This window comes from Hirundo rustica, chromosome 22 (assembly GCF_015227805.2).
Source record: "Hirundo rustica isolate bHirRus1 chromosome 22, bHirRus1.pri.v3, whole genome shotgun sequence".
Lineage (NCBI taxonomy): Eukaryota > Metazoa > Chordata > Aves > Passeriformes > Hirundinidae > Hirundo > Hirundo rustica.
Window position 1 is genome coordinate 5,243,145 of NC_053471.1, and position 54,853 is coordinate 5,297,997.

A 54,853-nucleotide genomic window follows, 5' to 3' on the forward strand; every position below is an offset into this window, starting at 1 on the left:
CTTTTATCTGATACAGGAGCTATCACTACAGAAGCAAAGATATTTCAGAAGGTCTAAAACTATCAGCAAGCATCAGTCATCATAAAAAAAAAAAAGTTTTAATAAAAACTGCATGTGCTTCAGCCTCAAAGTGGCACATTAAAAAAAAATAATAGCTTCTGCATGCAATGACATCAGGCTCTGAGAGAAACCCAGCAGAAACTGTGGCATCTCTTCTTCATTGATTACTCCATAACAACAGCTGAAAATTACAATTTTTCCAGGCTATAAAATGCCTAGCACTCCAAATTCTACACCGGCAGCAAAAATCTCCTCCCTGTCTGTGAGCTGTTGTATCTGTAATAGAGACCCTGCATTACCAGGCTTTCTAATTCTTCCCAAATGCAGAAGCTCTCATTCAATGCTGCAGCTGTTGGGGAGGAAATCAGAAATAGCAGAAGGCGGATTAGTTGATAATGTACCAGTTCTTCCCCAGCAAATGCTGGCACCTGCGTTTTACACTCTCCTCTTTCCCTCAGCCCAGGAAAAGATCACTTGGTTTGTTTGGCAGGAAATTTATAGGCTTTAGTGATTGTGGAACTGCAAAAGGATTAGAATTTGTCATAATAGCCCCTTCTTCCTGAGAGCAAAAGTTAAAACTGAGGCCCACTTTACAGCAAGAATCAGGGACCATGTAAGTAAAGATTAAGCGTGTGCAGCTTGATGAGACTCAACAGGGAAGAGATAACTACACATGCTGGCACTCCATTTACAAGGAAATCCCTGCAGATAATCTGTAGGAGCATTCTGGCTTCCACAAGCTCAAATCCCTTGACCACTGGCTCAAATCCAGTCAAGGCTGATTAGGATAAAGACTACTCCCTGCATTTCTAGGAGAACTATTTTTCTAAGACCACTAAACATTATAATTATTAAATTAGCAAGGCCCAAAATCAAGCAAGAAGTAATAGGATTTCCATTCAGTGAAGGAAACAGAAGATATGATCTTGTGCAAAGGGGCAAGCCCAAGAACAGGTCCTATTCTACGCTTTGCCTTCCTATTCTTAGTATATTATTAATTCTGGAAAGACACAGATGAAAAATACTAAATGCCCTTAATGGACAAAGATTTCTAGTTTGAAATGTGCTGGTAGTTACAGAAGCAGATAGAGCAGGGATGAAAGCATTCATGACACGATTAGAGTGGGTATCATTAAACATATAACAATCAAAAAAACCTCAGAATTTTCAGTTAAATCTATAAAATCCAAACCCACCTACAATCTACAGTTGCTACAAAAGCAAGGTTTTCTCCTTTTGCTTTTTACAAGTAGAAGCTGCAATAATAATTTTCCCTGTTCTTTTTATTATATCCTTTCATTTGTGGCCCTTACTGCACAATAACCAATTTTTATGTTCCCCCATAATAAAGCTTTTGCAAATGCTCTAAGTGCTCACAGCACCACACAGCAACACCTCCAGCATGAAGAACAGGCTGCACTCCTCATGGCTCTTCTGGGAGAAGTCGTATCTAACAACATAAATCCATGGGTACAACACACGATGTAGCAGCAGAGGATTGTCCAAGGAGTATCCAAGAGGTCATAAAACATAAAACACTAACGCAAACATCACAGGAGTAAAAGGAACCCTGTGCCATCGCTGATCATTAGCACAGATACAGGCAGGAGTATGATCGGATGCTTTCACAGCCCCCCGGATTTTGTTAAAGCCTTGTTTTTGCATAGTTTGCTGCCTCCATGTGGCGACAGTCAGCGCTGGGCCACAATTCCCAGTGATCCTGACTAAAACCCCCCCAAGGAACACTTCTTCAGCTGGCTGTGAAATCAGGTTTCTACCCCTCCTCTCTCGTCTCATTTCCCACCATTTCCACGGCCAAACCCCTCTTCAATTCACACATTTGTTTTATTTATTCCCCTTTTCTCGTGCTGTTCTTTGCTCTGTCTCTGCTGCCACCACCACCTCCCTCTCCACAGCAGCCTAAAACCTTCAGATCCAGATTCACCCCTTGCCTCTATTCCACTTACCTTGTTCCACCTGCAGCTTCTGGGGGAACGCCAAAGAAGGAAAAGAGGGCCGATGTCCTAGGATCTCCTTTCACCACGCTCGGAAGCAGCTTCTAAATGGCAACAAAAATGACAGGCAGAACCCTGTGACTGTCCCTTGGGTGTTCCCTGGGCACTGCAGTAGCTGTAACAGATATTAGTGTGGGAAAAAGTGTGACAGGGGTTGGCTTTTCCACCGTCGTTTCTTTCTTCCTGGATTTCATTCTTGTTTTGCTCTGCTCATCACACAGCTGAAATGATGGCCCTCTGCTGTGACAATTTTTTATTTTTATTTTTCAGCTGGGCTATCTATTGTGTAAACTGACACATATCCCAGGAGCAACCAAACACTTTGCACTTCCAAGATTTTTATCCGCAAAAGGAAACTTATTAATTCTGCTTTAAAATTAAGAGATTAGTTATTACATAGAGTTAAAGGCATTATGGACTCACAGAAACACGAAGTACCTGAGTTAACACAGGAAAGGTGAAGGCTGGGCAGAGCCTCCCAGATCTCTGCAGGGACAGGATCATCCTCAGCTGAAACACCTCTGGATGGGCTGCCTGGACTTGCTCAGGTTTAAATGTATGTGAAATGTGAATCTCTGAAGTCTGATACCCATTTTCAAGGTTCAGATCCACTCAAAGATACACGTATTAAGTCATGTCAACTGTAATTTAAGACATTTTTGCTGGGCTGTGTGACCAACACAATAATTCAAAGGTGTAATTTCTAATACAGTCAATACTGATGCCTCCTTTCTGCTCTGAAAAATCCAAGGATGGCGCAGTCCACAGATATCCAGCAATGCATAAATGCAGTTACAGAAGAAGAATGTGTACTTGAACTCATGTTTTACCAATAATAAATTGGTTTATGCAGAGTCCTCTGTGCTGGTGCTCCCTCATAAACATCTGTTACCAAACTGGATTTATTTCCTTGTACAGTTATTTTTTGCATCAATTGTGAAGAGTTTTAACAGCAGAGTTACTTTCTGATCCTCTCATGTAGTGTTGGAGGATGAAGTGTCTGTCACGATTCCTCTGGTGTCTGTTTTTGGGACGGCTGCAGCCCGGGGAGTGTTTAAACCCTCTTCTTTATTTCAAGCCACAAGGCGACATTCCCGCCAAAAACGTCAAACTGCATCATTTCAGATTCTTCTCTAGAAGCGAAATTAGGTCAGAGGTGCGCTCCCAATCCATTTTATTTTTTGGAAGAACAGCCTTTGGGTTTGGCCCCGCGCAGCAGCTCCAGGCCCAGGGCGGGACCGCCCAGGCCCGACCCGCCGCCATCTTGTCCCCCTCAGCCAGGGGACCACCCGGCGCAGCCCCTGACCCTGCCTTTCCAACACACCAAAACCCTACAAAAACATGAAGTTTGAGGGGGAAAATCAACACAAAAAAGGGCTGGTTTCGAGGCATACCAGCCCCCGGCGACTGAGGGGTGCAGCGGCTCGGGAAGAGGGGACTCCCCTCAGGGCGCCATCATAGCGCCTCACCGCTCCCGCCACCCCGCGCCGTGAGGGCGGCTCTGAGGGCGGAGAGTCACAGCCCCGCCGGCGCGCCCCGGCCAGGAGGAGGAGGAGGAAGAGGAGGAGGCCCCGGCTACCTTCTCTCCCGCCCTCCCGCGGCCGCCAGCGCCGTTCCCCGGCGAGGCGCGGGGAGCCTCGCCATGTGTGAGGAAGGAGCCGCCAAGCTGCGCCTGAAGCCCCGGACGGCGCCGTCCGCCCGCGGCCGGGAGCGCAGCCCCGGCCCCGAGCCCCCGCCGCGGCCCCAGTGAGTCGGGACCGGGGGGATCGGATCGGCTCCGAGGGCCAGGGTGCACCGCCCCGGCGACTCGCGGCGTTTCGCGGTCAGATCTGTGTCTGCTAAAGGTTATTTCATAAAACACCGCCCGTAGCGCCTTTTAAAAATAGAGATAAAACTGCAGGATAAAGCACAGCGGGCCCCACGCTTTCTGCACGTTCCTCGGCGTAGAACAGCTCTGGCAAGGACAGGGCCTGGGAAATGTTCATGTGTGAAAACTCAGTTTTCTTCCTTCCAGAATACGGCTCACAGAAGTATTTCCTGGTTTCTTTGCGGCCCTGGAGTTCGGTAGGACTGAAGGCAGTGAGTGGCTCGGTTTGTGTTCGAGCCCGGGGGGCTCAGCCCTGTCCCTTCCACCATGGGCTGTGAGAGGTTGATCACTCTGCTCTTCGAGGGTTTGTTGTTTCTAATTTCTTTGCCGTGCAGCTCCATTCCTGGACAGCAACCCAAGAAAAGGCATCAGGAAGAATGCTGGAAAAACCATTGTGGCTTTAACAATCAATCCTTCCCTTGGAATTGTCTTTATACAGCATTACCTTTTAGTGCTTATGGTTCCTAGGACTGATTAAATAAAATTGTTTGGGGAAGATAGTAATTTCAAATGGCATTGTGAAAATGTCCAGACATACATGGGAACCGATGCAATTGGCACCCTCACTGCAAACACTTCCATGATTTCTGTGCTCAGCGGGTGCTTAGCTTGGTATTTAAGATAAAACGGGGGCTGCACTTCACTTTCACTTGGAAGTGAAGATAGTGATAGATACCTACTGCTCATTTGTTACAAGCAGAAAGGAAAGCATTTAGACATTCATTTTTTGCTAGCTGTACAAATCACATCAGCCATATAAAGCTGCAAAAAATAGTTTGCAGGCTCAATAATGTCTTTGTGTTCCAGAAAAAAGAGGCGAACTATCATCAGTATTTTCTTTCTTCTCTCCTACCCTCAAACTGTTGGACTGTGTCTTTACAGGGCATCGACTGACAGATGTTCCTGGTTTGAAAAGGAAGAATTAAATGAGTGTGAAAAAACCTGGCTTTTGCTACTGAAAGACATCAGTCAAGATTCACACTGCACAATCTGGGACACAGTGCCCAGCTTTCCAGAGTTCTTGGAAAAGGTAACGAGCTGTATCCTTGTTTTTGCACTTTGTGTCCTGCTTCCAATGGCGACAGCCTGGTTAATGGGAAACAACCTGAAATGGCTTTTAGAGGTGTGGGGTTTCAGCTCTTTAATCTCTGTGTGCACTGGTGTGGCTGGGCATGGTGTGGCAGGGGATGTAAGGACAGCTACAAGAAGCGTGTTTTGCAGTACAGGAAATTCTTTCCAACGTTTTGCTGGGAAGAGGGAGCCTGTGTAAGGATGCTGGCTGCCACCAGCATCTCCCTAAGGAATGAAACTGGAAAAGGCAAACTGTAGTGGAGGGGTTAATTACACAGAAGCCACCCTGACATTAGGAAGATCAAAACATAAAAATCAGTCCTTATAAAGTACTTTTTCCCCACCCTAAACAGCAGCAGGTTTTTGTTCTCATCCTTAATTTCTTCTGGAACATGAGTACCCATGGTATCCATTTAGAAATGTTAGGGGGAGACCCATATTTCATCAGCTCCAGGAAGCTCCTGGAGGAGGGACGTAAATAAAATGTTATGTTCTTCCCTGTAGTTCAGCTTTCTTAGTATTTGCAATGTGTTCCCAAAGCCTGGGTTTAGGTATTGATTGAGCTATGTTTGCTTAAGACATTCTCTGTGTGTGTGTGTTGTAGAAACAACAGGAAAAGAGTCCAGAACGCCAGGAAGTCTTTACAGTCGGAATAAAAGACTTTCAGTGGGTATCATTCCCATCTTTTTACAAAGAAAAATGTCTGAACCTCAAGGATCTGAGCTCCCAGCAGCCAGCACAGAGCCAGAGCAATGAATTACATAAAGGACAGGCAGATAAACTGAAAAGCTTATCATCCACAGCCGAGAAAACCTGCAGGGGAACCAGTACAGATCGAGCCAAAACCGTGTCTGGGGCAGACACAAAAGGTGTTGCAGAGCTGGCTGTGAGTCCTAAGTCACATAAACTCCCTGGGCACAGCGGCTCAGCACAGCCCTCGGCCTTAGCAAGCCCTGCAGGAGCTCAGAGCCCTCAGCAGCACTGCACAGGGACTGCACAGAACAGCAGGGCACACGGGACAGAAACGGGTGAGGAAAAGCCTCAAACCCAAACACACCACGGGGATCTTCCAGTGCGGGAGCCTGAGGAGAAGCCTCAGCTTGGGAGCGCTGCTGGGGCCCAGAGCCATGAGGAGAACGGGGAAAAGCAGAGTGAGGCAGCTTCAGCTCTCGACAGTTGTCCAATGTGCCTGATGCAGTTTAGTGGAAGGTAAGTTTGTGCTTTGGTTTGGTTTTTTTCATAATTTTCCCATGAAAGAGCCCCAGCAGGTTCTGGATGCATCCTCTATATACAGAATGACAAAAGCAGACAAAACTTCTACTGTAAGTTCCTTTTTAGCTGTCAGAATTACCTACTTTAATCCCATTTACAAGTTGAATATCTGCTCTACAGTAAGAGCTCTTAACACAATTTTGCAGTACTTAGGCTGTCAGAGTTGCTGAAAATGTGCTTTTCCACAGGTCCTCTAACCCTGCAAGCTCTGTTGGGTGCCCCTTTCCCTGTTGTTGGGAGGCTGAACAGGGAGACAAAGGAGTGGCTACATTAATATTCAGACAATTTTGGTCATTCTGTCAAGAGATTTAGACAGAAAGGCTTCAAATGCATCAGGTCTCCATATTGAGGTCTGTGCTACTCAGCTCCAGTGTGAGCAGCAGTAACAGCAAGGGTGGGAGGTTTTGGGTTCAGGAGTTACTGCCCCACCAATGTACCAGAACACTTCTGGGAGGGAGTGAAGAACAGGCAGTAGAAGGATGTGACTGTTTCTGTGCTTGCAGACTCTCCCAGCTGGACATCGACGGCCACCTCGCCAGGTGCTTGTCTGAAAGTGCAGATGATGTCATGTGGTAAATCCAGAAGAGTGGAGAGCAAAGGAACAAGGCTGAGGATGAAGCTTTCTCAAAGGAAAAGGACAAATGTGCCAAGGAAGCACGTCCTTGTCTCTGACTTTAACCAGTAACTCAGTAGAAGGACAAGTGCCACCTGCCTGTTTGTACTTTGTATTTTAAAGCCTCTCAAACGCATGTAAAGTAGTTCTAGTTCTGAAAACAGTGCTCTGGGATGTCCCAGAAACTCCCCAGGGAAATCAGATTTGGTACTCCTGGAGAAAATCCACTTCTGGAAATCCCTCTACCTTTGTCTGATGCAAAAGACAACAGTTACTTACTCTAATCCAAAAGTTTACTGGTTTGGTTTTTTCCTAAACAGATAATCTATGAAAATAAACTCAGTTAAAAAGTAATTTGAATTTGGGTGTTTTTTTGTCATTTTAGTACCCAAGTAACAAAGTATAATTGTACAATTGATCCTGGGAGTGTAGCTCTTTAAGAGAAAACACAGCCCGGACCAAATAAAGGGTCTGTAAGAGCCCAGCTAAATTCAAAACCTTACAGTGCAGGTTTCTAAGTCAGTGTTAAACAGGTGATTAATGTGACTGGGCTAATTAGCTGCAGAAGGAACACTCCTGCCAGTGTCCCAGTGCTGTGGTGCAAAGTGAGATTTAACATGGAGCCAAAAGCCGATTTTTGTTCCGCACAGCTCCCCCCAGGCGGCATCAAGGGCTGGGAGCAGGGAAGAGCCCAGAGCCTGGGGGGCTGGGAGGGGCTCAGGAGGCTCAGCCGATCCTTTGCTCACTTCCAGAGCAGCAGGGAACAGTTGCTAAGCCTGGGAATGACAACAAATGGCATTCAGTGAGAGTTCGGTAACCACAAACCAAGGGATGGGATCACCAACGTGCCCTGGACCTCAAAACCTGCAGCTGAGCTGGGATTCGGATAGAGAATACACACAGAGCACGGCATAAAAATACAGGGAGGCTCCTAGAGATTTAATTTACAGCAGGGTCTGTTTAAGAGGTTGGACACAGCCCAGTTCACTGATAAATAATAACAGTCTATTAACTTTTTCATTAAAGTCTTTAATAGATGTGCAAGAATATAAATGATCTCAGCTGTTATGGATTAGTATACCATCTTCTGCACAAGTAAAACTGGTCAGCAAAGATCCCAACTAATTAATTATACAAAACTACAAGAACATATTTACTGTTTTACAATCATTAAATTAGCTAGAATTTTCATTTACTATTTCAAATAAGACAACTATATATCATTACCAGATCCATTTGTAATATATTAGGATTTTTTTTTCCAAACCACACATTTAATTACATCCTTCATTTTCTTTTATTTATAAAACAAGTACTTTATATAAAAAATTTCCCCTTCATCATGAACAGAACATTATTCAAACACTTGCACGTGAGCAACCAAACTTGTACCCATCAAACTATTTGGCAACACAGCAACATTGTAAATGCCTGTAAATTCTTAAATAAAAATCAAATAGTCTTTACAATGTTTGATTAGCAAAATGTGTCTTCCTATTCTTCCTTCCCTCCCTCCCAAAATGTTCTGAAACCTAGAAAAAAGGTTAAAAAAAACCCCCAACCCACATTTCTAATATTTCCAGTTTAAAGTTCCATGCCCTGGCATGTCAAAGGACAGCTTAACCTGTCACAGTTCCATTCATGAGCTGCCTGCAGTCACTCTGATCTCTACTGATTAACTTTAGTACCAGGGGAGTTGAAAACACTGAACGGGAAGTTATCCAGGGGAAATAAAATAAGAGGGGAAAAGGGGGAAAAGGAGCAATTAAAACAAAAGTCAGATTACATTTAAAAGGTAATGTTGCCTTTAGTAGATAATAAAGTATCTAAAGTCCAGGCATTTGAGGCAAGTACTTTTGACTGGTTAAATTATTTAGTGCTGATTAAAAGACATTTTGCTGAATATGAAAAGCTACAGTCCAACAGAGAAACCCACAACTGAAACCTGAATGGGATTCATAGAACTAAACAACCACAGGTCTGCAGAATTGTGGCTAAGGAGGGGATACAAAACCTAGATTGTTAATCAATGATTAATTGAACATTTCAAACGATGTTTTGGCAGTCTGGTCCTAGCACCTCATGACTTGGATGTGAATCCCAAAGATGTCATGTTCAGCACCTAATGCAATGCTGTACCCTGAGAAAACCATAGGTTAATGTAAAGAAAGTCAAAGTGTCACAATTTATCCCGTGTTTTACACCCCATCAGGTGAGAAGCCGCAGCGCAGGGTTTCTGCTTTCCCTTGCAGCCCCGGAGCCCAGCGCAGCCCGGGGCAGCGGAGCCGGCTCTGACTCCTCCCCCGGCACCCCCACTTCCCACCAGAAAGGATTCCATCGCTGTCTTTTGCTTTTTCCAATTTCTTAGGTATTGGTTTTTCTTCCATTAAAAGAATTGTACTACTTTGATGCAAATCATTTTGCTGAAAGATCCCATTCTCTGCTGCAGGATGATTAGTTATTAATGTACACCGAGCAACTGTAAGCAGACAGTTTATCGTAAGTAGGAGGTGTGCTTTATCAGGAAAATGGATTTTATCTTACGGTTATTCTAGATTTACTACTTAAACTTTAAGGCTATGCTTTTGCTCTACATCTGAATATTTGTATTGTTGATAAAAATACTTTTCAAAAATCTAATATACAACACAATATCATTGTAGGTGTAGGCACTGCTTAAGTATGTTTAGAAATACTTTGTGTGCAAATTTAGTTTTCTTCGATCTCTACATTTTGGTAAATTTGGAGTTTAAGACAACAGATTCTGAAATTGATACCGTAAATTCTAATTTGGAATTAATCTCACTGAGTCGCTCTGCATTCCAAATTCTGTAAAAACGCAACTAAACATCAGGCTGCAGCTGTGAACTGTATGTTTCAGATGGAAATGTTACTTAATATTAACGAGCAGAACTTACCAGGTGTAAGAACGTCCCAAATACGCAATAATCCTTCAATGCAGTTTATCCATTTAGGCACTTAAATCTTGTACCCAAATTTATGTTCTGATTGCTAATAAAACACAACTCCTTTTAAATATATCTGAGATGTTTAGACAGGTACCACTTGTGAAAAAAGGCATCAAAAATAAGCTTCAACACCACCGTAATATATTTTATTCTTCAGGATGTTACACTGTAATACTCTTCAACTGGGAGCTCATTGCATCTGTAGAAAGTGTGTGGATCTCAGAGTTTCTCATGATCTCCTTTTGCAGGGATGCAATGAACCTTTCAATCCTTCATGAAACAGGCACAAAATGCAAATTCCTTCATTAATGAAGCCAGCTGTGTCAGTGCCCAGAACTTAAGAATCACTAAGTGGCAGAGGACACCCACCAAAATCATAATTCTCTTCTTTGATTTTTCAGCAGCAAATTTGTTTTTAGATCATTGGTCTCCATCCAAAGTGACCAGTCCCCAGCCTCGCATGCATATACTGTAGTTAAGGATAAATGAATGTCATTCACACTGTCCCCAACGAGGTCATTCCTTCATACTGTTTCTTCTGTTGACAGCAACAATGGATTAATATATTCAAATCCTTCAAATTCTGACTGATCTATTCGCTTTATTATATCTCTGAAAAACAAATGAGAGCAGCGTTTAGTTTATCAGAACACTGGGCACTCTATCACATAATAAGTTATGCTAGGTACAAAAAAATCTCAAATTTACTGTAACGTGACTAGGTTCTAACGGCAAGCACACGGTCTCTTCGTGATTTTCAGAGAATTTATGAATTAATTTCTAGCTATGCAGCTGGGCTGGGGCAAAGCAGCACGTACTCATCATCTGGGGTGAGCTGCACGGGCTCGCTGGTGAACTGCGTGTCGAAGTTATCCAACCCATAATCGTCCGTGATCTGCGGCTGGAACGGGGGCGTCGTCTGCTTCTTCTCCAGCTACCCAAAATATGGGGGGAAAGGAAAAAATTACAGTGTGGAGGGGTTACAACATCCTCAGGAAACTCAAATCCAACTGCTGCAAATGATATTGGAAAGGAACATCAAAATATCAAGTAGTACACCCCACAAGCCAGGCAACAGACACCAATACAGTTACTGCTCTCTACTTTAAAATAAAAACCCACAAATAATTCAGCCTTTTGAGCTTTTTTCTAAATTGGTAGCTTAGACTCAGGATTGATAAATTCCCACAGTGCTGCAATACAGCAGTTAGCACAATATATTTACTTTTGTTCCTGAGAAATCAACCTACTTCCTGCATTTGTGTGCAATCTGTCACACAGTCCAATTTATAGTAGCACAGACACCAACATTCTAATTCTAGCATTTATATTCAGTTAAAAAAACTCTCTAGGCTACAAATCTCCACAATCTAACTCAGGGCAGGTAAGCGTGATGAGAGTGAGTAGTAGTTGCCACTGACAAAAATGGTCACTTGTATTACCAACATCAGATAAAAACCTGATTTTAAGGTCAGGATCTCTCTTGATGCTTGGGACAGAGCAAACAAAACAGGGAGTAAAGCACAGAAAAATCTTGGATTTCAGACAAGAGCACAGGAAGGACAGATGGAGACAGGAGGAAATTGTGGAGCTGTCACAGAATGGTGCATTGACACATCAACATCCCATGGATGATCAGGTCTGGGAAAGCACCATGAAATCAAAGTTGTGAGGAAGAAATAATCAGCTCCTCCCAAACAAGAACGGCAACATGAAGGAATCAGTGAAATGAATATTGAAAAACTGAAGTAGGGTGGCAGGACTGTCCCTGAGAGTTGTTGCCACACACACACACACATCCAACAGCCAGGCATTATTCCACAAGGGGTTAAACATCAGACTTCCTTTGTTATAGTCACTAAAGCATAAAAGCCCTCTTCAATCAGCCACAGAGAGAACTTGCAGCCTTTAACTGGAGAAAATGAGTGAAAAAACAGGAGGTGCAGCTCTAGAAAACACCTCACTGCCAACAGGAGCCGTGGCTTTGTAGCTCTTACTCCAGCATAGAATGGTTAAACACCATCAAACAGGCACTGAGATAAGAACAGACTGAAAATCCCCAAACAATCCAAAAAAGAACTGCCCTGGCTGCTGCTGAGCCATCCTACAGCAGAGCGAGCAATCTCAACTCTTCTGGGCTGTGCCACACACTTTGGATGACTAACACCAGGAAAAACCTTCCTGGGCTCTGTGCTCACTTTCCCCTGTATTTATTTTTCCAAGCTTCACACAGAACAAGTTTTATGTCAGTGTCAGAGTCGTTTCCTTAGGTTCCAACTTGAAAAGATTTGGGAGAGCTTTTAAGTCCAAATGTTTTCTTTGAAATGCAGGTGGTGAGTAGATTCTAATAACTAAAAAAAGCTTTCCAAGTATTTTCTCATTTTTCCTGAGTACATTTGCCAAAAGTTATTAGAAATTTAACTTCAAATTTATCTTGCATTGATCTTCCAGAGCAGTACTGTGCTAATGATATCACAAAACAGATCACCTAAATCTTCCCTTTTTTTAAAAAATAGGGATTTTATATTAAGGCTTTCAGCCATAAAAAATATGTCAGAAAATATAAAAATTTAATCAGTAAATGTTGACCAAAAAGTACCAATTTTGATGAAGGGTTTTTTCCTACAAATAAACAAAATACAAATCCAACAGTTGTCTTTTTCCCTCTCTCTCCCAAAAGCTGCAAAGCAGAACAAAGTGCAGGACTTGATGTTCTGCTCCACACCCCCAGGTGAGCTGCACTGGGGCAACACAAGCCGGCAAAAAAATCCAAAAAACCAAAACAACAAACAAAAAAACCACTCAGGTTGAAGGGAGAACTCCAAGCAAGGGCTGTCTGACCAAATTAAAGACAGGCCTCATTACAGGGATAATTTTGTAAACACCAGGTCTTTTAAAGCACAGCTTTTTCTGCACTGAATTCTCTGAGAAATGTTACAACGAAATTCAGAGCAGCAGCTTCAAAGGGAAAATGAAACTGTGCAGCTTTCTCTCATCTGAACTCTTTCATGTTAGTGCTGCCTCTTCCTACTCCTTCCCAGACTGTGGAAATACTACAGACACATTTTCAATTGTTAACTACATATTAAAAATGTAATGCTGATAGGGAAGTGCTCCAGACTTTACAGCTTTATTGCTCAAGTGTCAATAAATGTTACTAGGGCATTCCTGGGATGGTTTCCACGCTGAAGACAGAAGGTAACGCAATTACCAAGTAGCAGAAGATTTAAAAATCCAATTTTGATACAATTTTATGCTTGCAAACCCATTGAAATGCAAATTATCTTCTGCACCGTGAACCAAAAACCTCCCTCATCCCAGCAGTGCTAACAAAAACCTGAAAATTGTAATCAGAGCCCCTTTAAAAATAACCCCTCTGCTCACCTGCCACCTCCTTTACACAAGGGACTGATCCTGCTCACTCCTCAGGTCACTAAACCTGACAGCCACCCGAATAATCCTGCTGATTTTAAGAGCCATAGAACTGGTAAATACATCAAAACCCAGCTGGATTATGACCACTGCTTTTACATTTCTAGAATTCATTTCCCCTGTTTGCAACAGGGTTGTCCACACACACACAACAAATAAATAAATGAATTCTTCTTTTTGAACACCCAGAAACACAAGGACTGATTTTTACCAGGTCCCAGTCTATGCTGCGGAAAAACGTGTGAGACTTGATATCAGCAAATCCCGTCTGGGGCTGACAGCCAAGCCTTTCTTTGGGATCCTGTGGAAAACACAGACACTGGAATTACACACTCCCAGCCTCTTACAGCCCACAGAGATGACTCCAGCGTTCCCATGACTGTGCAAACTCTGCTGGGATAAACACACCATGGCTAGCAAGGGATGCTTAATACTTTTTTTTTTTAATAAAATTTGTTTGAAACCTAGTTTTTAAATGATCTTTTACTACTTATTGAAATAAGGGATTTATTTAGGAATGTATAATTCACATCCTTGTTTTTTCCATTCATGATAATGGTTCTTCAGAATTCAATCAGCTTAATTAAATGAGTAATAAGTATTACAGAAAAGAGTTTATAAACAAAGCTACAGTTATTTTTTAAAGACCTGCACCTAGTTGAAAATCAAGTCTATGCTGTGGAAGTCCCTCAATAAATTCCCAGCTAAGTGGGGTTTTTAACATTGAGGATACCAAGGTTTTATACATTTTCTTAATAGCAAGCAGATTAACTTCTTAACTGTATCACTTTCAGCAGGAAGCTCTGACTTCCAGCTTTCAGATGCTAAAAATAAGAGAGTGTTATTTACCTTGTTTAAAAATCCTTTTAACACGTGGGAAGCCTTGACAGAAAGAAACCTTGGAATCCGGATTGGCTTCTCCAGAATAACTGCGACAGGTTTAAAAACAGCAGGATTGGGTTTTTGTTTGTGACATTGACCATGATTCCAAGACAAACACTCGTTATTCCAGTATGGTACCAGTTTGAAAATGGAAGATAAAGTAATTATTTAAAATCACGCAAACAAAGGAGCTACAGGAATTCAAGGCATTGTTCTACTGACATTGGAAGATTTTCTAGGGGACATTTGACCTTCATTACCTTTTGCTATTATTTGTTATGTAAACAGGAAATACAACTTTCAGTCCTAAGAATATGGCAAAGTGTGATTTTGAACAGAAATTGATTTTCTATCAGGCCCCGATATAAAATTCATGTATCAGATTCTGTTACAGAACTGCTTTAAGGAAATTCTGCCTTTACCCAGTCGGCAGCTTCACAACTGCCCAGCTCCAGCAGCTGTGGGGTAACACTGGAGAGGAAAAACCCCAACTCTGCTGCGCCCATTTTGGTTGCATCCCCCCCAAAAGAAGCACCCCAAGCTGAAGGCTGTACCTTGGAAGAGGTAATCTTCAGTGTTCATGTCTGGATTGTCAGTGATGATGTCGAACGGGGACCTCCCCGCCATCATCTCGAACATCAGCACCCCCAGCGCCCACCAGTCCACGCTGAACCCTGCGAAGAGCACAGGCAGCTCTCAGGCAGCGCCCCAGGGCCTCGGCTTCGCCCACAAACTGAGCCTGGCGCCTGCTGGCAGGACTGAAATCACTGACGTGATTCACGCTGGGTCCTCTCAACTGGGATGACAAATGGAAGGGAACTCAGGGCTTCTGCAAAGCTGCAGTTAAAATGTTTTCCTCTAAAATCATTGAATAAATATTTTTCAGGCCAAGTGGGATTTAAAAGAAGCCGAAATGAGTGACTGGAAGAGAAAACAACCCTTTATTTCAGGGGAAAAAATCAAATCGCACAACGAGCACTCAAGTTTTATCAGATATTAACACAACTGTGTAAGTCAAGAAATCAATTGCATTTGAACCAAGGTACAGCTTTTATTTATTGTAACTATGGGTTGTTTAGTCGTGACTTACCATATTCTTCTCCTCTGAGGATCTCTGGTGCAATGTAATTTGGTGTCCCACAGAAAGTGCTTGTAGTGTCACCTGGGCCCAAACCTTCCTACATGCAGAAATCATTTCATAAATTAAAAGCTAACCTCTTTCTGGGTATTTCCTTTAATTAGATTTAAAACCCCAAGTTACTCAGGGAGTTTAAAGAGCTTCCTTTCACAAAATAAATACTCAGAGTGCTCAAAATGGCCCAGGACTCCACAGCTCCTCTTCAGCAAAGGGGATTAAAACTGAGCTACAACATGTATGTAACAATATTTTGCTTATTAACTACAGATACATTTTAAAAATCAGTTAAACAATTTGGAAGTCCTTTTCAAATAGATGTTTGGGAAAAAACCACTTCTATTACAATTCAGTTCCAAATGTGTTTCTATTCAACAAGGGGGTTTTTTCAGAATAAACTTCCAATTCCACAGCCAAATTCTGGGCTCAGTAACATTCATGTCAATATAAAGAAGAATTTTCTTAGTGTTCTCTAAGAGTGACAGAAGAAAGGTCAGGAAAATCCTACCTTGCACATGCCATAATCTGTTAATTTGATGTGACCCTCCGCATCTAAGAGAACATTGTCCAGTTTTAAATCTCGGTAGATGATGCCTCTTTCATGTAGGAAGTTTAGAGCAATACAAATTTCAGCAGCATAAAATCTGAAATTAAGAAGCAGAAAGTTCATATATAGCATTAAGATGGTACAAAAGCTGGTGCAATTTAAATATCTGTTCTTAAAACATCATTTTACAGCCAACTTTTATGTATCAATAGCATAAAAAACCCAAGCTGTATTTATTGATATACTGACCTCTTGTAAACCATCCCCTAAATAAAAATGAGATAATTTTTTTTCCTTCTACTAATTAAGAAAATATTTATTCCACAGATGTTTTTTCTGAAAATTCCACACAGTAAGATGGAAGATCTTTATTTTCCTCTTATTCAGAGTGACACAGTGAGCCTTTGTGTAGTGCAGGGCTATGCAAACTGGATTTTTAATCTTCTCCCACCAACACTATTATTTCAACATCAGAGCAAATTAGGTAGAATATTACATGTTCTAGCAACAGATCAAAGAGGCATCACCTAAATATGGAGCAATAAAGAGGAGTAAATTGGAATAACTGCTCCTACTGATGAACTGCTTGCTGTTTAAAAATATTCATAGCCTTCAAAAAAATAGAATTTACGTTTTTCCCAAGCAGGACATTGTCAATTTAAGAATCCAAGTCCATTAAAGCACCAGCACAGAAGCAAACACGTGCCCTGGGGCAGGAAATACCTTGCATGTTCCTCAGGAAGTTTCCTCTGCCGTTGCATATGGAACATGAGGTCTCCCCCATTCACATACTCTATGACAAGGAACAATCTGAAATTACAGAACACAGTTCATGCACTCCAAGGAAACTCTCCAGAAAAGCTGGTTTTATTCTTCCCATCTGAGCCATTTTCACTTCCACTCTTGATTCAGACTTCTAGATTTCTTATAGTTACAGAAGCTACTTAAGAGGGGAAAAAAGGGAACACTTATTTGTGTAGGAACACTCCCTTTATTTAAATGCTACCACCATTATCTGCATAAATTAATTAAATTAATTAATTGTAAGCTGTAATTGCATGAATTAGACGAGTGTGACACTGTACACAACACAGGCACCAGATGGAAGCTCTGGACTCATTTGTTCCTCTGGAGAATTGAGTGTTTGACACAGGCTGCTCCAAACTAGCGAAAAATCAGTCGGGGACAGAGATCCAGGTGGAATTGGGATTTCTATGAGTCTGCAGGAAAGCTTTCATCCTAGGGAAAATATGATCCAGGCAGAGCTGCCAAGGTCAGGGAGAGCCCAGGATAGGAACATGCTGAGGAGAGCTTCTGGGGAGGGTTGGGCTGGCCCAGGGAGCAGCATTTCCTTGGACACCTCATTTTCCATGAGCTGAAAACTCCTTTCCACACATCCACACACTGGAAAACATTCCCTTTAGAGAACACATGCTCCAGTCTCTCAGATCACTCTAGCTGGTGATTTTTTTTGTTCCTTGGAAAAGGATTCTTCATTTGAAACGCTTATAAAGCATTAAAACTTAAACCAGGAAAATCTGTTGGTCAAAATCCAGCTGGCAGGACTCTGAGCTGCCTCCCCACAAGAAGAGAAATGCTAAACTGAAATTAAATAAGCAACAAACAAAATGCATAACAATGCCATGAGTATTTTATTACAGCACTCCTGATGCTCTTTTGCTTCCAGCTTTCCTCTCCTGTTTGGAAGTCCCCAGTGTTTTATCACCATTCAGAATTTGCAGTTCCAAGTTCCCTGTCAAGTCCTGCTCAAGTGTGTCAGTAGGGGCAGGCCTTGCTGGGTTCAGAAGGATTTACTGAAACACCAGGCAGTTTGGCAGGATGGAGGTTTCAGGTTCTTGCCATCCTTGTAAGACACTTATCTGGCAGTCCTGGACAAGTCCAAGGCATGTATTTTATTAAAATAATGAAACAAGCATCATCAGTATCTGAAACAATGAACAGCTACATACAGCATCAATTAGCCTCACATTTAGGAGCACATTTGTGTTAAAAACTTTTTTAAAACTATATTCGAGAGAAGGAACATTTTTTTGAAACTTTCCCCCCATTAGTACCCTTGTCACAACCTGTTCTATTACAACTCATTTTCTTTGGGCCACTTAACACAATCTGATCTTGATGAATTTATTCACTCGGAATCAGTTCCGTGCTTTTCCTGCTTGATGTAAATGAGGTCATAATTACGATTTTATAACATTACAGCTATAATCAAATTGTGAATTCATGACATTATGGTCATAGCCATGGCAAATGGCTGAAGTTACCAACAAAAAACTAGAGTTTCACTGCAAGAAGCAGCTGGGCTGGAAAAGCAGGACTCATAAAGACACATCAGGAATACAGAAAGCTTTGATTATGTTCAGGATGGTTTTTTTTCCTATTTCTGCTCCTCAGCTCTGTCAGTGTAGCTGCCAAAGAGGAATGCGCAGGATCCTGCTGCTGACTCAGCCTTTTTCTGGGTTTCATCAGTAACAAGAAATCTCCTTCTCAATCCCTTGCCTTGCCTGACCACTCCAATTTTTGTATAAGGTGTACAATTCTACTTTGTGTTTGGTGAGAAAGCGCTTGGGAATGCTGGTTTAACTTAGAGCCTTTCCCAACAGTTTGTCAGTTGTCTAAAGGTTTATTTATTTTTTCTGACAAGTTTGTTTTGGTCAAATCCTCACCCAGTGATCTTTGGAGATCGTTTTTTATTTCTTTCTCCCTGCTTTCAAACACTCCTTGGTCCAGGTACCTTCAGAGCACTGAAACATCTCCTTTACCTCCTTTATCTCTGCTTTCCCTGCTAGGAGGATTTCCTCTGGCTCGAACCATTAGGGAGGTGAAAGTTTGGGGACTGAAGAAAAGGTACAATGCATGGCTTTGTATTTTAAAACTTGACAGTACACATTGCAATTATTGATTATTCTTAAGGATAAATGACTGGATAATCTGTGAAAACTTTTTAAAACTTTTCACTCTGCACTGTAAGCAAATTGGGTAGAACGACAATTTTCTGATTATGACACATATGGATGATTATAATCAAGTGCCTGTGAAAACAAAAAAGATCCCAAACCACATCCCAATTCCTCAGTAACATACTCAGGCATGGACATGAACATTCTCATTTTCTTCATATTCCAACTGCAAAATAAGCAGCAAATAATCCAGTTTGGATTATGCACACAGGGACAAAGAATTAGTATTTCTAAGTAGTTAAGAGTTAAATAAGCACTTTCTCAAAATCCCACACTGCTTTGATATGTGCTAAAGGCTTTCAAGCCTCACAGGTGACAATACCACTATGCAGGTAGGGATTTGTCTTATCATTAAAAGGTTCTTACCAGGCAGCCCAGCTCTCAGGCTCCTTAGGAACAGTGAAGTGCTGAGAGCTGCTCTGGCCTCCTCAGTGGAAGGTGCTGTAAACCCTTCCCCATTTCACAGGGCTGTGCTCAGGACAGCTCCTCCCCTTGCTCATTCCCCTCTCCCTTCAGGAGCCAGAACACCACACTTCCCTCCACACCCTGCCTCAGCTGCCCCCCTAGAGCTGACTTTGCTGCAGCAGTGAATCCCTGACAATGATAATGCTTCCTTCCAAAAACTCCTGGCTGTGTGATGGCAGGGTTACGTTTGCTTTAGGAGAAGCAGTTCAGCACAATGATCAAGATTCTCAAGGAAAAAAAAAAATAAAAAAAAGAATTTCAGATCTTTCTTACCGACTTGTTGTTTGAAAGCATGAATGTAAACCAACTAGGAATGGGTTACTGGATGCCTGTTCAAACACATGTTTCTCTGTCTGTACCCAATCAATATCCTGAAATAGAGTAATTGAACAATCAGAACTCCTGCTGCATAACCACCGTGGGTATTCCCAGAAAAACACCTGTGAACATCACAGTGCTGCCAGACACACAATGTCATTGTTACATTGTTCTTCAGAAAGGCAAAGACCCCTCCAAATCTGGAGGAGATTATAAAACATTGTAATTCAGTTATATATTCAGAAGTTATTTAACCACTTAAGGAAGGCCTGCACAAAACCTAAGCTGTTGTTAATAACACACATCTGCAATATTTGATAAACTGCTCACACTGCTGCATGGAAATAAATTCAGTTCTTAGATAAATGGTCCCAAAGCTGCTGAAGCAGCTCGTGCCAGTAACACAAGCAACGTGAATCCCCAGCTTTTAAAAGCTTCAAGTGAACTGAACTTCATCTCCTCATCTGAAATTCAAATTTAATTCAATGAAACTACCAAAACCTGCTTAGTTGGTCCAGCCAAAATCATTAAAAGCATCACAGATATCTTTAATCCTTCAGCAGGGAGAGGTCCTGAATACCCAGTGCAAAACCACATCATAAAAACCTACCACAGTTTGCATGATACTGGCACAGTGCTGCGATAACAAAGCATTTCAGCTTTACTTCACATGACCATGCACAATTTAAACATCACAGACAGCTGGGTTTAGCAGCAGATTTTCACCTTTCATGCACTGATCATGTGTCACCCTGCAAACACAGGGCCCTGCCAATATACCAGAACTGTAATTGTTCTAAAAATTCTCCATTTTCCACAGATACTCCCAGCTTCCAATCTGGAGACAATAAATACAAAAAATGAGAAATCAGACCCTCCTGTCAGGGCTGGATGCTGACACTGAAGTCTCAGAGGAAACCAAAAACTGTCTCCATCAAATTAAATGAACCTGGTAGGTTTTTTGTGGGGACCCTCATGAAGATACATCACCTTGGAAGGTAAACCTGAGTCCGGACCAAAACCCAGAGCCAAAAATTCAATTCTGAATAAAGCACTAAATATGTCCCCTTCTTCTTGGTTTAACTAAATGAGCTTCTCTTTAAGAGTCTTTAAATTAACTCTTCATTAGCGCACTTGGCATTAGGATTATACCAGTGCTCCACTTAACAAAACTAAGCTTAGCAAAACTGAACAGAAGCCCAGGTATTTGATTTCCCTCCATCCCACTTTTCACTACCAGCCATACCCTGGAAAGTACCAGCTAATTTAAACATGCTGATACTTGCTAGGTAATTGATTTTCTTTCTTTGTGGAACACTTCTAAGTGAAATTTCCATTACTTGCAATATCTCATGCACTCAGAGAATTCAGTGTATTTCCTATCAATTCCCAGAATTTCATTATACGGCCTGTCTTAGAGAAAAGAAAAACCAATTAGCTCTATCTTCTGTGTAATTATGAGAGCCACAATTCCAGAAAGCTTTTCCTCATCTACCTCTGGTTCTCAAACAGCTGCACAACTCATTAAACAGGACTTGGCTTTGGTTCCCACCTTCTTGGAAAAACACATGTTAAAAAAGAAACAGTAAATAAACCACACAACAGCCTCATCTTGGTTCATAAAAGCAAACATCAAATAAATGAGAAAGACAAAGGATTTTAGGAGAACTAAGCCCAGCCTCTGGAATAATGACAAAGATGACAGCCAGAGCAACTGATTAAAACTACCAACACAAAGAACACTTAAAATAGTTTTTGCCCAAACACCCTACTTTCAAAAAAAGTGTATTTATAGGAAAAAGATGAAAAAAAAAAAACCCAAAACCCTTCCCATTTTAATTTCCCTGCCACACCCGTGCATTTGAGATCTCGCATTAAAAACAATCTAAAGGATTTTGAAAATAACTGAGAAATGCAGCAGATTTCTATGGCAGAGTGAAACACAGGGATCTCAAATGGCAGAAGCATAAATTTTTAACTCATGGAAGAAATATTTCAGGGTACTGAGTCACTTGCACATAGGCTCTGCCAACATGAGTGTAAGAACAAAGTTTCAGCTCATTCTCTGACACACACACAATGCTTTTGCCTTGGAAAACACATTTGCTCCCTTTCAAAATTAAGTGCACAAATTCCACCCCATTTATCTCATCACTTACAGATTAGCACATCCAGGTTGGAATGTTTAATACATGAGTTTTACCAAGAGTATTAGTAATTGTTAATTGTTATTAAAATAAGGGACATTTCTCTCAGATTTCATCCTGGTGCTTCGGGCAGAGTTGATGACAAGTGAGTTCAAAAGTCAGAAAAACTTCTCTGCCAGAGAAGTTGTCTGAAACATGAACTTCTTGCATAGTTGAATGGTTTTTGTTAAAGCATAGTAAGTTTTTATAATATGTAACAGAATGCAATTAACACAGACTTTTACCTCATCATCATGGACCAGTTCTTTTTTCACTACTTTCATAGCATAGATCTGATCGTTCTTTTTTAACCGAACTAGAAGAACTTTGGCATAACTTCCACGGCCGATAACTCGGATTAAATCAAAGTCCTGGAGTCCAAGCCCCTGAGAAATCTTAATTCCATCCATTCCATCAATGACTGGTTTGAGATCCTGCATAAAAAGAAACAGATGCTAGAAATGGAAGACATTTCCATAGCAAGTAACTATTAAAGCAGAGAGATCTTTTAGCACTGGACAGAATTTGCTGACTTTGCTTGGCACTGGCACCCAGGGCTGGATGCTGATTGTTTAGAAATGTTTGGTTTCCATTGGGTTTGCTCTTACTAAAAGTTACTGGTTTTTTCAAGGCAGTAGGTCGTTCAACTAATCATTTTCATATTCCCTGCTGGAAAGCAGAGCCCTGAGAAATGAGCTTTATCCAAATTCCTGAAGCTCAAGCCATCGACATTGCATCCTTCGTACAGAGTGAGGAGCACTGGTCATATTCTGACAGACACAGCACAAATGAATAAAGGCTATCTAAAAATAAGATGAATAAGGAAACCCTAGTTTGCTGATGAATATACCTGTCTTGGTTTCAGTTTGGGCAACAACTGCCTGTGCTCAGCTCGCTATAATTTTAATGAAAATTAGGATTTCTAACAGGTTCCTGGGAACACACAGAAGCAGATCTCAATTTCTTAAGTCAGAGAATTTGCAGGAAATATTCCACTGTGAAGAGTGTTATTTTTAAATTCATTAATTTAGAAAGAGAAATTTTATCATCTCGGCTGTTTGCTGGAATTGGGTGTGAAACATGGGACTGAAGATGGAGCAGCTGAACTAGACAAATGCAGCAGGTACTTGGACTTTCAGGTTTTACCAATATACCCAAGGCTTTGACACACTTCTGTGGCCTATTTTTATCTGACCTCACACTACTGTACTTGCAGACAGATCAGCATTCTGCAGAACTGTGGAAAGCGTTTATATAAAGAATCTTGATCTAGGATTGACTGCTATTAGAAGAGATTGCTTTAAGCTTAAAGATTCTACACAAAGCTCCCAGAACACCAACTCCTTTCTGCAGGATACCTGAAATTATTTCAGTATTGCTCAAGGCAGGGTGGGACAATCAGAGCAGCATAATTCAGGACAGTTGAGTAAACAGCACCTACCAAATTTCAACACAGACCTGAGCACTGATCACAGCAGAAGTGAGCAGTTAAAATTCTCTGATGTGCTTTTAATCTCTACCCTTCCATTTCTGAATTTGAGATAAAAATCTGCAGATACATGACTGAAAATAAGGCAGGAGCAGGAGCTACTCAAGTGTGAAAGGAATGGTAGTGACAAGCATTGTAGTGGAGGCAAAGGAACAAGGTGCAGCCTTGCTCAGAGGGGAACATCAGAGCAAGTGCCAGTGCTCTGCAGAGTGCATCCTATTTATTTTAAACATGCCAGAAGCATTCTTAAAAGAAATGTCTTTAAGCCCTTCAGAACTGAAGCATATTCAGATTTTTCAGACCGCTCTAAAAGAATAACATTGTTGATGTGCAGAGATTGAGTCAGATCTTCTACAAAAGACCTGAAAAAAGAGTTTAAGTGTATGTTATTCTATTTGTGTTTCCACAGGAGCTGTCTGGAAATGCTTAGGTATTATTTAGATGAACTCTCTCAGAGAGCTGAGTAGTTAATGGATTCCCAGAGTGAACCAAGTTCCACAGCAAGAGCCTGAGGGTGACAAAGGGTGAGCATCCATTAGGGACAGCAGAGAAGGCAATGGCAAAGCCACCATTTGTTGTAAGGACCATAAAAGTCAAACCCTCTGCTAAATCACTGTCATTCCAACAAATGGAAGGGAGAGGAAAAAAATGTTAAAAGGCATCTTGGAGCATGAGTGGAATGACAACAGCTGAACACAGAAGAAATCTGAAAAAAATCCAATAAAAATGCTTAAAAAGAAATTATCAACTTTCAGGGAAAAAAAAAAAAAAAAACAACAAACAAACAAAAATACCCAAACACCAGACTTCTGAAAGGGGCAGGAGAAAACCCAGAACAAATAATCAGCTATTTTATAAAAAGTTGAATGTTGGACTTGATGATCTCAAAGGTCTTTTCCAACCCAGTTAATTCTGCAGAGTACATAAATACGAATTGCAAAAATATTTTAAGAACGTACCTCAGAGTCATCTTTAATGGTGTCATGTTTCCGGTTTGAAGGAATGTAGGGAACTGGAAAGGAAATCAAAGTAGTGTGGTTATAAAGGCCTTCATTGAAATAGCTTTAAAAATCAATAAACAGAAAGGTATTTAGTTGCTTATGGCCAGTTTGCTTTAAATATTACTGGACAGTTGACAATATTTCTCCACTTTTGTAAACAGGAAGAGGAAAAAATGAAGGCGAGAGGGATTCTGAAGTAACAAAGTACTCACTTCCATCAGTGTCTTCTGAAGGGAGATCAGCCTCATCGTTTTTGTCATCTAAGCGAGGTTCCTGGGAAGGCATGACCGAATCCTGCCAGACACAAACAATCCACCCTGGGCATGCAGCCTGTGGGTGCCCTGCCTTAGACTACAGCTCCACCAGAACCTCCCATCTCCACCACGAAAACTGCATTTTGGAGACTGCGTGTCCAAATATTAACATTTTGTAATGAATGGTAAAAGCAGCCTACCAAAACCTAAATTAGCCATTCTCTGCAGCTACAACAGATGCTTGGCTGCATTCTAAAAGTAAAGGTGGTATATTTTACAGCAAAGTTCAGCCTTTTATTCTACCCAAGGACCTCTGAGTGTTTCACATGGAAGTACAACCAAGTAAACACTTCAGCATGATGTTACACACTCCATTTAGAGCACTGGCACGTTCCTTTCCTGCTTAATAAAAACATGAATTGTTGCTCATTATGCATAAATTAGTAAAGATCCCAATAACAGATATTTTCTATTGCATTTGGACCCTGGGCTCATCTCCAAGACAAGCAGGACTATTCCAGGAAGTACAGCAGCATGCAGAAAGAATTGGTAATGTCAAGGCAAGTCACATAAAATACCAGCAAAAGAAAAATACTGGTTTAACTTTTGAGTCACAAAAAACATGGTACAACCACAGTGAAATACTGGGGATGAATACAGGAAAGGGCTAAAATTCAGATACACAGATGCTTAAATGTTTTGATGTTTAAGCCCAGGAAAGACACAAGCACTGGCACCGCAATGAGGGTCATGGAGAGGAAGAGAACAGTACTGGAGAAACTGAGATGGCAGGAACAGGAAAGCAATAAGCCATACTGAAAAGAGCAGTGCAGAAATTCTATCAGTGCCTTAGTTCTCAAAACATTCCCACAGGCTAAAAGGAGTAAATTCTGAGGCTGTCAGTGTCTAACGGAGGAGTCCAAGTCAAGCCTGAGCACACTGAAGTCACATCACAAGCTTTCCTTCTCACTTTCTCTCTGCTCACAATCCAAAGGCTTGTCCTCCGCAGAAACTGAGCCCCAACCACTCCCAAGTGTTACAAATCCGCATTTCATTCCTCAGGACACATCTACCAACACATCTGAACGTGCCAGAGGGGCCCCCTCAGCCCTGGCCAGAACACACACTCACCATATGCCTTTTGCAGGTCAGTGGGACAAGGATGTGACAACGTTTATGGACCAACAGCTTGCAGTTGATACACTTGTAGCCTTGCTTTGCGAGCCCCCATATCCTTTCACTGCACTGGCCACAGTACGCTCTCTGCAAGCCACAATGCACATCATCAGTTCCAGCATCAGTCCCTGCTGCAAGTGAGCAGCTCTCTAGCAGCAAGAGCCCATCCCAGGCACCTAACAGATGTTCAGTAATAATTTTAGAATATCCAGAATTACAATAAGAGCTGGCAGTTACACTTCACACCCAGAATTCAGCTAAATGCAGTTCTTTTTTAAATGAATGTTAGGAAAACAAACACCTCAAGCATATGGAAGACATTACAGTGTGACATTAGCAAATCATTTTTAGAGAATAAGTCTATTTAGAATCGCAGATTTTGACAGAGGTCACCCAAACAAAACTGTGTAGTACAAAGTTCTGACAATTATGTGTAAAAACACAGTCCAAACTGACTGTGTTGGAAAACACTGGCACAAAATGTTAAGCAGACAATGCATAAAAAGTGTTCTACACCTACACCTATACATTTTAACAGTGGTAGAAACTTTGCATAATTAAAACCCATTAATCAGGTCTGATAATAAGGCTCTGCGTTGCACTGTGCATGAAAAATCTATGGTGTTTTTATATATGTAACAAAAAAGCATGTTAAATGAGTTAAATCCAAATGAGGGTAAATGAAGAAGCCAGACATCCTGCTGCTGACTTCAACAGGAGAGGTTTTTAAATCATTGTTCCAGTGTATGTTGCTACGGTCACTTTACCCACTCCACCCAAAGTGCCCAACAACAATCTGAGCTCCTTGCACACCAAAAAGTCCCCGGGGCCCAGTGAGTCCTCCTCACACAAAGGGAATGCCTCCCTCCTCCAACACAAAGCTCACTCCTCGTCCCCTGGCTGCAACGCTCTGCAGTAATTCCTGCAGCAGGCTGAGGCATTGCCCATCACCCTGCAGCTGCACAGGAGCCCTGCTGCTCCCACCCCAGCTCAGGCAGAACTCCCAAAGTTCCCAAAGAATTCCCAAACTCAGTCCCAAAGCCACAGTGGCAGTGTGTTTCCCCAGGCACTGCCCGGTCACTCAGATGCTCACACCCCTGAGTCACACACGCTCCTGCCCAAAACTCTTCAGCTCCTGAAAACCCCTGCTAGCAGTGCAGGAATAGTTAAAAACGAATGGAGCATTTCTTCAAACAAGCAATTTTTATATTGCTCTTGTTGTATTTTGGTAGTTGTAGAAAACAAGACTTAATTCCATCCCCCTTATCTGTGCAGCCAGTCCTCCTCAATCAGGAGAAACCCAAACTGCCCAGAGGAAAGAAAAACAACCCAAAAACTGCCTAATGAGAGGAAGCCTGGGACATCTATTGCCACCTCTTCCAAAATTCCTGGCCCACCAGACTTCCTTCAGTATACTTTTATAGGTTTTGCAGCAGCAGTATAAAGACTAAATAAAATCTGTCAGGCCCTGGAAGTAGGGGCAGATCCCAAATTCCATCAGAAATTCAGGTAACCCTTTCATACCTCTCTATAACACATGCAGTCAAAGCCATATCAGAGAGTTGACCTTTATGTTATGTTCAACAAAATTAAAGGTTAAATTTTTGCATGTGTTCATTTATCTGAATGATCTGAAAAAGCTGAAAAGGTTACTTTGAAACAGGAATTAATTCTTAAGGCAATACTCCAGTCTTAAAAATGCCATCAACACTAAAATTTGGTATTGAATTCAGTAATACAGACATGACCATAATTCCTCATTAATTTATCCATTTTAATGTCCCATGTTACAGTTTATGTCAACGCTTACTAACTTCAGTTGGATGTGATTTGTGCTCTGGCTCTGTATGATGTCATTTGTGGCATAAAAGCAGTCTTGTTTAGGATTGTGACACCCTAGTGAGGTATCAAAATCTCTGCGTATATTCACTATTTACCTCACTGCAATTTAAGCATCATTATCTATAGTATTATGGATTATTAATGTGGCAGTATTCATTCATAGTGTTTCAAAGGAAATATGTTGTTATTATGTAGCAAATAAACATAAAACATACTTTTACACAATAAATTTAAAAGTTGAATTCCTGCAGCACATTATACAAATTCATGACAATTCATATGGATGATATTTTTAATATATTTATTGATAAAATGCTGAGTTTTAAGGGGCTTTTGCTTGTTTCAATGCATTTTTGGGGTGGGAAATTTTAGAAAAAACCTCTTATTTCAATTTTTAGAAAAAATGTCCCTGCTGAGTGAAAGAGTTAACTCTTCTGAGTGCACTCAGTTCTGTATGGAATCCCCCCAAGTACATTTATATATATGCTGCAATGCTTAGGCATAATGAGATAAGTGAAGGAGGCGTCTCAGCCTTAAAGCCACATTCACTTGCTTATGTGGATTAAATCATGCTCTCAAAACGCAGCTGTATTCTAGCTCAATAAAGAAATCTTTTTCAAATTCTTCAATTGTGTAGATTCTAAACAGTTAAAGCTCACATCAGCAGCTGGAACTTTTACAGATGGCAAAGTGTTCTGAAGGTAAAAGATTTTGCTAACAAGCAACCAAAAATCACAGAATGAGTGGAGAGAGAAGTTGCTCCTAGGATGTATCAGCTTAAACAGTTACAAACCCAGTGTTTTAGAGACTTTAAAAAGAAATCATTTCCACCAATCCTGTATTAACTCACATTCAAACACGGCCAAGTTTTTCCCTGCTCGTTATGACTCGAATAACACCGCCGAGACCGAAATGTCACATCAACAAGCATCCTGCTTTTCCTTTCTTTCCAACACTCCAACACAGAAAAAGCACAGACTGAGGCAAACAATGAGCACAGAACATGAGCAAACCCCAACGTTTCATGCAACAGTACTCACTCTGTTAAAACGTTTGGCTTGAAACAAATGCCCATTCACTCGGTACAGCTTCCTCCATCTTCGGGCTCCCCGGCGGTAGATGGATTCTAGGGAAGAAACCAGAAAGGTGTAAGGCAGCAGCATGGCAGCACCACACACAGCAGGGTAAGCAAGTTGTGACTCAGGACAAGCTTGCTTTCCTAAATATCAACGCACAGCCACAATCCCTGGGGATTTGGATTTTTTTTTTTGAGGCGGCCGTGAGTGACGGCTGGGGCAGGATGTGCTCTCAGCGCTGCCTCTCCCTTCCCTCCAGCCCTGTCTGTTTTCCCTCACATGATCATAATCCCGTTAGAGTTACTGCTCGGGCTCAGGTGAGAGGGACAGAGCTGTTAAAGGAGCAGCTCCTCGGGGAAATGGCGCTGCTGCTCTCGCCCTCTCACCTTCCACGGACACGCCATGGATGGCTGCTACTGATAGCTGAGACATGTTTGGTACTGATAACACCTCACAGATGCAGCATTAAACATGTTGGAAGTCTGCAGAGTTATGTTATTTGACTTCATTTTTACCTTGACATTAAACATTACCTGAAATATTTCTTTTGTTTGGGCAGGTCAAGCGCAGGTCCGTGATTATTTTTAATGTATTCTAAACATAAGAAGAAATCATTTAATCTGTTTAAGCCAAACCCAGCATCTACTCTGAGTTGCTTTCATTGTCACCGTTTACATGCAGGTGAGCAGTTTCTGGGTGAATGGCTAATTGGAGAGGTTGATATTTAATATTAAGTGTTGTGCCACAGGGGTAAGGGTGACACAGCCAAGCCCTGCACACCACCAGGGTCAGCAGCTTCCCACAGCTGGTACAGGGAGGTATAAAGACTCTGACAGACTTGATTTATAATTGATACTTTGTCAGAATGAGGCAGAATGCACATCTATAATCCTCTGGAATTAATGTAAAAGCATCTTACATTTTCATCTTTAATGTTGCTTTCAAGTTTCAAAGATGAAGACTTTTTTAATAGAAAACACAGAGACATTTTCTGTGTCAAATGATAATGCAAGTAGTAAAAAGTTTCTTTGTCAAGAAATTATTTTAACATTATATTGAGCAAGCCAAAACTCACAGGCTACTGACACGCAATGTGTGAACACTGGCTGCAATACTGGGTCTGATTTTAGATCCTCTATTTTTGTCCTTCCAAAGGAAGCATTGAAGTTTCTGTGATTCCACATATCTACGGTGCCAAATCCCCAAACATTCATACCTACTCTATTTGCATGTGCAAATGTTTACTGTGCAAGCATTTGAAACAGATACTGCACTATTAAACTAATTGTTAACAATTTGGATAAAGAAAGCCAAGCAGCTTGTCAAAGCAGCTACAAGACTGCACACCAGAAGCAGCAAAGATACAGCTACTGGAACAGAGATGTAGAGTGGATATGGCCATTTACTCAAACCAACTCTTCAAAAACTACCACATATCAACTTTAAAGCAGATTTATCTCAAGTGCAGAGAAAATTCAAATGAGAACGTAGCAAAATGACTGCAAAGTTTTTAACTAAAATATGCTCAAACACAAACACCAATGGAAAACCCCTCCACCATTTCTAGGGTGACTTTTCACCAAGAGGAAAAAATCTCCACAAGGATTCTTTTTTTCCAAAATAGTTAATTAATTCATTAGACAAAGCACCATATGGAGGCAACGTAATACATCTGTGATCTGAACATTAGCTTATCACTGACATGAAGAATTTTAAGTGAATGATAAGTTAGCGAACAGCTTGCGCTGATGAAGTCTGCAAATAGAGGAGCAAGTCACCTCCCTAATTAATGATAAATATTAAATCAAAGGCAGGGTTTTATATCATGCACTTGTGAGGCAACAGTCTAACAAAAACTGAGCTTAATATAGACTAGCTTTAAAAAGTAGGAACCCCTGCAATTTATCCCCAGGACTGCCGTGGTTCAGTGCAGGGGCTGAGGTAAATCAATCCCTATTCCCTGGCTCCAAAAGGGGCCAAGGTAAAAAATGAGAAAACAGCAATCCCTGCAAGACACACCTTTATAGCACACGTTCTATTATTACTACACATTAGGATTAAATTCCTATGATAGAATAAAACACTCTTGTTCACTGAGGATCCAAAACTGGGACAAGTGGCTGATGCACCACACGGTTGTGCTGCCAGAGACCTCAACCCCTGGAAAACCGAGCAGGCAGGAACCTTATGAAAGGGGACATCCTTCCCAGAAATTCCCCCAAGGATAATGCCAGGCTATATAAAGCAGTTTAGGTTTTCAAGATCATTGTTATTTTGAAGCATTATCAGCTACAAGTTCCAACTAGAGCTCTACCAGATCAAAGAAGCCACCTTGAACAATAATCAGATTCATAAAATGGCAGTTAAGTGCATACCTTGAGTTAAGAAACAATTTCTAGTCAGTGTTGTGTGAACAAAGCTCTCCTCTGACTTTGCGTCTCATCCCTTCACATGGCAAAATGAACCCAAACATTTTCAGGGACGTGTTTCTAGAACACTCAGAATAAAACAAGGAATGGATTCTGTGATTTCTGATAACCAACAACTAAACCAAGCTTTTAAAGGATTGATCCCAGCTATCTAGAAAGAGGAATGCCACCACAGAAGTCTGACTATTTAATTACTGAGCTTAATGGAAAGGGCTATTTTTTAATTTATTTCACAGTACACATCAGTTAATTCATTAAGGAGTTCAAGTTGGCTGCTTGCAGGCTGAAGGAGATGATATATCCCTAATTAAACAAAGTAATCTTTTCTTGATGATTAATATTAAACACAAGACACTGCCTAACAAAAAATAAATTCTTTCAAACCTTCATTTTGTATTTGAAAATGTTTAGAGAAAAAGAATCAAATCTATTTTAAGCTCTTAGCAGGGATAATAATTTTTAATTAGGGAACACAAATACACATTTTAAATATAATGAAGGTACAGAACTTCATCTACTTCCAAGATTGGAAAACTGAAAGAAAAAACCACAGGCTTTTTCAAAGTAAGAGTACAAGGGAAATAAAAGTACTCAAAATAAAATTAACCAGCTGCCTCTACCTAAAACTCAGTGGGGAACAACTGGCTGTTGCTGCTCTGCAATTCTTCCCTCTGTTGTCAAACTGTGCAACTGCATCACTAACAGTGATGCACAGGAAACCCTGCAAAACTGATTTCATACTGGCTTTCTAATGACATTTCCTAGGACTGGGTTTGGGCTTCTATCCTCATTTTTTAAAAAATATTGTAGAAAAATGTTCTAAGGAAAAACACGAACACACAAATAAAATTTAACTGTGGATATAAATGGACAAGCAATGTCTACTGTTCAATGTTAATTCCAAATGAACTTATCTACAGAAGATACTCCCCAATTCCATAATGAAGCCTGCAGAACTTCAGAAAGGATGAGAACTTTAACTTGGAAAAGCAGGGAAGAATTGAAGGAGGCACAATTACTTTTCAAATGACAACACAGTTGGCTTGCACCAATGAAGGGCAGTAAGATGGCCACAAAAATTATTCCCTCTTCATTTGGATTTCCAAATGCAATTCCAAAGTCGGCTTTTATGCGATCCAGCTCTAATGAAATCTGCTCCTATCCTGAGCACAGAGGTAATTTGCTATTGCTGCAAATCACTTCTCAGAGATTAATACAACTTGTTTACAGGCCAATTACCCGGCCTGCCAGCTGGACACTACCAGAATGCCCAGTTTTTGTTTTGTTCCTTTAATGTTGTGCTGAGCACACAAGTGAGCATTCTTTCAAAACCAACTCATGAATTACAAGGGGGAAATTGATACTGGCATTTCAGATAGGCTGGACTTGATAAAGAAATTACATATAAAAGTAGAACACATTTTTTTGGGACACTAAATTCCAAAGTACACTTTGATAGTACATTGCCTGACATCTGTTATTTAATTTCCTACAAATAGTTACATTGAAACAATTTACATGCTTCAGAAAGCAATTTTAGAACATACATTGGATGTTAACAGGCCCTTCTTTTTATTATGAATAAGCTGCTATGTACAATTGAAGTTGGAAAATGAAAAGAGTATCCTTAACAATATGGAGGTATTAAGTGTTTTGACCTCTTGCAGTTATTGCAAAATATTAAATGGCCAGAAGATAGCTTTTTTAAAATTTAATTTAAGGCTGATTAGCACTTGGGAAACCATCTCCCCATCCTTTTCCAACTGACACTAAAATTAACTACAAAGTCAGATCAACCTCTGTGAAGAAAAAGCACAGTTAAGACAGCAACAATGACCAAAGAAGTGTAGGATCAGTGGAGAACCAACAAGGAAACAAATGTCCCAGAGAGCAGCAGCATTTACTGCAGCACAGCTGGGTGTGGAAATCCTTCCCCACTGCCTTAGAAGGGGCAGCTGAGTCCCACCTGCACTGCACACATCCCCAGTTCTCCCCCGTGCCTGAGCTCTTGGGTGCTCACCTTCAGATCCTGCTGCTAAAATGGCTCCGTGGCACTGCAAGGTGACAAAGTCACAGCTCCAAAGACAATGCCACAAATACAACAGTGCTAACAGCTCATTTGGAGCGAGTCTCTGACTCACAAGTCTGTGATTTTATGTGCAACTTATCAGAGGTACTTGAAAATAACAAAATATTCCAAGTGTTACTCAAGAAATCCTCACTAAGTCCAGGGAGCAGCTGCGGCCCCAGCAGTGACCATGTCCTGGTTCTGAGCATCTCTGCGCACATCAGTGACCACGGCCTGCTGATGTCCTTCGCTCCTCAGCCTCTTGTGCTGACACTTCTGCTGTTTGAGAGGCTGTCCCAGACACAGGATAAAATGCTGCTCTAATTTGAAAGAATGTTATGAAAAGGGCCAGAAGACAACTGGTGGTGGATCCATGCTTTTGAAGGTGATTAACATTTTTGTTTAGGAAAGAAAAATAGTTCATATTTTCCCTTCTCTAACGAGGCCCTCGAGGCAATTTTCAATTCACACCCTTTCATGATGTGCAGTTGGCTCCTCTGGTTCCAAAGTCAGTGGTCACACGAACCCCAAAACCAAACTTGCATTGCATGGTTAATAGTAAGTCCAAAGGCTTCTTTTGATGATTGCATCATTAATTCTCCCAAAATAAAAATCACTTTCATTAAAAGATTTACTACAATGAAAAGCGAAATTAATGTTCTATTAGCATCATTTAGGAGCTGCATTAAAATGTTTGATCAAGCTGAAAGAGTAGTGAGCCAGTACTTATTTAAATTATTTAATTCTTTAATTAAACTAACTTAGGACTGAAGTACAGCAAAATGAAGTTCTGAACATTCAATCAAATCTGTAGCATCTGCACTCACTTTAAGGCCACTGCTTTGTTCTTAAACAAACCTCTACATCTTAGTACATCCATGAAGCAATACTTTGTTATAAATAAAAGCCTGATAACAGAAAGTCTCTGTCTTTTATACACCATGGAATCGCTGAAGAAAGCAAAAAAGTGAGGAGCAACCAAATGAAGTTTGCTGCAGGAATTTGGTTCTGCTGTATGTCATCAGCAGCCTGCATGATTTAAGACTTGCTGGGAGCCTTACCCTAGACATGACAGCACATATTTTCATCCTTTGAGCACATGAATTACAGAAAGGGGGGAGAAGTCCAGTTCTTGTGACTGAGACAGCAATCAGAAGGAACTGAATCCACATGGTTCAAGTGCCATCAGTTAAAACTTGGTCAGATCTAGTTTTCACCTTATTTACTTTAAAAAGCAAATTATGACATAGCTATTGAAAAGGTCAAAGCAACAACAAAAAGCTAACTAGTGACAAATCCCTGAGAAAACATTTTAGGAGATTTCATTTGAAGAATCCCCTTTCCCTGGCTTCTTGTCCTTCAGAAAATAGTTAACTAATTTATCTTATCCTATGCCAAACATGACTTTTAAATTAATTTTAGTATATTTGATCAATTGTCTTTTTCTAAGTTGAAGTCCTAGCCTGGTCTCCTTGCACTGAAATATTCCACTGGTTGTGGCCTATCCCATACACCCATCTCCTCATTTCAGAGTTACCTGGACAATTCCACTTGTATTGCAAAGTGCTACTGCACATGAAGCTGATCATCACAGAACTACCAAAAGTTTCCAGAACATGTGTTTGGAATGAAATTGAAATTAAAGTTAGGTAACTTTTTAGCAGAGTTGACAAAGTAAAGAACAGGGAGTCTTGTGCCAGTCACAGGGCACCTGCACTGCTTTACTGAAGAGCACTAGATGAGAACCTAAATTATTGGAATAGCATTATTATTAGTAGTAATTTATTGTAAAAATAAAGGCCATACTAAAATCCTGGAGTACTGCCTTCAAATAGTTTCTGGTTTCCTTTTAAACATATCCCTGGCTAACAATTCAAGGACAAGCCCTAACAGAGGCAGAAGAAACAGCAATGGAACTCGAGTTACAAATGAGGCACTCTCTGGTCAATATTGAGAAGAACAGTTTTTCCTTTTTCCACTTCCCCGTGTGGTTTCAGGATGAGCTGCACAGTCTGCTCACCCTTCTCTCCCCGACACTGATCAGGGCACTCCTGTGCCTCTCCTGGGAGCCAGCCTGTCAGCAAGCTTCAAGTTTGCTGCTCTTTGCTTTATTTACCACCAAGACTTGCATTACTGCAAGCCCTCAGAGGTTACAACTGCTATCAGAGCCTCCCAAGGTTTGCTCCTGGTGCTCTCCACTCCAAATGAGCAGCACTTGGAACCTCACATCTCACAGGAACTCCAAAATCCAGATCAATGTTGAAGAGCCCACACACCTGCCCTGCAGGCCTCTGCTGTGAACTCTGTGGCTCAGATCAACATAAAAAACTGTAACTTGCATAGAGCAACTAATTTCCAAAAGTATTACACAGTACCCAAGTATAATAATATATAATTAACCTTGGCATTATAAATGAGGAGGTTACATATTAAACAGCTCTTCTGAGCTACTGAAACACACAGGCCCAACTCAGGTTTAACAGGCCACAAATGTTCACTAATTCCAGCAAAACCAAAAAGCTTCATCACCTCCTTGCCCATTTAGTTACCCAAGTGCCTGAATATCAAGAGTGGATTTATCAACTTCTAAGACATGAGATACAACACAGGGAGAAGAACAAGATATTACATCAAAGAGAAGCTTTCTGAAACCAGGTGACATCCTTTCTGCATTTAATATACTACATTCTGAATAACACTAGGAGAGGGGAAGCGGAATAAAGAAAAAAAGAACACAGATTATTTGCTATGACACCTTAAAACCCAGCCCATGCATTCCTTAGTCCATCACAGTTTTAGTCTATAGTTTATAAATTGGAACACAAACATCTGCTAAGACACTTGGTACCTTTAATTAAGGGCAGATCTCAAATTCCACAATCAGACTTGTGCTTTATAATTTTATGCCTGACATCCAGCCCTTTACTCTTCATTGGATGTTTCATAGCTAAGAAAAGTGTTGAGATTATTTAGAATTAAAAATCATGAAATAACTGTTCTCAGTAACTTATGCTGCCTAACAATCTGTCTCTTTTTCAAATATGTCACATATAATACAAACATGGTGCAGTTAAGACAGAGGAAGAGATTTCAGGTATTTTTGAGAAACTATGACACAGCTATTTTCAAATCCTAAGCAAAAATATCTTACATTAAAATAGTACAGTCCCTCCCTCTCCCCCAGTTCAATTACTAAAATCCAGGAGAGGGTTACTAGCAGTTTCAAAATTGCCTAATTATCCAGTGCAATCCAATCTACGTCTTCAGAACAGTCTCTATGGTGGCAATAGCTCTTTTCTTCATTGGGGGATTAAATTGGTTCACGTGCTCTGAATAACCTAATCACTGCTACCAATACAGTAACAAATGAAGGGAAAAACCTGAAAACCTGCCTTATGAGCTAGAAAAATATTTACAGGCCACACTGCTCCAGCAAGAAGCCTTTTTAAAGCTATTTCACAGTATCAGGCAGGACATAAAGCAAAATCAAATATCTGTGCCTAAAACAAAAAGCCCACAACAACAATTAGGTTACTAAGATACCTTTACTCGAGCCTATCATGAAATTTTCAAGAAAGATGGCTTGGGGGGAAAATGAAGTCCAAACACCTAATGATAAAATACCGAGCAGATAAACAAAGAGCACAGGAGACATGCATAACACAGTGTAATCATCACCAAAAAAATAAGGCAGCAAAATTGGCCAGAAATATTAGATAATAAAAACTATCACAATAATATCATAAGTAGTAAAACATTAAAAACACATTCATTCTCTTCCATTAATTAATTTAAAGGTTTCCTAGTCTGCATACTTCTATTTAATGAAGCCAACAGCAAAACAACCCTAAAATTTGCTGGCACTAGCTATCCAAACCCAAGATGAATTTTAATATTAAATACACAGATCTATTTGTTAAGCAGAAGTGAACTAGCACAGCTCGTTCTGACAATATTAGAAACTAAGTAACCCTTAATTCAAAACAAGTATTTCACAATTAAAAACAGCCATCTATGACAATCCAGTAAGCAGAATTCAACAAAAAGGCCTCAGAAAATGATGCTCCTAAATGGTTAGCGTTTACATCAGCAAACCTACAATAAACAGGCCCTGAGCACATACCGTCAGGGTTTTTGGGATACATTTCTTTCATTAATCTCCAGTATTAGCAGCAGCATCACTCACTCTTCCGTTCCTTTCCTCCTAAAATACATTCCCCAGGAGTCCTTTCAATGCAATTTTATCAGCAGTTCCAGGAGGTCTCTCAGCCACATCCCTACGCACAGAGGCAGCAGGAATCTCTGCATTTGTAACAATCCATGGCTGCAAAGGAGGGTGGCAGGCACAGCGACTGTACCATAACCAAAATGCTGAGTTCTCTCCTGCAGCACACGTACACACAGCCCGCGTCAGTGCCCGCCGCTCACAACAGCAACCACAATGATGACACAAAATCTACAGAAAAAGCATGCATTACTCACTGGGTTTTATTCTTTAGCCTCTTCAGCATGTAATTCTTTACAATGTAGTAGGTATGAAATGAAACATTTTCCCTTTATTCCACGGACGCCGCTGTGTGAATACCATTAGACACCAAGGACAATAGGCAGGATCAGCTCGAACATTAAGAGCAAATATTTAATGGAAGACTGGTTACCCCCGTCTCTCCCTTTCACATCTCTGCCTCATGTATCCAGGCACGGGTGGTACTGGCTCCCTTGAGAGGCTGTAGCTAGCAGCTGAGGCACAACTAAAACATGGCATGGATGTCAAGGAGCTGATGTCACCAAAACAAGTATTTCTCTGATAAACCCGGCAATTCCGTTAGGGAAGTCCTACAAATCGATGGGAATTGTTCAGCTGGACGTGCTGTGTTACACAATGCACTGCAGCACCAAGAGTGATAAATCAGATCAAGATCTGTCAGGGTAAATAAGCTGAGACTCCAATAACTAAGTTATAAAGCTGCCAATCAGCTGCTGGGATCCACACACGCTGTCAGGAGCGCTGGCACCTCGGGGCACAGGAGAGAACACACCAAACGCCTCTGAAACAACCTTGTTTATTCGATTCTGAAAGAACACCTCACCTACTGAAAAAGTAAAAGTGAAATGCAAGACTGCCATCTTTATCAGTAAACTGATCAAGCACCCAAGGCTCCAGTCCAGCAGATGCTGGGAACGCCCGGGAGAGGTGACATTCAGTGTCTGGGAAGGGATGGGAGATGTTTCAGGCACGCTGTCACCTGACAGCAGCGCTGCCAGCTCAGTGAGCTCAGGGAGAGGGGCTGCTTGGAACCACAGCTGTGCACTTACACTGCGAGCTGGGGCTGGCTCCAACAAGAAGCACAGAAATTCAGGAGCAAAGGAATACAGAGACAAAACAAGTGCAGATGCTGGAGACTGCAAATTCTGTCTCACAGACAGCACCACATCAATATAAGAATAAAGGTTCTTCAAGCACAGAAATAACTTTCCTTAAGTCATGCAAATGGAATTGAAATATCAGTCATGTGGTTCATTTCATTAATGGATTACAGGCTTTTATTTAAAGCTTTTCTGGCAGGTACAATCTCAAAACCATAACAATTTAACAAAGGTGAGGATAGGTAGCAACTCTATCATTAAATTTCAACATAAATGCAAAACCTCCAGTCTGTATCCCTGCACTCTTCTTCCAAAGGATTATTGTTCTGAAGGAGCTGGAAAGAAAAACCCTACAATCCTACAGAAATACAGATTTGCACTTCAGAAGATCACAAACTATTGGAAAGAACCACTCCATGACCTAACATGGCCACATCTGAGCAACAGATTGGAAATGCAATTATTTCACAATTGAATGCTTTTATTTAAAAACTCCATTTCAAACTGTCTGTAGTTCTGTAGCAAACCAGCAATCCACACTTGGAACTTCTAATTTAAGTAGAAGCTCATTTTGGATAGACCAACCACTTCACTGTTTATTTGTCTCTAGAAAAAACCTGAGGCAAACTCATAAGCTCCTTTATAGTGCAAACGTGATGTTCCAGAAAACATATACATATATTACATAATATTCTCACTTTTTAAAGGATTTCCTACGAACATAACTACAGCAATAAAGACACAAAATAAGAACTGAAAACATGATGAGTATCTTCAGAGGCAAGGACTATTTCAGTCCTGACAAAATAAACAGTATCACCAATACCAGTAACATTTCCATACAGTCCAAGTGCAATGCAGATGTTTGTTGTGGGCCTCTGGCTAACAAGCAGCAATACTGACTGCATTAGTCTATGCTAAATTACAATTTAAATACAATAGCTGTGTTGCAAAAAATAGTTGTACCTAGGCCACAAGGCTCAATTTCCATGCAGGCCCCACAGATGCAAAGATGTAACATGCATCAAATTAATTCATGAAACCATGAGAAACCTGACCAGAGATCCCTTATCAAGCACATCCAACTAAAGAGGCTTTTTAAACAATCTGAGTGTGATTCAACGTGACCTGTAAAAGCATAGAGGGAGAAATACCCTACAGACACAATAACCAGGTCAGCTGAGCCACGCTCAGCTGCGCTTTCTGTAGTTCATCTCGTGGTTTGAGAGAACTAAAACTTTGAACAAATTAACACAAGAAAAACTTTCCTACTAGAATATCTACACCTTTAATGAGTTCATTAAATTAGGTGTCTCAGGGATAATTTCTTTAACTCTTCTAATCATAGTAGAAGAGTCTTTATCTGTTGTTCTTGTACGGCAAATTAGAGAAATTAATGTTGTACATTTACTTTCTTTTCTTCCTTTCTAAAAGACAATTTTAATAACTTTGACATGAAAACTTACCTGGTTTTTACAGCCAACCTTTCACCTACTGTAGTTTAAATGTAAAAATCATATTTGAACTATAACTTTTTGGTATTTATTTCACCTCTCTTCATCTTCAAAGTTCTCAACAGAGCAATTATTAGCATATTAGCATTATTTCTGATTAAAAATAGTATTCACAACTATTTCCACTGTACTACTCATCTTCAGCCAGTCTGTCAGTGTAAATCCTGATCAACCAAGTACTTTTCTCCTAGTATGCATTACTTGCTTTTATCAGCAATTAATTTTATCTCCTCTTATATTTCTCAAAGAGAAGAGCAAAGGTCCTTCAAATTCTTCAGTCAGCTTTTCTTTATACTCCTGTGAGCAGCCAAGCATCATCTGGTACCTTTGGCACCCAATTATTCCCATTCTTTTCCTTAACATTTACCAAGATATGAATAAAGTCCTGATGCCATCCCTCTGTAAGGAGAACTGACTATACAGCTATTTAATCCTTTTATCCCTGTGCAGGTCAGGCTATTGAAATACAGGTAAACCATATCAATTATGTGTCCTTCCTCTGGAGGTTTATCTACCTCTCACAGGATTATTTTTATAGAGATTAATAACCTTTTTATTAAAATGGCTGTATCTCCCTCTTCAGTACATCATTTCTTTTCCCTGAAAGTTAAAAACCAAAAAAAAAAAAAAAACCAGAGCAAAGGCCTACATTCAAATAGGAATCTAAAATCCTGTTGTCTCTTCCTCCAAATGTATCAACTACAAAACCCAGCATTAATACTCAGAAACATTAAAACACTGCTACAACACTGAGTTATGCAATTTGTCTGTTGACAAAGTGTAAAACACTTTACATTCTTTTAAGAAACCAAACCAGATACACATGTATGTAGGAATAGATTCTGAAAATCTTTTAATGCATTTCTTTTCTGTGTGACCAAAAAATAATTTAGCTAGAATTTGATAACATTTTAGTACTCACGATCTTCTCCTGGACAAGGCATGCCTGGTTTCTCTGGCGTACTTGGGAAAACTAAAACAAAAACATTGGATTTTTAAGGTAAAAGATTCACAGTAGTACTATTTCCTTGATTCTTGACTATATTTACACACAGACAGTTTTTGCAAGCCTTTAAATAATTCTACATGAGAAATGATGCAATCAAAACTTGGTTCCAGACTGGCAGGAGCTTATACTGGAGTAAAGCATGAACAAATCTGTGCAGTGCTGAACTCAAAGCCTCCTGCACAGTTTCAGCTCTCAGCTCCAGTTCCTTCCTCAGCATCAAACTCCAGCTACACAAAGAAGGATACTTGACAGGCAAGGGAGTCACTCCAACCTCCCACTTAAGCAGCTGTTGGGATTATCAGACACACAGGGGTTCCTGAAGTCTGCAATACTTGCCATGAATAATCAGCCCTTCGTCTCTGTTCTGACAATACAAACGGAAGGCTTCCTCCAGCTCCATCTGAGATGAGATGGTACAGGGGTCACCTAACAAAAAAGCAACACACAGGCAAATTTACCACTGAAGAATTCAGTGGAGAATTACAGTTAGTAAAAAATATGCCAGCTTCCAGTATTGCCTTTCTTTCGATCACTTGATATTAAGCTGGCATTTTGATCAAAGCCAAAATGGAACAACACAATTATTCCTTCTAATTTTATCAAAAGTGAGTAGACAGAACTATCCTATAGGATAACAAAAAAATACAAGCGAACAGATATGCCTCAAGATCCCCCCATTTTCTGGTCTGCTTGCAGTCACATTATCAGCATTACCTTGGGAGGGTTATTTTTGTTAAAACTGGATAATTAATCCATAAATCCACTTAACCAGACACACGTAAAGTACAGTACGTCACAATGCACTGAGAGCAAGCAAAGAAGCAAGAGTGTCCCTCTGAACCCCTGTCCCTTGTGGAACCTTCCTGCAGCACACCTTGGGTGACAGGTGACCTTATGATATCCAGGCCAAGTGATGACACCAGCATCAAGCCACATATTAAACTGTAATTTCTTAGCTTTAAAAAAGGTTCTTATTTTGTAAAATGATGAATCCAGGGCCCAGCTACCACTCTTTGAAGGTGACTGCTGTTGATGATCTATAAATGCAGCAATAATACAACATGAAAGACAAAAGAATTATTTGTACTGCAAATCAACAATCCATATTCCTTATATGTTTACGGGATTTTATCATGAGTGAGCTATTCATAGTTCAAACCTTTTGAATCTTGTGAAAAACAAAGAAACGCTACAAAAACCCAACAGAAAATCTATTTTCTTCATCTCTTGTTAGGTTTTGTTTATTCATTAAGCCATCGGCAATTGTTTGCTTTTAGTCAGTTCAAAGAGAACATCTGTTTGTGCAATCAGTCAAATGAACTTAAATTCCATGTGGCAATAAGTGGAAACACTTGCATGCAGAAATAGGATAACTCACAAAACCCGGGAGGATCGAGGACAGCCAACACAGCAGATTGGCTGAAACTCAACAAGTTAGACCCAAGAATCAGAAAAAAGTTGTACAGGTTTGTATTTAACCAAGACTAGAGGAAAATACTTACTAGAATGGAGACTAAATAAATTTGTTTTCATTTAAGTAAGCTTCAAAAAACCAATGCAACAGAGAGCCCAACCAAGAAACACTTAACAGGACTCTTGTCTTAGAATTCTGCAGCTCAAAACTCAGTGGGTTTTCTTCTTCCCTGCAATAATCGTCCTTTATTGGCAGTTCATGCAGTTCAACCAGCTAAGCAGAGGCAATGCAATTATATTCCAGGTCCTTCTGATCAGGTTACTTTCTATTACACCACCATTAAACTGAGGTGGGTACAGTTGCCTCTGTCCTTCTTGGTATTCAGAAGATAAAAAGTAAAGTTTAGAAGTATTAATACTACTCCTCGGTGTCTTTAAAAGGGCTGAGTTGTCTTTGACTACCAGCTACCGCCTTCCAAGGTCAGTACTTTGAAATTCCATTCACTCAAACAACACCATCAGCTAAGTGAGCTATTAAAAAAACCAAAACACAGCATTACAACTATCAGCCAAACCAGTTTGGTATTTTTCCACCTGTATTCAGTTCTAGTTCTGCAGGCCCTGGCTCTGACAAGGTGCTTCTGTAGAAGTGAGTTCAAGTGCTACTGCAATCATCCCTCAAGTCTTGAGTCCCATTTCTCCAAGCTTTTTGCTCTGTGACAGGGTTCTGTAGTTAGGTATTTCGAAAAAAACAACACCACAGTATGGTATTTGTTTATACAAGTTCCTCAACGCCCCTTTTCCGTACCACAGTAAACAACAAACCCTGAGATGTATTTCAGTCCAATACCTTCATCATCAATCCACTTCAGGGTAATTGGCTGCTCCTGTTGCAAGTTACACATCTCATGCACTTCATCACAGAGTTCAGCATAGCTCATTGATGCATCCAAGTTTGTTATCAGGATGTCCCTGCAGAAGATGAAAACATCAGCTTTTATCAGAAAATACCTGCATATTCCAACAGTTCCATCTATGGACACCAAGCTGCAGAACCATACAGAATGAGCATTCCTCATGTAAAGTGCTCCCACTATGCCAGCAGGATTACACCTCGCAGTGCTTAACTTAAAAATACCTCAGTCTGGAGGAAATAAATGTGTTAATTACCTGTCTTTAATGCATGTTTACTCGGGTGAGCCAAGCTCCCTTATTATAATTATCAACATTTGAAGTGTTGTTAAAAAACAAACCATAAGCTTTCGTAATATTTTTTTTTTTAATCCAGGTGCTTCTACTGTCAGGAGATAAATAAAATCTCAATTATTGTAAAGTCCTTTTAAACTGTAGGCTTTTCCTCACATCCACTATATTGTTTGACATGAGGCTTTGACTAGGTGAATCCTCAAATGATGTAATTACAGAAAAATTCAGATAAAATCTTACTTTTACTTGCACTCTACCTTTGTAGTGTTTAGAGAACATGAACACAATACTGAACTCTCTATGTAAACTATACATTATCTCAGGAATTTCTGACAATAACTTTTGATATAATGGAAGTCCACAAGTCCTGCCAAAGCAGGTCAAATACTGGAGAAATTAAAAGAGATTACACAATCTGATGATACAAACAAGACTTTCTACTATTTAAAAAATATTTTTAAAATAACTGATTCTGGGAAATCAATTAATAAACACGTGCAAAAACAAACAGGAGATGAACTTAAATCATTTCACTGCCTTTAAAACCTTCCAGAGGACAACTAGGAAACTGTTTTGTAGTTAATGGCTACTGGCACATGCAATTCTTTCCCCTCGTAGTTTAATACAGAAAATATATCAGAAGTCTAACATGACTGAGATAATTTTCTTATTTCCATACTGTGTGACAAGTCATTTTAGAAAAAATGTTATGCAACATATTCTGCCTAGTTATGTCTTTCAGCAAGCAGTGGGATAGTGCTACACTGAAATAAGAAACTTAAACTCCACAACTTACATTTTAAATGATATGCAGATTTTGCCTTTGCTGAGAAAAACTACTATAAGCAAAGCCCTAAAACAATCATCTTAAAGAACTGTACTGCTTCAAACTCAGATTAAAAGCACTGCAACCTTTTGCAGTGCATCTTTAATCTCTATTTTGTAGAGCTCTCAAAGAACAGCAACTTAATAATTCTTCATAACAGCAACAGCAAAAGAAATACATATGCTACCTGCCAACCTGTAAATCCATATCATCCACAGCACTGAGAGCTGTCAGGTGAGGTTGAGTTTAAGAACACTTCCCTGTCAAAGAAGTCATGTTTTATGCATTTATGAAAGTAAGAGACCAAACTGGTTCTCACAGCAATGTTTGAGGGCTGGTGCAATGCCTTGGCCCAAGACAAGGTCACCACCAAATGTAGCTCATTATTTAACGCACCGCCACCACGAGCCCCTGGTGAAATCAAGCAGCTGTAGCTCTGTTGTAATCGTGGACAATCACACTTTCACAAGTATCTACATAATACTCAAAAACTGAAAACACACTGCAAGACAACACTACTACACATTCTATAAACTCCAAATAAAGCTGGCAACTACTCATCAGCCTTTGTTAATTGTTAAAATTATTATAACAGATGTCATTCTGAAAGTAAATTAATGAACTTCATATCCATGTTCCTTTAAGATTTACTGTATTTAATCTTAACATCTCTACAGCCACATCAGGCAATCAGTGCACAGGGAAGTGAAAACCATTCCTTGTTTAACACTAAATAATCCCACGTGACACTTTAAAAAAAATAAATTTGAAACTGGACACTACACAGTAATATATAGAGCTAATGACCAGGAAGTTCTGTATGAGTCACAGCAAGAGAAATAATTCCAGTGACAGATCAAACATGTAACCTCTGAGAGCCAAGATAACACACAGCAAACCAGACTGCACCACTGCTCTGTTTCAGTAATTTCGAGTAACCAGGTGGAAACTAGAGAGACAACTTGTGTAATTCTTGGTTCATTATTGCAGTTACTTCGTTTTTCTTTTGTAATCTACTCTGGCAGTGATTTCTACTGTGCTATGTTAGGAACTCTGTCACACCCAGAAACAGGAATACCTGAGATACTCAGCCTCCAGAGATACACTCAACACTCACATGCTTTAAACCTCCTCATGCTCAGATTTCTAACAGGGATTTCAATATGGCATCTCTACTATTATTTTAATTTTAGCAGCTACTTGAACAATCAAATGATTTCCTGCAGTCTGTCAAACTTGTTCAAAAGCTGAGTGCAGTTCTGCAATGGAGATACTGAGATGATCAGTTATAGAGGTTAGAAGGCAAAAAAGAGTCAGTTTTACCTCACACAACTTGATCAGCACAACAAAAACAAAATTCAGAGAGCTTGGAACTCTTGTTTGTAAACTGACTTCTACAGACTTCACAGCTAATGCAAAAGACTGGATGCAGTGTTGCAGGAAAAACTACTGTAGTTTATTGTAAAACATGGTAATAATAATCACTTGACTTCTAACATTGGCACAATTATTATCACCTCCCCCAGTTCTGCACAGACAAGTTCCGCAGACACACTCTTTTCACTTTATATCAACACTACCTGCCAGCAAGCCACCCCAAATTATTTACACCCAGTTCTGCTGGTGTTTGTGGTGCCTTCCCTCACAGAGCTGAGGCACCTCTCCTGTTGCATTACCACATTAATTCAATTGCTCTACAACTCTAAATTCAGGACCTCAAACTACATGGCACTGATAAGTAGGTAAGTTTAAAAATAAAGCATTTTGTTTTCAATAAAATTTATGAAGTGACTTCCATAACTACATCAATTAAATTCAAAACAGCATTTTTCTACACCATAATATAAGAATATGCACACCAGTAGCTACGTTTACTTATTTAGCAGTAAAACATCAGAAAAGATCATTCAAGTCACTTATTAAATGCCAACAAGTTCAGTTTAAATACTTCCAATCAAGTTTAAGGATCTACTTGGGCCAAATATTTAGGTCCTCAAATGCCTTAAACTCAGACCTTGAAAAAAACCAGGAGAGACTAAAGCAATATTATTTTACAAGGTCCCCAGAGTGGCAGCAAACCAATTAGATTAAACACACCTAAAAATTTAAATTTCATGTTGCTGCAATAAAACCTTCCCTCCTGTTTCTACTGACAACTGAGTGAAGTCATAAAGGACCATGACATTCTGATTACAGACAGGATAAAATATAATAACTGTATCTGAATGCAGGGGATGGAGGTAGACCTGGCTGTGACCGTGGGAATCAATAATCCATCAACCCACAATAACTGTGGGTCTGTCAGTTATGCACATTTTCTCCCCTTCTGAGAGAATAAATTATTTTTTCTTCTTGATCAGCATGCTTCAGGAGTCTGACTGGTATTTTAATAGCTCAGAAGTTTACCTGCCTGATCTGACAATAATTACAAATCCACCAAAGCCCTGGTTACTCTATCACTAGGTCAGACCACGAACTCCTGCTCAATATGCTTCAAAAATAGATAGGTCACAACAAAGAGGAAAGGACACACTGACTTACCCACTGTAGTGTGTTTTTACCCTGATGAAGTCTTTGTTCAGATCAATTTTTGAGCCCATTCTGCTAGGCATGGTCTGTATTTAGCAGCTATATAAAATTACAAGTATGTAGAAATAAGTTGATTCAAGACAGATAACAGATTCTGAAGTGAAGAGCTTCACATGTGAAAAGTGTTTCTGCTCCAGATGATTCTCAATCCAGCTGCATAGATAAAAAAACAGAATATTGATGAATATACACACACTGCTAAACAAATGAGTCGTGTCAAATTTTAGAAACACAAATAGCTTTACATAGAACAGCAAAAAAAATCAAAAGGAAAATGTGTAAGACCATTGACCTGCACAGAAATTAAATAAGATTGGTTAAAAATACCCTGTACAATTTAGCTTTACAGAAATATCCCAAGCATTTAAGGATGTTTTCTTAAAATACCATCCAACAGCTCCCTCCTGGGTGAAATACTCCACAGAAGTTTTTACTTATTCATCAACACAGCATCGTACTCTTTTCTCCCAAAGAATCAAGTAACTAAAAATAGTTTTTCTGTAAATAAAACATTGTAGCCAATTACTATCAGTTACAAATTTACCCAAGAGAAGCAGCAGACGAACTCCGAGGGGCAATTTAGCATACCTTTGTGATTAGAGCCTGACAAACATCCTGTTTATTCCAAATTACCACCTCACACACGAATGTGTTTATCCAGACACCTCCCGAACCCCTCCGTCCGGGCAAGCCGGGCCACGGGTACCGGGTGAGCGGAGAGTCCCGAACTCTCGACCCGACCTTCCCGGGGGGCTCCGGGGAACACGCGGCCCCTCCCGCCTACCCGGGGTCCCCTCTCAGCCCCGGCCTGCGGGGAGCGGCCGGGCCGCGACACCTTCGCTCGGGACGAGGCGGCGCCGGCACCTCCCCGGACGGAGCGGGTTCTGCCCGGTCTCTCCACCGGGACCGTCCGGACTCCTACCTGCTCCGACCGCGGCAGTCCCACCCCACACAGCGGAGCCCCGCGGCCGCTCCCTGAGCCGCGCTCGGCTACACCTCCGCGGCCTCAAGTTGCTCAAAGTCCCGCAAGGAAGTTTCGAAGCGGACTTTGCCTCGCTGCCGGCAGTGCCCCGGCGGGAAGCAGCGGCGGCGGCCGGCGGAGGAGCCGCGGTGCCCCTCAGGTGCCCCCTCGAGTCCCGCCCCAGGTGCCCCCCCGCGCCCCTCAGCCGCTGCCCAGGCTCGGCGCCCCGCGCCCGCGGCAACATGGCGGCCTGAGGGCGGGAGGTGCAGCCAATGGGGAGCCAATCCCCGCCCGGGTCCCGCCCCCCCGCCGCCAATCGCAGCGCGGGAACCGTTACCTGGGGAGCCGGAGCGTCCCGGCCAACCAGAGCGGGCGGGGGGGCGGCGGGGAACACCTGCAGCCAATGGGAGCGCGGCGCTGCAGGGAGAGGCGGCTGAGGGAGCGGGGGGGGGACAGGTGTGAGGGGACAGTGCTGAGGGGACAGTGCTGAGGGGACAGGTGTGAGGGGACAGGTGTGAGGGGACAGTGCTGAGGGGACAGTGCTGAGGGGACAGGTGTGAGGGGACAGTGCTGAGGGGACAGTGCTGAGGGGACAGGTGTGAGGGGACAGTGCTGAGGGGACAGTGCTGAGGGGACAGGTGTGAGGGGACAGTGCTGAGGGGACAGTGCTGAGGGGACAGTGCTCAGAGGACAGGTGTGAGGGGACAGTGCTGAGGGGACAGTGCTGAGGGGACAGGTGTGAGGGGACAGTGCTGAGGGGACAGTGCTGAGGGGACAGGTGTGAGGGGACAGTGCTGAGGGGACAGTGCTGAGGGGACAGTGCTGAGGGGACAGTGCTGAGGGGACAGGTGTGAGGGGACAGTGCTGAGGGGACAGTGCCGAGGGGACTGTGCCGAGGGGACAGATGTCGGGGGACTTGTGTGAGGGGACAGTGCTGAGGGGACAGTGCTGAGGGGACAGGTGTCAGGGGACTTGTGTGAGGGACAGTGCTTAGGGAACAGGTGAGAGGGACAGTGCTGAGGGGACAGGTGTCAGGGGACTTGTGTGAGGGACAGTGCTTAGGGAACAGGTGAGAGGGACAGTGCTGAGGGGACAGGTGTCAGGGGACTTGTGTGAGGGACAGTGCTTAGGGGACAGGTGAGAGGGGCAGTGCTGAGGGGACAGGTGTCACGGGACTGGCGTGAGGGATAGACAGTGTTGAGAGGACAGCGGAAAGGTGTGAGGGGACTGACGTGACAGAAGACTGGTGGGAAGGGGACAGATGTGACAGGATTCTGGAGTAAGGGGACTGGTGTGACGGGACTGGGGACAGGTGCTGAGGGAACTGGTGTGAGGGACAGGTGGGGAAGGACCGATGTCGGGGCAGAAGAGAGGTCCTGAGGGGACAGTGCACAGATATGAGGGGACTGTTGACAGAAGTGAGGGGACAGAGTTGGAGGGGACATGTGCTGAGGGGATAAAAGCCAGGTGCTGAAGGGACAGGTGTGAAGGAGCAGGACCTGTCTGCCGCCCTTGGAGCTGCCAGAGCTGTTTCCCAGGAAATCTCAGCAAGAAGCCCCAGCAGTGATGTCCCGTGAGTGTCAGTCCAGCATCCAGCCCGGGGTGGGGGGGCTGCTCAAAGTGGCTAAAGCAGGAAAATCACAGATAAGATAATAAAGAGGTAATAATATCAGACTGGCCAAGCTAGAGAGAAAAACAGTATATTAATGGTGGAGCAACCAGAGTTCCACAAGAGGCAGTCTGGGACATGGTTAATGCCCTCCGCTTTGTAAAGTTGGGTTTGGATGTTTTTCCCTAAAATGCTTTGATATTTTGCATCCAAACTGTGAATCCTCTGTGACTGAATAAGGATCTCCTGTGTTTTCCTCACATAAAGCTGGGATGGTGAACTCAGAGAGTCCTCTAGTGGAAACGCTGCTCATCCCGTCCAAACAGCTGGTTTCCTTGAATATATTAAAACTTTTCTAAGCAAATAAGCTATCCAAGCAAAAGGGTTGCTTTGGGGGTTTTCTTGATGTATTTATATCCACCATTGGGACACATAACCCACTACATTTGAAAAGTAAACCAAAACAAGGAGACACAACTGTTAGAATTTATGTTTTTGTGTGTGTATGTAGTGTAGCTCTGAGGCTTCTTTTGGTGTTTCTACAATCTTCCAAAACACAAATAAATAATTGTTGGCACTATTTTAATTAGTAGTAAAATGGGAAAATGTATTCCCATCAGTCGAAATGTTTTCTCTGACACCAAGGAAATGCACCCAATGGCTTTATTTATAAGTCTTTATTTGAAAGATTTGTGTGTCCACTGCTAATTTTATCTTATTGGGATAAATTCGGTTTCAAAGTGGGTCCTTAAATCTTCATGTGTTCCAAATTCTCTGCTTGAAATGGAGATTATTATGTAAGGTAGGTCTACAAACATAATTCTTTCAGGTCAAGGAAGACTTTCATCTCCATGTCACATCAATTAAATGCTTCAGCTCCTTGAGCTGTTGGATTGGGAGATAAAAGGTTTTTCAGAACTGTGATCTGAAGTTTTGTGTGGTTTATTGCTGTTTTTTCTTCTAGCACAACTTACCAAGGAGAAAAACTCAGGTATATTTTCAGCGCTTGATGGGAAAAAAAAAATCTCAACCATAATATTTTTACATCTGAGGTTACCTCCTTCTTGAATTGTCTTTTTGACTAAAAGTTATGAGCATTCCGCGTGTTGATTTCTGAGCATTCTCCATTATTTCCTGGCACTTGTAAATTCCTTTCAGGCTGTACATCCGCACTTTTCCAGCAGATGGCAAAAGATTCTCAGGCAACTGTCTGGGAATCACGGTTGTGCCGACGATGCTTACAAGTGTACGTCTTTATTTAGTGCCTCAGGGTGTTGAGAACTGTCCTTTAAAATTCCGTTTAAAGGGGGAAAAAATTAAATCTTTGGGTTAATGACTGCATTAATCTGAAGTACAGCTTGAGCCATCAGACACAAGGTACCTGTCTGTTTCTGACAAGGCTGACCAAAAAACTCCTCCCTCCCAAACTCTCCAATGAAAACATCATTATGGCAGCTACTTCTTCAAGACAATTGTTGCAAAAAAAGGGCAATCGGTACTAATTTCACCTCGGTAGAAGAAAGGTATCCTGTATTGTACTTGAATTCATGACTCAAAATCTTCAGCTATATTAAGACCTTTCAAGTTTCAAAGGTTTTAAAGATTTAGTAGGGATTAGAATGACGCTTTCACACGGTGAACTAAACAACAAAGACATTGAGAGAGACAGCTCACATCTCCAAATGCATGTGAAGTGTGAGTAACCCGTTCTGTATCACTTTAGAATAAAAAAATGCCTCCCCATCGAATGTCTCTAGCAGATCAAACCAGCAGCATGTGCAGGCTGCTCTCCAGCCTACTTACTCTCTTCTTTTGCCAAGGAAGAGACTTGTATTGTTTCCATTGAAATAACTGGCAGTGAAATCCTTGGGTGCAGTGGGAATGAATTTGGGCCAGATGCCACAAAGTTTGGATAAAAATAATAAGGCAAAGCAATTATATATTTGAACATAAACAGGAGTAAAGCAGATATTCTACATAATATCAGAAATCACCATGGCAATTTTTTGTAGATTTTCTTGCTGGCTTGGATATTAGTGTTTTTCTAGCTTGTGTTAAAATAGACAAAATGAATAATGTTTCAAGACTATTTTAAGCCAACACCTCCCTTCCTTGTCTGTCTTATATAAGATAGAAGCAACCAGAAGCTGTCTCCTGTTGACACCTCATTAGCCAGGAGGAGAAAGAATTCTAAGAGTAGACCAAACTACACATCTTTAAAAGCAGCTAACCCCAAACCTTTGTGCCTCTGTATTTACTTTTTCATGTTATTTTAAATACCTGTTTGATTTTACAGTAATATGTGCACTGTAATTGATAAAATGTAGAACTTCCTGTCCTTTAAATCTATGCACATACAAGCTGGTATATGTAAAAGTTTCACCCACAGGAATGAAGGTAGGATAATCTTAAATATATTGGTAAAAAATGTAGGTAAAGATGTACAGAAACAGTTATTTTGCATTTGCTTAAAGATGGAAGAAATGCAGCAATAAAGGAAGAACAGCCTGGATGGAGCATCATACCAGATGTTTTACAGATTACTCTGTATTTCATTGCTCAGTCTTTATTGAATCTTAAGGCTGTAGTAATTGTGATACTGGAATAGCTCAATGGCCTATATATTGTTTTGCTACTTCCGGCTCTGCCTGTTCCAATTGGCCAAAGCTGGCCAATTATTTATTACTGTGGAAAGAAAAATTATTTATCACTGTGGAAAGAAAAATGTTCTCCCTACTCCACTTGGTAACCCCATAAATGAAAACTGAGTTTTGGGATATTTGTGCTGCTCTCATTGAGATTACTTACTCAATAAATAACTAATGCAACCTGGATTTGTTAGTAACTCACGTTACCCAGTAATTATGTTAAAGAAGTTTGGGCCAAAATTAGGAAGAAGGGTTTCTTTAAGAGTGGGGAGAATTTGAGGCATAACTGAAACTATCTTTTTCCCTCTATTGCATGTATGGGGTTAGTAGTGTGCGGTGTAAGAGAGTGAAACAGGGGAGAAAGTGTGTTTGTGTGTGGGAGTGTGTTTGTGTGGGAGTGTGCTGCTTAATTATCACAGGGTTGAGTTTCTTGCCTTTTATGTAATAATCATTGGAAGGTACAAAGGTTTGTCAGTTGAGACTTTCAGTCTCCCTGTTTTTCATACCTGGGCAATAAGATTATATTAGTTTTGCCTAATATGTTCTCATGCCAAAGAGAAAGAAATTTTCCTCTTCTTTTCCTCTTCGTTTCCCCTTTCCAAACAGTGGGGGGAAAAAAAAAAAAAAAAAAAAAAAAAAAAGGGTAGAGAACTGATGATCAAGTGAAATAGAGGTATTGCAAGAGTTAAAGAAAGAGATAAGTTTCCAGAGGTTTCCAGTGTCTCAGAAATGCAGGATATTTGGATTTCTTTTTTTGGAGCAATCTTTTCATGGAACAGTGAACTCCCAATAACATCTGATTAGTTCTGTTCATGCTATATTTTCTGACAGTCTGGGCTTAACTGTCTTCTCAGATTTGTTTTTACTGTGAAGGACTTAATAAAAGAAATAGTGTAGCACAAAGCTGGTATAAGGAGAGAGCAGATCTCCGATGCATTATGTAATGAGGGGCTTAGATCCTCAAATTAACTCTATTTAAAACACAGTGCCTTTCTCATCTATCTACCAAATCCATCCAAAAACACATATTCATTGCCAAATTTTTATTCAGTTTTCATTAGGAAGAATCAGCTGTGTTTGTAACATGTATTGCACACAATGTTATTTTAATATCAAACAGGCTTTCAACCTCGGCAAGTGGTTAAAGGTGCTGTAATAAACAGGGCAGGAGGGAATTGCTTCAGATTATTTTCTTAAACAAAAATATTCTGAGAAACTTTCAATAAGCTTTTTGTTATCTGTTCTGCTTCAGAGACAAACATACAGGGTGCTGTTTTTCTCCTAACGAGAAGCGCTTTTCCAGGGTAATGACTGGCAGTGTTTAAAATCAGAGCAATCGTATTAAGTGTTTTGTTGTCCCAACAGCAGAAGCCTCATTGAGCTAAATTGGTTTTGCTACATTATCTATTGGATTAGCAAACCAGTTAGAAACTGATGTGAGAGCTTTTACTTTAACTGGGATAAATGCTTTCCTTTTTACCCAGAAACAGGACAGACATTGCTGGGTTTTAACCTCTTCATAGTGCTGCCTCTATTAATGCCAGCATTACTTTCAAACAAATGCAGTATCTTTCTCTTTTTCATCTTTCATCTTGTGCTTTCTGATTCTTTTCAGCCTCGTGAGGCAGCAGTAGCTATTTTTTCACATCAGTACGGCAGCGTGCATAAGTGCCCCCCAGAAAGCTCTCATGTTCACACAATGGCACTTCCTCTTCTGTTGGCAAGGCCAAAGGAGAGTTTTGCAAACCCTTGGGCACTGAAAAGGCAGGATGTCATTATGGGTTGAAATCTCTAGGGTCATTCTGATTTTCCTTCTAATGCTTTTTATCTTCCAGTTCAATAGTTGGAATGCCTATTCTGTCCGTTTATAGAAGCTCCAATTTCTGTATTTCTACATTTTATTAACACTTCACATTTAGAATGATTACATTAACACATATCCCACTCTTTTTCTCACAGACACGCCAGTCCATAGAGCAGTACTATAAATTGCTGAAAGGAACACAAACGCTTTCAGGTGCAGCACAGAAAAAGTGCCTTCTCATCTGTCACACACTTTTTTTTTATGGCACTAGTACAACCCATCCAAAGTCAGCATTCAACTGACATCAAATCCCTCTTATTTCACTTTATTAAGGGCATCATGAAATTAGAGTTGAATAGGGAATTATTTAGATGTTAATAGGTCTAAAGTAGTAATGTCTGGGGATTTTTAAATACGATTATTTTAAATGACAAAAAAAAAAAAAAAAAAAAAAAAGTGAAGCACACACAGAAGTCTAGAAGATTCAAATTTATGTAAAACTCCAGTCAATTCACCATACTCCTATACTGAAATGTCTCCTTGAAAGTTTGAATGGCATCTGGATTTTCTGTTTCTGGCTCTGGAAACCAATTTAAGAAAACCTCCCTCCTGTTGATGGAGGTGTTTTGTCTTGTGCTACTCATGCAAGTGCAGCAACAGCAGCTGAAATTCCTGTTCTCCCCTCAGATCCCCGTGTTCCTGGGATGGACACGTTGCCATATGTGTGCTCACATTTTCTGACTCCCTTCAACCTTCTGA

General features: G+C 40.9%; 2 protein-coding genes across 5 annotated transcripts; one reads left to right on the top strand and one right to left on the bottom strand.

The window, feature by feature from the left end:
- Positions 1 to 3,717: 3,717 nt before the first annotated feature.
- Positions 3,718 to 7,224, top strand: FAAP20 (FA core complex associated protein 20). The gene is made up of 4 exons (XM_040084875.1): positions 3,718 to 3,821; positions 4,825 to 4,972; positions 5,618 to 6,222; positions 6,789 to 7,224. The coding sequence occupies exons 1-4, from the start codon at positions 3,718 to 3,720 to the stop codon at positions 6,859 to 6,861; spliced, it is 930 nt and encodes a 309-aa protein (XP_039940809.1). The 3' UTR covers positions 6,862 to 7,224.
- A 682-nt stretch (positions 7,225 to 7,906) lies between these two features.
- On the bottom strand, positions 7,907 to 48,199 carry PRKCZ (protein kinase C zeta). 4 transcript variants are annotated; one of them, XM_040084385.2, is made up of 19 exons: positions 47,995 to 48,199; positions 47,025 to 47,225; positions 43,302 to 43,423; positions 41,375 to 41,464; positions 40,952 to 41,002; positions 28,616 to 28,701; positions 25,689 to 25,820; positions 24,516 to 24,597; positions 24,262 to 24,314; positions 22,059 to 22,247; positions 19,583 to 19,680; positions 16,587 to 16,673; positions 15,825 to 15,960; positions 15,272 to 15,359; positions 14,736 to 14,855; positions 14,149 to 14,228; positions 13,511 to 13,600; positions 10,686 to 10,801; positions 7,907 to 10,479 (listed from the first exon to the last, which is right to left on the bottom strand). In XM_040084385.2, the coding sequence occupies exons 2-19, from the start codon at positions 47,093 to 47,095 to the stop codon at positions 10,392 to 10,394; spliced, it is 1,779 nt and encodes a 592-aa protein (XP_039940319.1). In that variant the 5' UTR covers positions 47,096 to 47,225; positions 47,995 to 48,199; the 3' UTR covers positions 7,907 to 10,391. The 4 variants fall into 4 exon arrangements, with proteins under 4 accessions (XP_039940319.1, XP_039940321.1, XP_039940320.1 ...); XM_040084387.2 differs by lacking the exons at positions 40,952 to 41,002; positions 41,375 to 41,464; positions 43,302 to 43,423; positions 47,025 to 47,225; positions 47,995 to 48,199 and adding an exon at positions 37,631 to 37,928; XM_040084386.2 differs by lacking the exons at positions 40,952 to 41,002; positions 41,375 to 41,464; positions 43,302 to 43,423; positions 47,025 to 47,225; positions 47,995 to 48,199 and adding an exon at positions 37,272 to 37,490.
- Between the last annotated feature and the right edge of the window lie 6,654 nt (positions 48,200 to 54,853).

What these genes read in the sequence shown, in the direction of transcription:
- FAAP20 (XM_040084875.1), top strand. Translation starts at nt 3,718, where the DNA reads ATGTGTGAGGAAGGAGCCGCCAAGCTGCGCCTGAAGCCCCGGACGGCG. An exon ending in TTCCAGAGTTCTTGGAAAAG is followed by an intron (nt 4,973 to 5,617) that starts GTAACGAGCTGT and finishes TGTGTGTTGTAG; the next exon opens with AAACAACAGGAAAAGAGTCC. An exon ending in CTGATGCAGTTTAGTGGAAG is followed by an intron (nt 6,223 to 6,788) that starts GTAAGTTTGTGC and finishes CTGTGCTTGCAG; the next exon opens with ACTCTCCCAGCTGGACATCG.
- PRKCZ (XM_040084385.2), bottom strand. Translation starts at nt 47,095, where the DNA reads ATGCCTAGCAGAATGGGCTCAAAAATTGATCTGAACAAAGACTTCATC. An exon ending in CTTCCTGAGGAACATGCAAG is followed by an intron (nt 15,961 to 16,586) that starts GTATTTCCTGCC and finishes TCTTAATTTCAG; the next exon opens with ATTTTATGCTGCTGAAATTT. An exon ending in TGAAGATTACCTCTTCCAAG is followed by an intron (nt 14,229 to 14,735) that starts GTACAGCCTTCA and finishes AACCTGTCGCAG; the next exon opens with TTATTCTGGAGAAGCCAATC.